General features: G+C 43.7%; 1 protein-coding gene and 1 long non-coding RNA gene across 3 annotated transcripts; one reads left to right on the forward strand and one right to left on the reverse strand.

Annotated features, from left to right (window-relative positions):
* Positions 1–589: 589 nt before the first annotated feature.
* IL11 (interleukin 11) lies at positions 590–7,663 on the reverse strand. The gene is made up of 5 exons (XM_083161493.1): positions 7,612–7,663; positions 7,322–7,485; positions 6,017–6,103; positions 1,969–2,127; positions 590–955 (listed from the first exon to the last, which is right to left on the reverse strand). Exons 1-5 carry the CDS (start codon positions 7,661–7,663, stop codon positions 791–793), a joined length of 627 nt encoding a protein of 208 aa, XP_083017619.1. The 3' UTR covers positions 590–790.
* A 16,400-nt stretch (positions 7,664–24,063) lies between these two features.
* LOC146041817 (uncharacterized) lies at positions 24,064–33,922 on the forward strand. 2 transcript variants are annotated; one of them, XR_014463606.1, is made up of 3 exons: positions 24,064–24,172; positions 30,297–30,584; positions 31,655–33,922. It is a non-coding gene; the product is annotated as an uncharacterized LOC146041817 (long non-coding RNA). The 2 variants fall into 2 exon arrangements; XR_014463605.1 differs by having other exon boundaries at positions 24,076–24,172; positions 30,416–30,584.
* The last annotated feature ends 38,167 nt before the right edge of the window (positions 33,923–72,089 follow it).

The raw sequence follows: 72,089 nt of genomic DNA on the forward strand, positions 1-72,089 counted from the left end.
CACAATTACGGACCAAGCAAAATAGTTTAACTCACCTATGTATGATTAAAGAAATCCACAAAACATACCCAGCCAGTAGTAGGTCTGGAGTTGGGTACCACTGATCGGGCACGTTGTTCCATAGGAGTCAATGCCAGTGGTTTATGTGAGACTCCAATATGGTTGCTTAATATTTCCTTACAAACTGTTACAGTGTCAAAAATGGAATGTTCGTTGTTGAACAGGATACAGTATGTTCATTTACAATGTACAGACATTTCTTGATAAATGATTAAAAAGGAAGACAACATTGATTTTGTTTTCAACAATCTGCACAGAAGTCTATACTTCTTTCATATAAGGCCTGCCTTTCCCGTTAATTATATATATAAAAGTTCCATAACCATATTTTTTTAAATAATGTATAACACGAGTACTTAAATAGAAGGAAAATAACATTTTGTAAAAGAAACACACTTCTTTAAAACTAGGCCGGACATACGCTTCCTTAATAAAAAGTTTTAAAAAATTAAATAGTACCCAGGAAAATAAATAAATAAATAAATAGCCGGCAGTATAAATAGGAATGACACATCAGTGTACCATGTATATGCAAGTATGTAGAGTCACCGTACATTTCCCCACCGGGTGCAGTAAGAGAAGGTAAGTGATTGTGTCCTATGGATCTGCCACAATCAATGCAATGTCTCTTTGTAGTTTGGGCAGGCCAGACGGGTCTTACTGCAGTGCTGCTACCATTCCTGGTGCGCAAGTTCAGGTTGGGAGAGATGAAGAGTCGTGAGAGTCATTTTCACTTGTTTCTCATCAAAACCAGAACACGTGTAGCATAGTCCAAGAACAGGTGAAAGTGGTGGAAGATAGCGTGGCCGGTTTGCACTACTCCCCATTGGGTGGTTGAATTAGGGAGCTGTGGTAGCGGTGTGTCACTGACACGGGCTATGTTCAGCTTTGTCATCTGAAAGAGACAATTAAAGCAGTGTGAGTAATTTTTTGTGTTATGGCTGCCAGGGTTATGTTCGACAAGCAAAGTATCAAAAAATATAATATATAGAATATAAGGGTATGGCTTCAAGGACAAGGAAAATGATGAAGTGGATGCGGTCGGGTTTCCACACAGCACAGGGCATATGCGCTGTGTGCAGAGCACCTCCTGCACCACCTAGTTACGGACTTGTAATTTACTCTTATTAAGGCCCCTTTCATACACACTGGCAGCCGCCAGGCGGCGAAACACTGCATGACCAAGAAGCCCTGCCATGCAGAGAAGTTTACAATGGTGGGGATGGCCACAGCCGGGACCGGCCCGTGTGAATGGACACACTCCTGCCCATTATTAACTACTATGTATAGTACGGCCTTTGTCCATGTGGGTTTTCGCCGCCCGGCAGGAGCAGGAGCGTGTGAAAGGGGCCTAAGGGCTATTTTACACGCTCCAGCTGCTGCCGGGCGGACAAACCCCGCACGGCCAGGATGCCATGCCGCACACCGTAGTTTACAATGGAGGGGATGGCCACAGCCCAGCAGCCGTCCCTTCCAGTGGTGGGATCCGGCTGCAACCGGGCGGCCGGGTCGTGGCCGTCCCATGTGATTGGACACAATTGTGTCCATTATTAACTACGGTGTGCTTTTCGCCATGCGGTTTTTCGCCTTCCGGCAGGAGCGGGAGCGTGTGAAATAGCCCTAAGGCCCCTTTCACACGCTCCAGCTCCTGCCGGACGGCAAAACACAGCACGTGCCAAAAGCTGTGCCGTACATAGTAGTTAATAATGGACAGGAGTGTGTCCATTCACACGGAACGGTCACAGCTGGAAAGGACTACTGCCGGGCTATGGCCATCCCGACCATCTTCTGAGCATGGCACGGCTTCTTGGCCGTGTGGGGTTTTGGCGGCTGCCGGTGTGTGTGAAAGGGGCTCAACTCTCTCCTTTCATCATTGTAACTCATTTGCAATTCCAGTCATCATCTTACCAAAGAGTCCACTTTTTTCACCAGCTTGTCGATACGATTATGAATGCTGGTAAACTCATGATCCAAAGGACGGACAACATGTGCAGCTTTCTTCAGCCAATCAAAATGCTTCTGATAAATGAAGAGTTCTGAGCTGAGTTTTGTAAGGCCCGCAGGAACCTGAAAGAGGAAGCCATACAGGTCAGGACTATAACTACAGACCCACATCTCAGGCAACTATTGGCAGGTCTGTAACACAGGACACCCAGCACAAAGCTATATTTTATTTAGAAGTCACATTAGTCTTGCAACCACTAAATGGGAAAATGCTGCACCAACGTTCCTTTTTTTCCTTAGCGAGAGAAACCACTTACTAACACAAAACATTTCTGCCAAATTTATTTACTGGCGCGTTCACCCTAGCAGACCTTTTAACCAACAGGAAAATTCCTGCAAATGAATGTATCCTCTAATTCTGTTTATAAGCGACAATGTGATCCAATTCGGCGACGTCATGGCTGTACTGCATACACACTGGCATTCACGTTGTGTTAATGGTTTACTGATCCGTTATCACATCTAGAAACCACTCTGCAAATCACATCATATCCTCTTTTTCCTTCTTAAATGCAGTGGTAAGTTGCCTCCTTTATGTCATCCTTTCCTTCAATTTATGGTTCTTTGCCTCGCCAATGCCAATGTCATTAAATTGAATGTTTTAGATCCCCCATCTGTGCATTGATTTATCGTAAATATTTTTCTTGACCTATAACATGAGCTCAATCTTTTGCACCAAACCAGAAAGGTTACGGGCTGCACCCTAGACGCACAGTTACGTGTGAAGGCAGAAGTTTTATAAATGGTGCAAATATCAGCGTTTAGATATTCTTTGATCTGAGGCCAATTCTCATAAGCCAGAGTGTGGAACACTTTTATTACATTAGAACTTGCTAAAGTAAGTTGGGAAAAAATCCCATTGCTTCCAGTGCGCTTATGGAAATTAAGCCAACACAGTGATACATTCATTTGGTGGAAATGAGAAAACTGCTGGCAGATGAAGGGTTACCTTGTTTCGAGGCCCAAGGAGAGACTGACTCAACCACATGGAAAATCTTAAGGCACAGGGCCCTATTTTTAAAAAAAGTTTTTGTTTCTCCATTCGTTTCTCTAACAAACTAGTAGCCGGGCATTAAGACGGCTTGCTGAAACCTCTTTATTAAATAACCTGCTAATTGATTTACAGGTCCTTTTAGCCCAAGATTTGGCTACAGTATTCATGTGTACCAATATAGTTTTAGAATATATATTTTATATAGTAGATGCATTTTTATTAGCCCCTCTTGCTAGCGTTGGTATGTTTGTGTTTATGCTGTTCACAGATTGGGGTTGAGAGACAGCAACCTCATGTATTATGGAATAATGTAATTAATTTCTGTACTGGTACAAATGCAACAAAATAATTAGGTACGGTGTTTCTCCCTTTCATGCCTCCTGATGTATTTAACTCTAGTATTATCTGATGTTTATAGAATGCTGGGTCATTAATTATGAGCGTGGCTAAGTGGGTCCCCAGGCGACAAATTAGCAAGATAATTTAATGTTTTAGTAAAGTGGCCTTTTATGGCTTGAATAAAAGCACTTGAACTCTCCAAGGTACCTCTTTTAATGAAACTCTCCCAATGTGTTATTAATATGATATCATTTGTAATAAATAATTAAGGAATTATCAGTATCAATTATCAGTATCAACGAATCCCTTTTTTTTTTTGCTTTGCTTGCAAACCAGAATCTGGCCCATATTTGCAGAATAGTGAGTTATGCACATTTGAGGGAGGAGTCAGATCTATGCTCTGTCTTGTGCATACGTACGCAGACGTTGCATGCTTGGAAATAAATTAGGAAATTGGGCTGTATTCAAAGTTGCAACATTACAGTAACAGCCACCCCCCCCATCCCCCCTCTGCCCCCCACCTGTATGAATGAAACATGGCACCACCTCTCAATTTTCTTGACCCATCCTGCATAACCATATGGTTGATTATTGAAGGACCCGCAAACCACAGCTACATACTGTATTTGTTTGCAGTTGCTTAGATCTAGAAAGCCACTGGTGGGCACTACAATAGAAATCCATGCATGTGTGTCATTTACACATTTTTGCATATCCAATGCATATGGGATTGCAGCTGTGCACGCATTAGCGTACTTCTCTGAATCAGGCCTCGTCGCTGCATTATGGAAGAGAGGGGCAGATGTATCAAGCCTGGTAAAGTGATAAAATTGTGATAATGAGGTGATAAAGTGGAAGGTGGTAACACACCAGCCAATCAGTTGTGTTTGAAAATTGACAGTTAGAAGTTGATTGGCTGGTGCATAATCACCTTCCACTTTATCACTGCTTTATCATTTTACCAGGCTTAATACATCTGCCCCATTATTAGATGTTGGCTTGCTTTATAAATGCTTACTGTGGCCACATGGTGGCAGCACAGCTCACTGTCTGCGGTAATGTGATCAGCTGTGCGTGTCCAGACAAAGTTCAAGTTTTTTTAGATTTCACTCTTCTTTTCATTTGGGGATATATTGTTTTGACTATTTCCCTGTTGTGATTTTAGATGCGCATTTGCCTCATACAGTCAGGGATGACAGTAAGCGGAGACAGGAAGTCATTTCTACTCCTCTGCTTGCTCGGATGAACATTGCTTATGAATTGTGGGAGGATTGCTATAAGCATTGATTTCCTGGGGTTAGGAATTGCGCAGGAAGCCCAGTGTTTGCGAGTTGTTTCCAAAAGGTCCCAGCTGTCGATGACATCAAGCTCTTTGTATCAGACATGGCACGTAATATAACACAGGGATTATATCATGTATCCATGTGACATCGTCTGCTCATGCAGTATGGAACAAGCTGGCCCCCCCGATGGCAAATGATTGTTCAACTTTGGTGACACAGCTTAATCTGGCAGTGTCATCCCCTTCCCAGCATGAAATCATCTCAAATGCATAATATTTACAAAAATAGAACTGGCCTTTGCACTATGTGATGGATTGCACTGTGACTTACACTTTCGTGTTTATATTACATTTTAATCCACATTGTGGAGGAGGTGTTTCAAAAGTTGGATAGAGATAAAGAGGGGTCTTCAAGTGGGGAAATATTGGCACTCACTTATACAATGCTGCCATTATTGACAGCATTGAAGGCTGTCAGATCCAACTTTTTAAAAAGTTGGATCTGTTTTGCCGGAAACGGCCGTGAATTGTCGAATTTACGGCTGTCCTTCGACAATCGGCGGCCATTTTTAGCTGATCTGCAGATTTTCCAACACTTGACAGCTGAAACATTGAATTCCAGCTGTCGAGTTACATTGGGAAGAATCTAAAACAGCCCGGAATTCCGGCTGTTGGGACGTTCTGACAGTCAGAACACCGGATTGAATACCCCCCCATAGTGGTGAAAGATAAAAGTACAGTACAAACCAATCAGCTCCTGACATTTTTTTAAACACAGTCTATAACATGCCAGTTATACACCGATTGGTTGGTACTTTATCTTTCTCTGCTTTATCTCTCTCCAAACTTTGCTACATATTCCATAAATGGCTACCGAGAGATCCATCGGGCCCCATTGTGAATATCGTAGCTGGCCACTTCCCACCAAAGGGTCATGACCACATAATATTGGGCTGGGGATTCAACGTCCGTAACATCCGTATATACAAATACCAGTAATGATGATAGCTGTTTTCATGAATGAATATAGCGGAGCGATGTAGATAATGTTCTAAAGATGACAAGAGGGGAAGTTGCCCATATCAACCAATTATTTTGGTTCTTGCTCATCTAGATCATCCTCATGCCCTCTTGGCAAATCTTCCTTCACTCAATATTTTTTATGTTCAGGTACAATCAGATTATTATTCTGATGGGTAATCTAGAGTTTAATACTTTCTGTGCTACTTCCATTTAAAAATGTTAGTCTAAAACCGTAGTTAATGATAGGATGAGAAGGAAAGGCATTGGATAGCACAGCGTTCAAAATGACATCACAAAGGACATGGTTAAGTTACCTGGATTGTAGACATTTCCACTGCATTTATAGACAGCACAGGTAAGCTCTCCAATTTATGTTCGCCTTCATAAGGGTACTTGGATTTCTGCAAAATGAAGATACAACATAAACATTAATCTCCGGGTATGATAAGCAAACACACGATTTGATTTCTAAATTGAACTTAATACAACTGTTTTATTTAGTAGTTAATAAAGGATGTGGTCAGAATCAGAGGCGGAACTACCACTGGTGCAGAAGGTGCACTGGGGCCCCTGAGGACTAAGGGGCCCACTGCTGTGTGGCATACTATGAATTTGGGTTGGAGTGGAGTTGGGGGGGGGGGGGGGCAAATTATATTTTTGCACCTGAGCCAACCACTCACAAGTTCCGTCACTGGTTAGGATGCCGGAGTTCAGTATACCAATGCCAGAATTAGGATGTTAAGGCAGACATCATTGGGAATACCTAGGCCCTGTTTATGCTGTGCCCAGGCTGCCCAACCCCCTCTTAGCATCCCTGATTGCAGCTATACATACAAATGTAGCTAACAATTTACTCTGCCCCTCTTATATTCACAGTACAGTGCACTCACTCTGAGAGGTCAGCAATACATGTACACAAACGCTAGAAGTAGGAATGAAATGAACTGGGACTTCATACATGGCGTATTAAGATAAATGTTATTTCATGGGTTTAGTTCCACTTTAAGAACTGTGTGTAAGTGATGGCCTTTAGTGGAATTGTAGAGCTCACTGTATGGGGAGGGACTGAAGTGCGCACACCACAGAGTGGGACTTATGGGCTGGAACCCACATCTGGCTCTCCAGGAATAGACTTCTGCCTCACTGCTTCAGCTCGGAGCATAAAGTCTCTTTCAATTCCTTTGCTCTAAGCATCACTCTATATGTTTTTTTTTTTCCCTAACAACTGAATTATCTATGCAGAGCTGTAAATAGAATAGTCCTTGTTTATGTAAGCTTACAATTGGTCGTCCCCATTGTAACCTGCTGGAACAGTACCGTGCAGCCAGCAGCGATACTGTATAGCTGCCTTAAGAGCCGGTGGAACTGCCTGTGGGAAGAGATCATTTCCCCGGAGTTGGCGCCTCTGCCCCCTAGCTGTGATGTCATGACATCACAGGTTTAGGGGGTGACTGCTGAACAGGGCATAGGGCTGATATACAATGACATGGTCTCTAAATAAATGTACAAGAGGGTTCCACGGGCCTTTTTATAACAAATGTGTATATTGGTATCACATTGGTTTGAAGAGTCTGTTGTATTATACAGATCGGAGAATGATGGCTGCTTGTAATACTTACAAAGTTTGCATAGAGTTGCTTGGTGTCACTTAGTAGATGCTTGGCTGTGTTAAAAATGCTGTCAAATTCTGCTTTAGGGTCTGAGGGCTTTGGCCGTAGGAGAGGAATGGCCCATACGCCTTCACACACACTCATAATAGCGAGAGCTATCTGGTACAAACTGCCTGCAAATAGAAAAAAATATAATAATCATTTTTCAGCCATATACTCAAGAGCTAAAACAATGCGGGAGATATTACGTGTTATTCCTGACAGTTTGCAGTGTGTTAAAAGGGCATTGCTAGGCTCACTGCAGTAAACATGCCAAGGCAAGACCGAAACATTGGCTTTGTCTTCTGCCATCACCGGTTAAGTCCGTCTTTCATCATTATTTTAATAATTGGTGATACACAAACACGCTGTGTCGTGTTTGGCAAAACATTGGGCAATGAAATTTAGCCAATGTTTTCTGATGACATCACAAAGGGATCTACGGCAGTCAACGATGCACAACAAACAATAATGCAATTCTTTAACCTATCTAAAAACAAAACAATGCAAAAGCTACAATCACAGGTACCGCGTATCCAACATAATACAAGTCTGGCTGTGTTCTATTTCCTAACCTCCCAAGCAGTGTGGTTTCCTAGTATGACTGCAATAGGGTTACTCCTGTAGGTGTGACATCATTGTTATTTAATGTAAGAATGGAAAAGACTCTTTGTTACATGGGCTTAAAGAGTCCCAACAGTTCTAGTCCAAGAGTAGCAGCTGGGGCGGCGAGAAACAGGTATAATCAGCACATTCTAAGTGGAGATTATACAAATATTATTTACAAAGAGCGATCAATGGAAAACCCCCATTGATGTGTATTATATACAATAATCTTCAGGAAAATACCAGTCAAAAGCTGTGTCAATAGCCTACAACTATATACGCACAGATTCAGCTGTAACTTCATTTGCACTACACAAAAATAACATTACCTAATGTATTTTTATTTCTCAGAATGGCTAGGGCAAATTAATTTTGAAATATTCTGGTACAAGCCAATGGAAAGTCACCGGGTACCTTGTGGGCAAGCAGCATAGATAAAAGAACCATGTCAGATTTAAAGTCTTCCTTGGTCTGGTTTAACTAATAAGGGACCTGTGCCATAACCACTGTTATAAACATGCCACCTAATTAAAAGAGAGGGAGGTGTGTGGGCCATGCTGTTTATTTAAGTGGTCTAGAACAGCTGGGTAACAGAATATTGGCTGTCATCCACCCAGAATGCAACTTTCCTTCGCAATTCTAGGGAACACCAGGGATGAAGAAAATGTTACAAGTATGGAACATGATAAACTTTAATTGCATGCTAGAAACGGCACATTTTCTCTCAATTGCCAAGCAACTGCGGCCCGAAAGGAAAATCCATTCACATATATATGGCCAGAAGAAATTAGGGATTCTCTGGTTTCTCAGCTAACCTACAGTATGCATTTATTGTATGTACTATGCTGTAGTGCTAGCGGCTAACTTGTGTTTTGTGATGACGATAGGAATATATGTAAGGTCATGGAAATCCACGATACAGTAACTTCATTATCAATAGTTTTATTCCTTAACATGGTGATTATTCCATTGATGAACTCATTAGAACTGTTTATGCCAATAATAAAAAAAAAAAATATATATATATATATATATATATATATATATATACACACACACACACACACACACACACACACACCCAACTAAATAAATACCCTGAGGTGAAGTACCGCCAGTGACCACTAGAGGCCACCCATTGGGCAAAATGACTCCTTAACAGAAAGTAAAACCAAAAATTATCTGTTTTAAACGTACTGGTTAGGGCTAAATTCAAGTGGGCTAAAGGACCTGTCACATTAAGGGGAGGAGAGGTGGAGGAGCAAGGTCAGAAGAAGTGAACCAAATGGATCTCACAGGCTCGCTTTGCCCGTCACTCATTGGGCACAGTGGCTTGCTCTGCCTCACTTCACTCGCCACCTGGTTACTAAAGGCTACCGGTGGGGGCAGGGATAGTGAAGCTGCAAGGCCCCTTGTCTTGCTACTCCCCCTGGGCTTGAAAGGTCCTTTAGTCCACTTGGATTTAGCAGCTATCTTGCTTGAATATGGAGAGAGGGAGCTGTGAAGACAGAGATTGGCAGTAGGAGCAGCTATATTTCTCTCTCTCTCTCTCTCTATCTATCTATATATATCTACATATATATATACACACACATATATAAATGTTGTCACTGAAGACTGCACTATGTTGCAGTAACTGATAAGTACAAGTCTATGTTTCTAGTGGCCATTTGTTTGGGGTCCATAAAAGATTGATATTCACATTCACCCTCAAGTAGAAAGAGAAGTCAAAGAACCGGCACTTAGAACTAAGAATGAAAGAACCACGGCCGTGTGTGTGTATTTTTTCTTCATGCCTTGAATAAAACTTTGTTGGATCTTTTTTAATTCTGAGTGACGGTTCTTTGACTTCTCTTTCTACAAGAGGATGAGTGGAACACGTATTCAATAGTATCTGAACTAATGGGAGAAATTTATGAATGGACAGTATTTTGTAAGCCTTTGTCTTAAGCTCGCCCCCCCCCCCCCCCCCTCCTGCTGGTGACGTCTATTCCTGGCATCTTTGGCAGAGTACAGTGGCCCAGCTGCCAGATCAGTGACAGGAAACAAATGCAAAAATTTGTTCGGATGAGTTATGAAACAATTATTGAACTCATGTGACTTTATTCCCGGCTATTGCCTCCACTTTTCTTGTTCTATATTTTAAACCAAGGTTACCCATAGCAACATCCCATATAAAAGAGAACTCCCATCTTAGTAATTTTCTCCCTTTTCATCAACAAGAAGCTAACACGTTGTGCCAAACATACAGTATATTGTAATTGCTTTAGACCAAAATAAAGTAAGACTGGACTTATTTTAGTAAGGAAATGTATAACAGACAACAGTTCCAAGAAAGTATAATTGTCATTGCTAATCAGTTTATTTCAAAGTAAGGGTAGGTAGCTGCCGGGTATATTTGTGTGTAGCTGATTGGTTGGACCATGTAAGATTAGTTACATGGTCCAACCAATCAGCTACACACAATGGTCCAACCAATCAGCTACACGATTGCGAACAAGAATATCACTCATTATGGATGCCTCTTAGATCTGTCTGGATCTTGAGGGCACTCAAAAGGAGAAATGTATCAAGGCTTCTATAGGGTCATTGCAATTTGACATTCTGACGATATTTCCGACAGTTCAAAATATCATCCATTTCCGACAACATTAGGTTGAATTGACATTCAAACGATTTAATGTTGGGTCCCATTTTCCAACTGTTGGAATAGATTCGGAAAGTCTGTGGATCGGCAAAATCGTCCAGTCATCGTCAAAAACAGGCTACAGATTCGACAATGCAACGTCTGTTTTCGACAATGTATTCTAGATTCGACTTTAAACAAAGTCGAATCTGCACAGGTGAGTCCCAGCCATTAAATACTGAAGGCTGATATTTTTCCGCCTGTCGGATATATCAGCCAAGATTGAATTTCCCCTTATGCAGCATCAGGTCCTTAAACATTATACTCATAGTTGCCTTCTGCAGGAGACTCCCTAAATAGTAGAAATCTCCCTGAATCCCTGAATAGCCTTGTAATCTCCCTGATTTCACCTTACCCACACATGTGGTTATATGGCACAATGATCCCTATGGCTACATGCATTTTAAGTAAGGTTTCTTGCGGCCACTTATATGGAACCACATGTAAAACACAATACATGAACAAGCCCGTATCAGTGTCTTTTATTCAACAAGTACAGTCGATCTTACTAACTGCTTTAGAACTCCTCTAATTTTTGGATGTGTCACTGTGGGCCTTATTTTGGTTCATTCTTTCTGTCAAAATCCTTCTTAGATTGACAAAACCATGTGCACTGCGGGGGGGGGGGGCAGATGTAACATGTGCAGAGAGAATTAGATTTGGGTGAGTAATTTTGTTTCTGTGCAGGGAAAATACTGACTGCTTTATTTTTACACTGCAATATAGATCTCACTTTGAAGTAAAACCCCACCAAAATCTAATTCTCTCTGCACAAGTTACATCTGCCCCACCCGCAGTGCACATGGTTTTGCCCATCTAAGAAGGATTTTGTCAGAAAGAATGAACCAAAATAAGGCCCTGTATGACACACCTATCAGGTGTAGTAGTACACTTCCACGCCTCTAGGTGTCACCTTCACAATCTCCCTGACATCACTTTCAAAAGTAGGCAAGTATGATTATACTATGATATTACTAATTTAAATCATATCCTCACACTCCACTGGTTAAGGAACTCCGCTTTCCCTGCCCTGGCCTTCCTATCAGCAACATTCTTTGATGATTAGCTAATATTTTTCATCCTTTTCCACGGTATCATCATTTGTGTAAATTTTTGACGTCATTTTCTTTTTTTTTTTTACAAAATCAATCTGTATTCTTAAGATCAGCACAGCATGAAATTTACTTTTGCTGGGAGTTTGCCTAACTTGCCCTAGTAACTCCAAGGGACTAATGTAAACCAGCTATAAACATTGCTGAATCCCCTCTGGGCTATTTAAATCATACTTAAACTCTGGAGAAGAGCCAACTATTCATACATTGTACACAGAGTACATATACGGTTTCCTTCCTGTCGCACGTGCTTCGCAATATGCAGCTCTTAATACATCCTTTCTGCCAGGCACTTTCTATTTTTATATACATTATACAATTTTACCGCTAGATATTGCTGCTGTAAGCAGCTCCGCCCATCTGAGGGCACTAAATGCACACACAAAGGCACACCCACATTCTGCTTTTGTACCCTTATTTGTTTTACAGTTATTTAATCTATGAGAAAAAATGTGCACAATGGAAACAACACCATATTACAATCTTGTTTTCTCCTAAATACTCCTCATTAAAGCCCAGGGTTGCCGACTCTCCCGGAATGGCCGTGAGTCTCCCGAAAATCGGCACCCCCTCCCGCCCCCCCCCCCCGGAAGGGTGGGCAACCCTCCCGGATTCAGGGGGGACCCCCCCTGTGCCCCGCATCGCGGCATTAAAATGCCGCAATCCTCGGGTCTCAGAGGAGGGGGCGGAGCTAAAATGTCACAATCACATTATTTTAGCCCCGCCCCCTCAACAGAAATCCGTGAATTCGACAGTTTGACATCATGGGGGCGGGGCTTAATGACGTCACACTTAAGCCCCCGAGCGGCTGCTGGAACTCTCCTCTCCGGGCTTCTCCCGTTAAAGCCTTATTTATGTTTTATAATGATAACAGCAAGGATATATTGGGATGAACTGTACTTCAAGTGCTGTACATTATGTTATCTAATCTATAGCATACCTCCCAACTTTGTCAGGTAGTGAAGAGGGATAGCCCCAAATTAGAGCCCGTGACCTCACTGGTAAAAGTCCTGGCACAGTTGCCCTGAGTGTATGTCTAAAGCAGTGTTTTTTAACCACTGTGCTGTGGTACACTAGTGTGCCTTGAGCTGTTTTCAAGTGTACCCCCAGATCTAGAGATGCCCAAACCAGTTTACAGCCACCACCAGTTGAACTGTTATTTACTGGTCTCTTCTTTTCATGTAAAGGACCGATGTGTTTTATTTTTGTTACCTGTGGGGACCAGTGTGATTGTGGGGGCCAATAGTTTTTTTTTTTCCTGTGGGAGCCAATGTGTTTTGCCCTGTGTGGATCTCATGGTGTGCCTTTCCAATTTTAAAATCTTATTTAGTGTGCCGCAAGGTAAAAAGGTTGAAAATCTAAGTCTAAAGGCTCTCTGTGTTAGAAAGAATCCACAGGAGGTTTTTTTCATTGCTCCTGAAAATGCAGAATAACGTTAGTCCCCTGGTTCTTCTCACATGTCATTCCCTGTGCATTGCATGTCAATTTGTGCAGTATTCACACTGTTCACACTGAAGAAACCTGCTTTGAAGGGCAAATTGCCGGGTCGACATATTTGACCTGGGAATTTGCCTAGCAGTGAGAATGGGGTATGATCTAACAGCTGCTGATCTGCCCTTGTCAGAAGCTACAGCTCCTATTTTGCAGCACTGCCAAAGTGCTCTTAAACCTGTTCACAGTATCTGAATTCAGCACTTCCAAGAGTGCTCCTATTCGTACTCTCAGTATCTGCAATCAGTATGCCCAAAGTGCCTCTGATCCTGCTTACAGTATCCTCAGTCAGCCACAGGCCTGGTAATATAAACTGCCTTGGCTTCAGTCGCACACCTCTGTCCGCTGAATAGACTGCCTTGTCCAGTTCCTGCCAATGACCTTTGCTGGTTACATGGACCAGTTACTATATATATAAGTACATCTGCCTGTAACAGCAACTTGGCACGCTTCTTGTTTATTTGGTGTTACCTGCATACTGGTGTGATCGTTCCATTTAATAAACATACAATTTACTCTAATAGGGTTGCATTGTTTGTACCCCAATCTGAGAGCTTCTGAGCACTGTTACGTCACTCTTCTAAGAATTTTGTGTTAGACCTGGGTCGTAGCACTCTGGGCTGACTCGTAGGGGGTCATTCTGGTTCACTCCTTCTGGCAAATGCCTTCTCCAATGGACAAAACCATGTGCACTGCAGGTGGGGCAGATGTTACTTGTGCAGAGAGTTAGATTTGGGTGGAGTTTTACTTCAAAGTGAGATCTATATTGCAGTGTAAAAATAAAGCATTCAGTATTTAGCCTGCACAGAAACAAAATAACTCACCCAAATCTAACTCTCTCTGCACATGTTACATCTGCCCCACCTGCAGTGCACATGGGTTTGTCCATTTAAGAAGGAATTTGCCAGAAGAGAGAGTGAACCAGTATAACCCCCTTAATAAGGAACAACTCACCCCACGAGTTGTGCACACTAGTCCCATGCAACACACTAATCCTTGGCCTGCTCCACTGGAGATATAAAATGCTGCTTTTCTCATAATCTATAACAATTTGCCAAACAAACACCTGCGTGTCTATGCAAACAGGTCCAGCAGGTCATAACATAGGAAGTAGTGCTTTTTCTGTGGTACCTTTTTCTGGTGCGGGCAGCGTCAACCAAGTTTGCAAATTGAGTTTGTCACCAGAACATGCATAACAGCCAATAAATGACTCACTGGGTAACTGTTAATGTATTGAACACGATATATATAAATATATTCCAAGTTCATTCAATATAAAACGGTTCTTCACATAGTAAAAACAAGATGGAGGAAATTGCATTGTCATTTAACTTTTTAGGTTGCGCCTGGATTCTTGATGTGTTCATCTACCACCTATACCGAGACTGATGAGGGCAGACTCATTATTCACGCATTTCCCAGGCATTACTAGAAAATCTAAGTTACATAAAGCAATTTGGGGGGGCATTCAATGCCGGACGCTATTTCTGACTGGGGAAACAGCGGCTCCCACCTATTCAATGCTGCAGTTTCCGACAGTATTGAAGGCAGATTCGGACAAAACAGATCAGACTGTTTTTTTTTCACTGCCATTTTTCAACAATTCACAGTCGTTTTCGCCGACACGCCCACTTTCTGACACTCGACAGAACGTTGAATTCCGGCTGTCGTGTTACAGTTGAGGTGAGCAAAAAATGGTCCGGGATTCCGACTGTCTAGACATTCCGACAGTTGGAATTTGGGAATGAATACTCCCCTTAGTGGTCCTTGGAAAGGGTCTATATACTGACTACCGAATGCAAAAGGACAACACATTATTAAAATGTTGTTTCGGCATACTGAAAAGAAAAATAAACTAATAATTATTTGACAACATTCATTTATTTTCTGGCAGTTAAAGGCTATTTTGGAAATATTTGCTTTCATTTGAGTCAATGTGGAGCTGGCGTTTGATCCAATGTTCCAAGTTTCGTTTTGAACCAACATTTCAGCCTCCGCGGCTGTGCGATAAAGTTCTCATCTGGTGGAGTCAGAAGTTGGTAAACGTCTGGCATTAAATTCATTTTTCAGAATACCCGCTGTCATTCTGACATGCAGTACTTAATAGGATTAAAGTCCAATTACCTCCACATTACATCCTGCCACTCACTAACTGTGTCCCTGGAGCCTCATAAAAATGTCGGCGTCGTAACTATTAAGTGCTACTAAACCTGTCTATCACAGATGCCTTTGCATTTCTGTCAGGAGTCCTCAGTCAGTGCCATTGGCATGCTTTTACTTGACTCTTGCTTCTTACTGTGAGTGGGCTAATGTCATTAATATTAACAGGAATAATCAACCATGAAACTTGTTTTTCTGGGCTGCAATAAGAGCATTTACTGTGTGCATAATGTGATATATGTAAATGCCACCTGACAAAGACCCACTATGTTGTGTGTGAATGTACAGTGCAAGCTTGGTGATAGAGGGAAGTATATAAGGCCAAGATGCAGATGCCTGGTCTAAGCCTGTGTGTGATCTCACTGATGACATCACAGGCAGATCTACTTGTCTGTAGAGTCGGTGTTAAAAAACGCTTCCGCCCCCTGACACCGTCCACCGCACACATTTACTAACATGGGCGGGTGGGTATTGTGGCCTGGAGCAGGGCAGACAGCAGTGGTGTGGTGGTGTAGGGGTGTCCGGTGCCACTGGGAGTGAGAGGGCAGCATCAGACAGGTGCGGGGATGCAGCCCGACCAACGTAACCTCTGAACATGTCACTCTGCGCAGAGCCACACACCGGGTTCGGGGACAGCCGTGCAGCTTCTGAGCGGGTGCTGAGACACTGCACTGGCAATTTTGGGGCCAAATCACGGGATCCCACCCATCCCAATCCCAGGATTGGCCACCCTACTTGTCAGGATTACAGAACAATGTTTGGGATACTGTACTGAAATCCTTCTGTGATGTACTTCCAATCCTAATTCTTTTTTTTTAATGAACGGTAAACCAAAATTTATATACAGGTCGAGTATCCCGTATCCGAATATCCGTTATCCGAATTATTCCGAAATACGGACATTCCAGAAAGTGAAAAAATTTTTTTTTTTGCTAAAAACTCACTGGGGACATATGTAACCGCATCACTGGGGACATGATATGTAACTGGCACTATATATGTGCAAGCCAATGATTGCTTGGCATTCAAATTCAGTGCTGAGATAGTACACACATTTTGTTTCACGTTTTGAAACCTTGTTTTTTGAACAATTAAAATATGTTTGTGTGTATTTTATGTGGTAATAAAATATATTTGTGTGTATATTATGTGTTTATACAGCATAAATGTAAGATACTTCAAAATACATCATTGAAATATTAAAATAATTCGAAATACGGAATAATCCGTTATCCAAAATTCTCCTGGTCCCGAGCATTTTGGATACGGGATACTCAACCTGTATATATATACATCCAAACAGGGCTTTTCAGAAAGCCGACTGACCGTAATAACCTGGTTATGGCATCTAGTGCCCACCCAGCACACTGTAAAATGTCGTTACCTTACAGTCAGTTTCTCAGAGTATTGAGAATAGTCAGTGACCCTATAGAGGCCGCTGAAGAACTCAAGTTGATGACTAATAAGTTCTTAGACAGAGGGTACGACCCAGCTAATCTACAGAAACAGCGCCAAAAGGCAGTACTCAAATCAAGGGAAGAATTGCTCCGCCCAAAAGGCCCCCCCAGTAAGAAGAACAAATTAGTATGGGTAAACCTTTACACCAACGAATCTTCTGACAGGATTAAAAAGGTTAAAAAAGCCTGGCCCATAGTGCAGTCGGACCCAGCCCTTAATCTAGAGAATACAACCCTCTTACCAGCCTACAGAAGAGGAAGGAATTTAAATGACTTCCTAGTAAAGAGAGATATCTCGGAATTAGGCAAAATCACTCCAACTACATTTTTGGGTAAAGGCAAAAAGGGCTGTTATAAATGCCCCAACTGCACGACATGTGGTTTCATGCAGACGGGGACGTCCTTCCCTCACCCACATTCGGGGGTGAGAATCCCCATTAGACACCACCTCTCATGCACATCGAGATTTGTCATTTATGCCATAATGTGTCCGTGCTCACTGGTATATATAGGGAAGACGGAGACTCAGTTTAAAGAGAGGATGGCGAACCACCGGACGGCCATAAGGGCCGCCATCAAGAAGGGCACAAGTGACCAACCGGTGGCTCGCCATTTCGCCCGAGCCAACCATCCATTGGCAACTTTGAGACATACCATCATCGACCATATCCCACCGCTAACCAGAGGAGGAGATAGGGGTAGGAAACTGATGCAGTTGGAGACACGGTGGATTTTCAGGCTAGATACCCTGACACCTAAGGGTCTAAATGAACAATTAGGATTGCATAGCTTCCTGTAAAGTCCTTCCATCCAACTGCGGCAGAATAACTACCAGAAATGAGAGCTATGTAGTAACTGTTTGCTTACTATGGCCGGTCCCCTAAAATTTGATAAGAAATAAAAATAAAAATTAACGGGGTTACCCTGACAAGAGACACAGAGACCGGGCCATTATCATGTTGTTCACATCCATACAGAAGCCGAATCCAACAGGCTGGAACGAGTAGCATTGCTATGTCACATAGAGAAATCAATAACACTAACATTTAAGTATCACCAATATAGTTTTTTAATGCACAGTATGAGATTATGAATTTATCCGCTGCAATGCTTTTTTTTCACTGTTTATCACTAGTTTGTAGTTATTATGTTTTACACGCATCACTGATCTTGGAACGACAGCGGTCATATGATTTTTCCAGCATTTTTTTATTAATTCCTAGCAAGCTTTAAATGTAATTTCAGTCCTTTTTTTTCTGACATCCTTTCAATGTAACTTTATCAATATGATTGTCCACAGAGGACGCGTTTCCTAGACAACACGCCTCCCTGACAGCGACGTCACACAGACGCGCCAACAATGGGCGTTTACACATGACGGCTGTCGTTGCACAGAGCACTGATAGAACTCTACATATAGAGGTGAGTGTACACGGTTTTTGTATGTAAGCTGTTTTGAAAAAAGCCACAATAAAGTGGCTGAAACGTCAACCTTTAATTGGGCTACGCGTTGTATTATTTGTTCTATGACCCCAGTGCCGCGCATTCAACAGACTATATACAGCGGTGTTGTCTGACACCTTACAGCGAGGGCACGGGGCACGCTACAACTAGCAAGGAGCTGAGTGCCGGTATCCATCTGTTACTTTATATATATATATATATATATATATATATATATATTTTTTTTTTTATTTTTTTTATCTTATTTCTAGTCACTAAACACTTTATTAGAGGCCTATAAACTCTGTATATTTGTTACCTGCTATAGCTTTGTTCCCATTGAGGGCCACAAGATTTTCTAAGCATAAACACCCTGCACGATGAGAGTGTCTGCTTTATATTAAATAACGCCAAGGTAGTAAATGTAACATTACACAAAGTTCAAACAAGAAGCTGCGCTGAATAGCAAACTCAAATTATCTGAGCCATTTTGCAGTGAGACAACATCGGTAACCCAACACTAGGCTTCCCATCTTATCTCCCAGCAGTGCTGCTGAATTTGGGGGTCCACCACTTCACAAGGTGCAGTGTTTACCATGATTTATGCTCCCCGTATACAGGGGAGACAGGTGCCTCCGCTGCATGCAGCAAAAAAGAATAATACTGTATTTTTTTATCATAAAACAGTGACACCTACAGTAGGTCTGTCTTATCAGCATTGAAGGCTCTCAGTAAAGCACTGGGGACCATTCCCACCCATTCACGGGAAATAAATAAAACAAAATAAAATTCCTAAATTACTCCTCCTTATGCGGTCCCACATCATCTCTCCATATTCATGCATACAGTGAATGGCTGTCAGAACTCTGATTGCTGGATAGCTCCAGGCATCCACCAATCAGAAAGCTGGCTGGCAGGCATTCGCTGTCCGGCTGCAGACTGGAGTTAGGAAGAAAATGCTGCACTCTGATTGGTGGAAAGCTCCAGCCATTCAGCAATCAACAAATAGACAACCATCTGTTGCAGCCTGGGAGGTAGTTATAGAATGCTGCCTGGCCAATTTTATTGGGTGCAATTTACAATCAGAGTGGCAGCTTTCTCTACCTGCCTCTCAGGGAGCTCGAGAGGCACCAGCCCGGGAGGCAAATGTCCTCTGGCCCAGCTTGCCCCTGCTATAAAGCCCCTAGAATCGTGGGGCCTTGAGCATTTTCCCAATGACAGCAGGAATAGCCAAGAGAAAGAGCATATATTGCAACAAGGTAACAAATGGCTAACTGTAGTATCAACACTGCTATAGCTTCCTCATCAAGGCCTAAGGTCCACCTAGAAGACCACAGAACGTTACCAGTGCTTCTTGTCTGGAAATTTGCCTTTGCAGAGTTTTACCAAATTAGTTTCCGTCTGTAGAATAGTTTTTTTTCATGGATGCCCAAAATCTTTTATAAAGTATAGTCCTTTATCTACTTTTAAAATAATACAGATGTGGTCCACTGTGGTCCCAGAGCTCCAACTGTTGACCAGGTCATACTTTATATTTAATTTGGACTACAGAAATATGTCCTGCATTTATGGAACAACATCATTTGTGACATCTATGATCCCCAGTGCATATTATCCTACTGCATAGTTATTATACTGTAGCAGTGACTATTTGGGTGCTTTGACAAACACTTAATAATCATGTACTGTAATTTTTTCCTCCAGGGGGGGTTTGGGACAGGATTAATCGGCCCAGCAAAGCTTAGTTATAGAGCAGTGGTCAAAAGGAATAATGCAAAGCTCAATTCTCGTCTGTATTCGAGTTTGCAGAGACATGCCTTTTGGGCAGTCAGTCAACGTACCTATTAGAACAGACCCATGAGGACATCATTAGGCAGGGTGAGGATGACGGGTGAATGGGTTTTGCATTCAGACTGGAGACGTCCCAAAAAATGTTTGCCATGTGAGAACATCCAACGTCTCGGGTCACCATAGCAATTCCTCCACGCCGTATACAAAAAAGGTAAAGTGATGTAAAAGACGGAGATTGAGAAAGGGCAGAGAAAGACTACAGTGAAATTTCGGAAACACTGATGATGTTTAGGCTTTCCAAGTAGACGAGGCTGGATGAAGTCAAATATTTTATGGAAAGAGGACTGTTAAGAGCTAGGGGTATTTAGAGAAGGACGCTATTGAATGGCCCATTCTTTCTCAAACCAAACCGAAAACTTATTGGAACACATCATCATTCCACTAGTAGAGACAGTGAGTCTGCTGGCTAAGTAGGCTGCCATAGGCCAATTGCTGTTTAAGAGAATCCTTTATTACACTGAGTGCTGTGATAGTTAATCATTGAGTATAATGAAAGCTTTTATAAAAAAAAGTTCACGGTGTAGGTGAAATCACTGTGGTAGAGTGGGTGGATCTCAAACGCCCGGCCTTGCAGTGTGTGATTTGTTTGCTGTCATGTAATGTAGCATTACGCAGGATTCAGCAATAAAAAGGAAATGAAAGGGTGAAACACTTTCTGGATTTAAATGCCTACTCATGGATAAATATTATATGTGGCTGACAGGAGGGCCTTTCAGGTTAGTGTAATCCTCTATGGGTCCAATGGATGAAACATTAGAAGACAAGCAAGTTATATAGCTGCCCAGACACAACTGTACTACAGACTCGTGTAATCACAGTGTAGAACAAGTACACACAACCTGTGGGTGAGAATCCAAATATGGGTCCCAAATTCTGGTATAAATTTACTAGAGCTTCTAAAAATGAAAATATGTGATGTTTCCCATAGCAACCAATGATACTATGGCCCTTATTCTGGTTCACTCGCAAAGGCAAATTCTTTCTCAAATGAAAAAACCATGTGCACTGCAGGGGGGGAGGCAGATGTCTAGAAAATGAGACAAACTTATTGGTTTCTACAGACAACATCACTTTTCCGTTTTAGAACCTTAAGTTTTTAATTTAGTGCCCTGAAGCATTTTAGGGGCATTTTCTAAGCGATCTAGTCAAATTATGTCACATCGCTTAGAAAATGCCTTAAAATCGTCTCGTGTGTAAGTCAATGTGAACAGTATAGATAGCAATTCAGAAAGAAGTTGACCACATCCAACTGCAAAATATATAGAGATAAAGTCAAATGTTTACAGATTTTGGCTAAATAGCTACTAGATAAAATGTATACTCCCTGCTTTTAATTATTATTATAATTTATAAGGTTACATGTGCTGTACAATGGGGGTAGGGCAGAAGAACTGCAAATTACACAATGACCAAAGACAATCCAGCTTCCCAGTATAATTGCCACACAGCTGGGCTGCTTCAGGTTACAGGTACTGACAAAAAAGTGCCAAAATATTTTGGTTAATGAAGCTAATCAACATCCTAACAAATACTTTGGGGGTCAACATAATAGGGTGCGAGAAGTCAGAGGTGTGGGACTTTGTGCAAGAATGCCGATATTTTTAAAGAGGCAGTCATTTAAATCCTTGTAAATTGTTGCCGCTTTAAAAAAAAACAAAATTCCCATATTTTTAAAACGGCAATCATTTACATCCTCGTTTTAAAAATATAGAAATTCTCACGCAAGGTTCGGCACCACCAACTTCTCGCACCTTATTCTTTTACCACCTTGTTTTATTTTTAATAATATACACTTTCTATTTTTACTATTGTGCAGTTGGCAGCATTAATATATACTATGAATGCAATATTGTACTGTCGACCCCCACTGCAGGACCCATATAGTAACATTTATTTGATATACTGTAGTGGTATTAAAGTAGTTTAGTATTTTGCTTTTTAAAAATGAATTTTCCATAAATATCGAAAAATCTGAATATTTGATAAGAATTATATTTAGCTTGCAGAAAAAATATGATTTTTAATTGTTACTATTCCAAATTCCGAAAAAGGAACAAAAATTTTCAGGAAAAACTATTTAATACCTGGGACTCAGATAACCTGACAACTAAGGGAATAAAGTAAGTTTCTTTATTTTCTTTCCTAGTGGAAACAAAATTGGAAAATGTAATTGAACTGAACTTGGCACTGGATTATTGTGCTTGGCAAGGATCGATCAATGTATACAATCTTTACATAGAGACTTAAAAAAAAATGAAATAATTTCCTCAGTAACACATTTTTTTAATTATTTTATCTTTTGTAATAAAAAAAAATATTTATATGTGTAATGCTTTAATATTTGATGTAATACTTCCTCTGTGTACGGGCCTGCAGCTATTAGATGTAAATTTATTTAATTAGGTCAGTTAAGTTAAATTTAAGGTTTTAAAAACGAAAACACTTGATTATACGTGTAGCAAAAATCAATCAGATTTTGTATTTCATTTTCTAGGAAAAAAAAACATTTCCATATAGAAGACGTATATATAAGACCCTTATATTACTATTGTGCACTTTTGTGCCTTTTTTTATTTTTTTAAAGCAGAATGTATTTATTTGACCAACATGTTAAGTTTTTGAGAATTAAGTAATTAGTACTTTGAATTTAAAATCCTTATGTGCTTGTGACAGGCAGTCAATGTAAATGACAGATTCGGATAGATACACACAGCTAAGAGTATATCTAACAAAGGATGTGCGATAGGCTGAGACCGTAAAAGAATATTCTAAAAATATGATATGTCCAACAATGCTTTCTTAGTAGTAATGTGCAAATAGTCATGTGAACCACAAAGGCCAATACAATTTCCTTTAATCAGTCTGTCACTGATTCGCTAATATTTGCTTGGTTGCCATGAACTACAATAGCTGTGTGCACCAGGGTTATAGCCATTATTTAACAGGCCCTGCCCTTGGCAACGTTTTTAAGGGATCCCCACTTTAATACCTCAAGCGAGATGTCTATCTCTGTAGCATTTGCGCATTTTAAGAGCCAAAGTAGTGCCTTAGTTCACAATATGCCACATTGTACTGCAGACAGCTCAAATGATATTCATCATATTGTAGTGTTCGCAGTCAGGGGCGGTTTAAGGGAGAAGGGGGCCTGTGTTCATGCTCTGTGTGAGCCCCTCCTCTCCAACAGCAACTCTGGTAACTATTGCACATATGCAGGGCTCTGAGAACAAGGGCACCATTATATTGACTGCAGTTCATATTACACCAAATTGTCGTGCCCCAAGTTCATGTTATACCACATTGTAGTGCTCAGAGTTCATATTATACCATGTAATAGTGTCCCATGTCCATATTATACCACATTGTAGTGCCCTAGTCCATATTATACCACATTGTAGTGCCCCCTGTTCATATTATGCCTCATAACAGTGCACAGGTAAGATTGTGCCACATTACAGTGCCCCCATTCCACTATAACATGCACTACACATGCCATTCACTAAAATGGAAAGTCACCCTATTCAAACCAGGCAACAGGCCGGACCCAATTGCTTAGCAGACACTTCCAGGAACTTGGCAGTCAATTGTATGCCCTGGTACAGAGTCTGTAATCCTTTGGGACCCATAGCAATGGAACCCAATGATAGCTAACATGGTTTGCACCGACCATGCTGTAAAAACAAGCCTGCAAACAACTGTGCAAGCTTAATGTGTATCAGGTTTAGGCTATAACAACAATACTACGCAACAAGTTCCAGTATTGGTTGTAATGTATAAACTGAAGGATGTATGCTATCTGGATTATTCGGGCTGTACAAATAAGAGTACTGGCAGATCACATCTGAGGGAAGGGGAAAGTGCTGGATGTGTGTGTGTGTGTGCAGACAGAACAGCTGTGCCAGGACTGTTTGCAGGGGTGGGCTGCTCTGCACTCCACCTCTCCTGCTGCACTGGGACAGAAAGCTTCCTGTCTTTCCCTGATGGACGTCATTACAAGCCCCAGATCTTCAGTCATAAGGTATGTGGAGAACTGATGTAAATAGAGTGGGTGGGATGATAAGAACTGTCACCAGAGACCAGTGTGGCCACACAAGCTAGGGGGACCCGCGTGAGTAAATAAGGCTGGCAGGAGGCAGAAGGCAAGAAAATCAGTGCGGCAGCATGTGGCCAGGCATACAACAAATACTATGAATACCATACACGTTGCAGTTGAAGTACAGTACATATATATATTCTATTATTTAGATGCAGGGTAAATACATAATTCTTTGGATGTAATTACATTTAAAGTTCATTTTTAGTATTTAATGCTGAAATAGTTTTTCAAAGTTTTTAATTTCTTTAGCAGTACTGTACTATTGCTGCATGGGTAGAGCCATGCATGCTGCATATAAAATAATATACTGCCATCTTGCAACAATCTCATTAATGAAACATGCATACAACTGAAGACACATACAGTTCCACATAGTAGTCTACTCTATCATTATGCAGTGATGTCAGATATTTGTAAATACTCTGACTGTAGCATATTATCTATGAAGTGTGTTTCCCTCACTGCGACACTGATTCATTTAGTCATAGGCTGATAACATTGCTTATAGTGCATACAGTAGCTCCCAACATAACCCGTTCCAGAAGGGACAAAATGCTCTGCTCCTGGAATTCCTTGCCAGTGGCAGTTGCAGCGGTGGGAATGCACCACTGTACAAAATTCAAATGGGGGAGTTACACCTGCCAGTGAGTCCCAGACTGTGGTGTTGGGGTGGTAGTTGGTGGGGCTCCCCTATCTGAATTTTGGACTGTGCTGCAGCCCCGCATCTACACCGTCCAGAAGTCCAGAAACAGAGCATCTTGTCCTTTCTGGAATGGGTCATGTTAGGAGGTGTGATAGCAGATGAGGAGCAATAGAGGAAATTTACAGTGGACATCAGACAAAAAAGAAGATGGCAAGTGGCTATGAGATCTCTGAATTGGTTCTATACCATGCTACATACATTGTTAGTAAATGTCAATAAGGATAGAGCCTTAAAGACGCTTGACTGTGAAAGCTGTGAATGCATTTACAGTATGTTGCCAATAAAGTTGTTTTCTACCAGTCTGGTAAAAAGTCAACCAATTTGTTTCAGCCAATGTGCTTATTCTTTGGCAAAAGCGGGGAATTCCAGAATGTTGGGGCGTCTTACCAGATTCTTTGTACAGAAGTAGACAGGACCCTCATTACACAATTCTCTCTAAGTCCATACCCCATAGCCCTGCCCCCCCTCCCCCACTGTGTGATGAATTGTGTCATTGTGTATCTTGGGTGGAGCCATGTTGATACGTTATTAGCGTTATTAACTTCTCCAGCTCCTGTCCCTTAGACTGCTCCTCTGGGATCTCCTATGGGGAGGTCCAAAAAGCAATCCCTTATAGCATGCAGCTATCATCACATTTACAAGTCATCCCCCCCTTGTGTGGCCAACCTTGGCTCGTTTCAGTTTAGACAAATCTCAAGAAACGAAAACTGCCTGTGTATGGCATCTCAACATAGGTTTAGAATAGCAAGGCTTCAGAATAATGGCAACCATCTTGTATACACTCAAAAATAGGTTCATCACCTATAACGAGCAAAATATTATAGATATAGAAAATTTTAAAATATCACCAGCAAAATGGACATTTACAAATGAATTCATTATTTCTTAAATGGAAGTACCTAAATTCTACTTGCTAAAGTAGTTACACTTGTATACTGTATACAGTAGTGTCTATATATTCTTGCCCATTACCTCCCATGATGTAAACACAACTGTACCTACATAAAAGTCCAAACAACTCAAAAGTAGATAGCACCTTCTCATCTCTAACCAAATACTGGTATGATGATGTCATAGTGCATATCTGCAATAGCTCGTAGCAATCGCTAGGTCACACTGATCAGCCGAGGCAGTCACATGGAGTACATGTCGTACATTAGCAGCCTGAGAAAATACAGCAAGTCCCAGCATGCCATGCTCAGCGGCTGATGACTTGCTGAGAGCAGTCAGTTGTGTAGCCACACATTGCTTTGTCCTACTTTAGACTATTAACCGTTTGAGTGCCAAGTGAATCTGTCAAAATAGGTGTGAAACTTGCCAAGCAAACATGTATATTCATCACAATGGCCTGTCATATTGACCTTATATAGGAAATATCATCTTTTTTTTTAACACATGTTTTATTTGAATTTATATAACAAATGTGAGCGACGCTGGCATTTTCAGCAGATATTTGGAACATCTCTCACAGAGATACTGGCGCTCAAAGGGTTAGGATTAAATAAAAGAATTGGTGGCTACAATTGGAAAAAGTTAGACAGTACTATTTGCATTGCATTGACTTCATATCTTGCACCTGGAAGCAGCTGTCTTTTCTGTTTTCTATATAAACAAGCCAAAATCTTATAGATTACAGAATAAAAAAAAACCTGCAAGGCTGTAGCAACGGAACTTCTGGAGGACGTGCACAATTATTATGAAACAGAATACATTACAGCATTAATAGGCTTAGGATGGGGATGTACAGTACAATGTAAGATTCCATCCTAAAATATAGCAGGTCTGTAGTAACATATGTAACCAGACAGGAAGCATTTTAAGTTAACTCCTAAGCAGTGCTAGTGGCCAGAGACTGTATGACCATGGTTATGACTGTGTTTTATATTGGGAATGGATACTGTCATCTGCACCCTTTACTACTACAATAAAAGTAGCATTTCAGTGCTGGGAATTCCTAAGGGAGGGTAGGTCTTTTACTCCGGAGAAAATCCAATGTTTGCCTGCCTCGGATACGTCATTTGCTTGTAAAACGCTCAATTATATATGTAGCTATACCGTTTACGATGTCATGATTGTCTTACAGTAATCCTATTTTGCTGCCAGATAAAATTAGATTGTATATTTTTTGCACAATAATCTACTGATGTTTAGCTATTCTGATGCACCAATGTGTTTTATACGAGTATAATTTCAGTTTAGTTCCTTATTGAATCTAAATAGTCTATTTCAAAACGTTTCCTACAGTAGGGTTGTGTTTTGTGGTTGTTGAAAGGGTTCTTCTACAAAACTAAACTGTCTCAAGTTACTTAGTTCTCAACACAAGGCGTTTCAAAGCTTCAATCCTACCCTGATACAGTTCTCATTGATACTGAATATTCCAACATCTGTTTGTTGATTTACTGTACAAGCGAGGGCGATTTGTCTGCTGCGGCTAGAGCTTATTACTTTCCCGATAGCAATTCCAGGCACGTCCAATCTGCAACTTACTTACATCAAGAAGTGAGTGCGCCATGCCACAATAACAATAACCTACAGTACCTTTCATTTCTTACAATAGCTAGTGAGTTGAAACCAGCCTAAATACCAGTAAAGTAGCTGTACCTTTCCTCTAATGATTAATTTACAACCTGTAAATTACTGTAATATACTGTATTAACATAGATTTATCTTGTATGAGTATGATCCAATCCAAAGCAAGCATAGAATACAAAATCAAATTTCCAACAACAAATTCTACAGTAACTATTTTGTGCTAGAACAAATATCAGTTATACCACAAGGGGCCAGCTGTATCAACCTTCAAAGGGTGATACAATGGAGAGTGATAAACAACCATCAAGTCAGCTCCCAACTGTCATTGTTAAATATCATCATGTAACATGACAGTTAGGGGCTGATTGGTAGGCTGGTTATTTATCACTCCCTGATTTATCACTTTCTGAAGCTTGATAAATCTGGCTCTGTCTATATATATATATGTATCTATCTGTGTGTATATATATATATATATATATATACATATATATATATATATAGCTGCACTTGTAAAAGTATCAGTATCCATTGCAGACACCTACCAGCAAGGTTGCTGTCCCTTTAACACGGTCCTGCAAGTTTCATATGAACACACCGGAGGTTCCCAGTGCAATAAGCATGGCATGCCAAACCCAGTTTAATTTCTGAACGAGAAGGGAAGCTCTAATGAACAGGCTCAGCGAAATAATTGAACTGCTTAACATTGTTGGAGCGGTCTATAAATGGAGGCTAGGAATGTCAGTAGCATGGAAAGCACTGAACAGCTGTTTCGAATCTTATTAGAGTAATAAGTAAAGTATGATCCAATAGAGAATAATGGTTTGTTTTTCTTTAGTAGCTGTTATGTGATAAGCTGGGGATTATGGAAAGTCTTTCGTTAATGCTTCCTGTTCTTTTTTTTTATTTCTCTATCATATTCCAGTATTTAAAAAAAAATAAAAAATTACAACCAAGTAGTGTTGATTAACTAATTTCCAATAAATCTGTTTTTTATAGAAACATAGCCCCAGCTTGTTAATAAGTGTGTGAAAAAGCCTTAAGTATGTATTTTCGTGTAATACTTATAAATTATAATTAGGGTTTTCCCAGATGTGCCTTTTCTTAAGTCATAATAGCATGAAAAATGAGTTTTACTTGTACTCCCTTCAATAATAGCTCAATAGAGTGTAGTTTCCTTCGTAGCCACCAGACGGAGCTATTAGCTCAGAAAGCATTCTAGCTAGATGAGGTGATTCCTTATTCTCTGGGTACCATACAGAAATACACTTCATAATGATGTCCCAAGTTACAACATTTCAGACTCCTTTCAACATCTGACTGAAAAATGTCCCAAAATATCCTCCCTAAGGCATAGTTGAAATCTCAGGCATTCCAATAAATCCTATCCAATAGAAGCACTCCAAGAAACAACTTTATAGACATTATTAAGTCAAACTATGCACATAATAAAGTTGACAGGAAAACAGGAGAATATAAAATGTAAAGTTTTTATACTTACTTTTCATATTTTTTTCCTTTGGTTAAAGTAGTTTTTTTGTTGTTGTTCTTGTAAGGTGTCTCCTGTTCTGTATTTTCTGGCTTTTTGTAGTGTTTTTTGTTGTTGTTGTTTTTGTCTTTATTTGTTGTTGTTGACTATCAAAGTAAAATTTCCCGCCTTTTTCCTTTCTATTGCCGCTTCATTCGTCAGCGTCCCGCTTTAATTCACCTGCTCCCCAGCTCTGAGGTAGAAATCGAAGCCACGGTAGATTAACAATTCCTGCATTCACTAGTGACAACGTCTGATAGAGAGAGAGTGAGTGTGAGTTACTTGAGTGGGTATGTGTGTGAGCATGTGAACTCACACCACTACAAATTGGGGGTTTATATACACCACTGATGGAGGAAAGCAAGTCGCACTATGTGTATGTTTTTTTTTTTTCAAAGATGACACATCTTGACTCACATCTTTTCCATTGAGAAAAAAAAAAATACCTCGTAGCAAAAACCCCTCCTTCTAAAGTTAAATTTGCATGGGCGGCATGCATTAAACACTATGACACATTCTGCTGCAATTTACTCGCTCTCTTTAAGATGTAAGTCTGTGGGGGGGGGGGGGGGGGGGTCAGGATGAAGCAGGGGGAAAGGTTGATAAGGTCACTGAAGATACACTGCACTGTCCCTGTACCACTAACTAAATGTTTGTATCATGTAATTGGGTCTTATCCCATAAAGAGCATTCTATTACTTCAGGGTGAATTAAATAATTTTGAATTAAAGACAAAAACAAAATCAAATGGGATACATTAATTTAAATGAGGATCAACCAAGACAGCAGCAAAAGTTTTAATGCAGGTTATAAAACTTTTTGCAAAGTTACATCCGGGTGTTTTAACTTGTATGTAATGTAAATTTATTTTAAGAAACTCATACAATGCGTGGCACATATATTTTATTGTTCCTTAATAAATATATATATATATATATATATATATATAATTTTTTTTTATATCATTTGATATTTCATATTGTTACCTTTTTGTAAAAATATTATTTTTCTGTGGTGAACATTAATTCATAGGGTGGGGTACTTATCAAATTTTGGAGCAGGGGTTCCCAACCACAGTCCTCAAGGCATACCAACGGTTTTACAGGAAGCATACTTGAATACAGGTGGTTTTATTAGTACCGCAACGTTTTTATTTAACTGTGTTCACGCATGGATATCACTAAAACCTAGACTGTTAGGGGGAAATTTACTAAGATGGGAGATATAATTCACATGGGATGTGGCTATGGGTAACCAATCAGATGCTATCTATTATCTTCTAGAACACGGGTGTCAAAGACAAGGCCCGCGGGCCAAATCCGGCCCGCCAGACCTCGTCATGTGGCCCGCGCAGCCGCAGCCAGCCTTCACCTTTTATTCTTGCTTCTTTTTTTGACACAAGAAAGCCGCCTCTTCAGCGCATGCGCGGCAGCCTACAAGCCAGAGAACGTCTGCCCTCTAGCGGCACCGGCCGTCCTACACAGGAAACCTCCACTTGTTTTTATATTGAGCGTATGCCATCCTGTGATGTGACAGATCCAACGGCCGCCTGAACCCTTCTCTCCTGTACTGTAAGTAGATATGATGTATGTGGGGGGGGGGGGGGGGGGGGTCTGCTTATTATTCTGCTTAAAAGTCTGATTATAATTAATTTGAGAATATAATTCCAGTAGGAAGGTTGCACACTGCTGATATCATCCGCAAGAAAACTTTATTGGAGACTGCTCAGACAGAAGAACATGGTACTTGGTCTGAGCAGTCTCCAATAAAGTGACAATATCAGCGATGTTTGACCCTCCTTTTCTGACTTGCATCATCTGCTACTGAAATGTGAGTGGGCTCTGCGTTGGTCTGCACCTGCCCTTCACAGCACTGCAATGGTTACATACCATGGCAGGTGGAGCGGTAAACTTTGGATATACTGACCACTTCCATGTCACTTTACAGTGGTATAGGGACCATAAACTACAATCAAATACCTCATTATTCTGACTATGTTTCTGCTTTCAGAGCTAGTTATTACTTACATTATTACAAAAAACAGTAATAATTGAATGCAGTGACAATAATTTATAATAATAAAGAGTGGACACATAGTCCTACAGATACAACCGGCCCTTTGAGGGTGACCAAACTGCTGATGCGGCCCCCGATGAATTTGAGTTTGACATCCCTGTTCTAGAAGGTGCTAAATAAATAAGTAGTTTCTGATTGGTTACCCATAGCAACATCCCATGTGAAATAGATTCCCATCTTAGGAAATTTCTCCCTTAGTGTGCCTTGAGGACCGAGGTTGGGAAACACTGGCTTGGAGAGAGATAAAATTTTGAGAGATAAAGTACTGGCCAATCAGCTCATTTCTACCTTCTAATACAGCTTTTAAAATCTACAACATAAGCTGATTGGATCTTACTTTATCACTGCGAGCTTTAATTAATACCCCCCATATTGTCCCAATTGTATAAAGTCTCAAGAGTGAAGCTCACAAGAGCTTCGTAGTTAATAATCTGACCTTATCTAGATCTGTTATTACTTGCGTGAAAAAAAGGAAAGCTATAATCTTAATGCATAATGGATCTATATACTGTAGCTTTTCATTGTTTGAGTTCAAACAGTTACTTTTAACGTCTTTTCTTTTTAGGCTTCAAGTGATGCTGCTCAGTTCTCCTGTATTATGGACATGACGTCTTGATCTTACAAGAAGACATGTAACATTCTGGCACCAAACTTTCCTAAAATATCTGTATTTCTAACAAGTTCCCAACAGTTTTGCACATATGTTTACTAATAATACAGTGGTTTTATATATGGTTCAATGTAATAGACAAAAGTTGCATTCCAGAGATATACAGTATAGGGAGGTATTCAATCTCCTCTGATATTTCCAGACAGGGGAAAAATCATCTCTCACCTATGCAATGCTGTCATTAATCACAGCATTGAAGGTTGTCAGATCAGACTTTTTAAAAAGCCGGATCTGTTTTGTCGGAAATGGCCACGGATTGTCAAATTCACGTCCGTTTTCGCCGGTCAGCGGGATTTCCGACACTCGACAGCCGGAACATTGAATTCTGGCTGTCGAGGTACATTTGAAAGAAACCAAAAGGGTCCAGGATTCCGACTGTCCGAACGTTCCGACTTTTGGAATTCCGGATTGAATACCCCCCATAATCACCATACTGTATATTTCTAAAAATAGAATTCCTAGTAATTGTAAACTGAGATCTTAGGTAGCATACAGTTGTTATATTAGTCATGTGTGTTTCAGAGCCTTTATCAGTTATTAATGCTTTTTAAGTATAGATATTGAACCTAAGGTATTACAGCTGGTTTCCAACGGTGGTTGCGAGATGCTTAACAGACCAAAAAATGAAAGCAAAAGCTGACTCAGTGCCCATATTGGATACAGTATATCAATTTGTTTAGTCTTAGACCTTTAAATTCCTTTTAATTAGGTAACGTGGGGATTTGAAAGTCAAGCGATTTGTTACTCATAATTAATCATGTAATATTAGTGTAATTTCTCATTTCTAAAGAAAAAATATTTTATAGCTGTGTCCTCCTCATACATCTATCTAGCCTCAATGTGTCATGTGATGTAAGGTGCTGGGCACGAGTGAGTCGTCAAGTCCTGTGCAACTCTGCTAGTGAGACTCTTTTATTTAAATCTTTTTACCCAAAAACTTCCCGATGCCAGCTCCCCTGCCAGAACCCGTTGCTGCGGATGTCCCGCTGAGTACACAATGTATAGTGTGTACACAGCTTTAGTTGTAAAGCAACTAGTCAGCTTCAGGAGACACTTGTATATCTGTGTGCGACTGAGTCTATACACAAAGCACACTGGAACTTGGGGTGGAAAAAAGATACAGCCACTGCATCGGAACACTTCGTATGTGGGTTTAGACTCAGCCAAACACAGGTATACAAGTGTGGCATATTAAAATAAATTAGCACAGTCTCCTAGTGAGTTCTAGTTGTATCACAATGCTACTAAGATTCATTTTTGGGTAAAAAGACTTGGAAAAATGTCCAGCACCATAGCTTTCCATTTCACCGAGACGGGGTTGCGCAAAGGACTCAGACGCTCGCGCATCCCATTGCGGTGAATGGGGTGCACGTGCGTCTCGCATGCACGTGTGTCCCATTCTCGTGTGGCATGCCGGATGCATGAATGAGCTCGGATCCATATGTATGTTTGCTTTTTATTATAACTTTGAGAAAAGTATAAATGTGTTTATTTATGTACCGCCTTCAAAAGCTTTATTTGTCAATAAAGGACCAACATTTAATGGTGACTGTGATGTAGATTGTGAGATTGTAATGTAACTAGTAAAATGAGAACATGATATATGGAGATGTGATGTCACTCACGCACGCAGCGGGGGTTTCCGAGTACCAAGAAACCCCCCTGTCCGCCACGGGATACAGCTGTGAAGATGACCGATTTTTTTTTGTAAATGCAGCCTCTGTCAGGCTGCCGCTGTGCTGGCTTCCAGCAGGGGGAGCTAGCTGGAGAGGCAGTGTGCAGCTCCTCCCAGGCTGTGCTCCATGTGGCCAGACTGACCATGCAGGGATGTTCAGAAGCCAAGGAGGTAGCTGTTATAGGCTTTAGTTATTATTTTGGCAGGGTGAGGCACTTGCCGTACTGATGTTTAATAGAAAAGGGAGGGTGTGTGTGTATGCTATGTGGGGACTAAAAACCTGGAATGCTGGGGTTGTCCCGTCCTGGGGGTGTCTTGTCTGGTAGGGCTTGCCTGTGATAGCTTTCACCAGGGACATGGGGAAGGGGAGATTACAGCCTCCCTGTTTGGTCTGTACAGTTCCGGTTTTTGCTACATGCCCGGACCATACAGGGATGCTTTATTCTCTCCCTCCTCCTCTCCCTGGCGACAGGTGTCCCAGGCAGCCCCCCCGGATATGACACCCCCGGTCAGGACACCCATCGGACCGGACATTACAAGCTCCAGAATGCAGAGTTTGCTGTCCGGTCCGGCATTCCGGGGTCTTGTCTGGGTCTGTTTTTTACCCATACCCTGCTATGTGTGTGTCAGTGTGTATACTGTATACATGCTACAGTATGGAACTCATTTCCCCACACAGTTTGAGATATCCCCCCACTCTAGAATCCTTCAAAAACAGACTCAAGACTTTCCTGTTTACTCAAGCATTTCTGTCATTCCTTTAAGTATAGTTTATGAAAAAACTTTTCTGTACTTCATTGTTCCTGTACTTTATTACATTCATTCTATCTGTTAAGCGCCTTGAGTCCTATTGGAGAAAGAGCGCTACTGTATATAAATACAATTATTATTATTATTATTATTATTATTATTATTATAGTCTATGCATATTTAGTCTGTGGAAATTTTTTTTTTCAAGGTGGAATGTTTCTTATTGACAAATTCAGAAACAAAAAAAAATTACGTTTTTTTTTTATGTTTTTATATGTCATCCTTCCGGTCAGTTATGCGGTGAGGGATGGGATTTGCTTCTATTTGTCCAGATATTTTATAAATGATGGCCACTAGCACTGGTTTTGCCTGTTACATTAACCGTAAATAATTTATATTGGTCATGGACCACCAACCCAAAAGCTGGATACCCATTAGCTGATTATCGTTAACTATATGCACAATAAAAATATCGTTAACAATATTTTCGTGCACATCGGCTAATGTGTACGCATCTATATCATCGTCGTTATTGACCCCATCTGTACATGCAGCTCAATCCTCAATATATTGTCAATGACAGCTATACTCCTGGATGTGGCCGCTGAACGATATCGTTAACTAAATTGTTTTATGTGTTTGCACTATATTGTTTTTCAAGGACTTCCATGCGTTTCAAGGGAAATATTTATCATTTTTGTGTCAATGGCATTATCGTCTGATGCAGTGTTTTTCAACCACTGTGTCGTGGCACACTAGTGTGCCTTCAGGTGTTCTCAAGTGTGCCCCCAGATCTCGAAATGTCCTCACCAGTTTACAGCCACCACTGCTCTCTTGTTTTCATGTGAGGGCCAATGTATTGTATTTTTGTTACCTGTGGGGACCAGTGTGATTTCTTTTTCAAATAAGAGCCAATGAGTTTTTTTTCCCCTGTGGGTTCCAATGTGTTTTTCCCTGTGGGGGTCTGATGGTGTGCCTTTGGCAATTTTAGAATCTTGTCTGGTGTGCCAGGGGGAAAAAAGGTTGAAAATCACTGGTCTAATGTGTACCCAGCTTAAGTCACTCACAGCACCAGAAATGCATTACCATGTGTGTGCATTTTTTGGATGGGTACGGGTACACCCTAGTGGATGTTAGGGAGTAAAATACCGCCTGTTCGACTCATGTCAGGAACTTTGGGGCAAGGGGCTGGTGGGGCGGAGGGGGGCATACAGTTGGCAGCCAGATAATAAAATGAAGAACTACAGTAGTTCACTCAGTGTTTGAGCACAACTTCATTACAGAAATGTTATACATTTCATGCATACCCAAAATAGTGATAGAGAGGGAAGTACAGTAACTACCTGGTGGCTGTGCCTATGTGACCATAGAACCTAGTTCTAACACCATTATTAGATGTGCCTGGTACTACAGGGAGCCTCCGTGAGAGCTGCATTCTTCACATTCCCAATTCACAATCATCACTAGATGCCACCATCCAACATATCCGCTGTATACCATTTGTTATCTACACATGTGCAGGATGAGTGATGATTTCCTGAGCATGTACAGTATATCCACTATGCTCTGTGTGTAACAGCATTACAGGAGGAGCTACAAGTGTACTAGTCTACGGAGCGCCCCGGAACCCTTATTCAGGCCGTGGAAATTGGGACAGAAATGGGGAAATATATTGTCATTTTAATCCAAGAAATCTGCAAACAAGTATAAAGGGGGATATTAATCAAATCTTGGAAAAGAGATAAAGTAAAGACCTAAACAACAAACCTGTCAGCTCCTAACTGTCACTTTGCAAAACAGCCTGTAAATTGACAGAAGATGATTGGTCCATACCGGTGGTTCTTCCCAGTTGCCCGTAGGCAAGATAAATATTGGTGCCCCCCAAATAGTGAAATCAGTAAGGTGTCTGTCTCCAGTAAGACAGGTCATGGGTTCTAATACAGGGTGTGACACTTGCAAAAATTATCTTTACAATAAAGACAGTGTGACATTTATTGTCCTGCTAGGAGGGGGAATAAGCCACAGAAGACGGCTTTAAATTAACTATATCAAACTCCCAGGGGAGGAGAGGTGCCCCCTTGGGAGCAGGAGCCTGGCAGTAGATGACTCCATTGCCTCCCAGAGTTACGCCTTTGGTTTGTACTATATTACTCTCTACCTTATTTCTATTCAAGCTTTGAAACATCTCCCCCTCCGTTCCGTGCACAAAATGCACAAAACCCTTCTATATTTTCCCAATGTAAACTATCTCATCAAGGACAAGTTAAGTTCTGCCAGATTCTGCCAAGTGCACTCATGCGGTGCACTTGTAACTGTGTCCATGTCGACCGTGTCAAAAAACAGTGAAAAACCCCATGTCGACCTTTTGACTGTCGACCTAGACATTGTCGAACTAATGACCTGTCAAAGTAACGACCTGTCGAACTAATGACCTTTCAACCTAAAACCATGTCGACCTTCTCCCATGTCTACCTTTTCCCATATCGACCTAATGGTGTCGACCTAATGACTGTCGACCATCATGCTGTAGACAAAATGATCAAAACCCTAGTTACAATGACCACTCAGATGACCACAACCAGGATGCCGGCTGATCTGTTTGATGCTGAACATTCCAGCTGTGATGTTTCAGGAATTTTCATCCTAAAACAATATTGCAAAATGACATTATACATGTAGACTTTTAATCACTGAATGCATGGACTCATTTTCTTATAATCCAGTTGTAGTCACCTTTAGCACCTTCTTGTGGTCTCTTACTGTATCTCATATTCACTTTGTTCTCATTTTCATGTTATGACAGTTAAATAGTGAAATACCAGTTAACCACTGAAACAAATACTGTATACATAGGACCTTATTCTGGTCCATGTGCACCGTTGCAAATTTGCAACAGTGAACAATGTTTTCTTACTGCGCATGCGCCAGGTGTGAGCGGCCACGGAGAACAGAGTGTTCTCATTGCTACGAACTTCGCAGCACTGCGTGTCAAACAGAATCACCCCCACTGTACATATAGTATTGTGTTTTCAACTAAATAGCATACAACTATTACTGCCCTACAGTATTTTCTTACACTTTGCAGTGGAATGTTTGCTGTGGAAGAAATGATCTGCAGCTCGCCATGCTTCGGGCACAGTGCCTCACTATGCTTGGCACACTATTCAATTCACCCTCCATGCCCTAGTGGTCGGCACATGTCGGCTCAAACATACCCCTGAAAATCTTGTGTCGACGGTTTGAGGTCAACCCTTTGGCTTTTTTATCATTTAGCTGTTGTAGAAACTGAATTTTGTAAAACAGATACTTTTATATATATATATATATATATATATATATATATATATATATAGTCTAAGAACATTAATTCTTTCATATTTTCAAATATTTTCATATTAGCTTATTTAGTGCAGAAATAGTTTTACAGTGAAATGAAAATCAGACATCAATTAATAATATTCATGTGTTACTTTCTGGCAAACAACATGTTAAATGACAGAACCTTTGATTTAAATCTTAATGTGACGCTGGTACTGGAAGAGAGCTCCCTCTAGTGTGCGCCACAGGTCTGCGAAGAAATCACTTTCATGCTTTTGTTGTGCATTTGTTTGTAATTTCATGTAAGTAATTGTTAACAATACTCCGCTTGTCTCTCAGGGCCTGGTTCAGAGAAGACGCAATGCCAGTCCTGCATGCAGTGGCACAATTTCTTGCCATTGAGGGGTAAATGTATGAAGCAGTGAGCAGGGAGAAGTGACCCATAGCAACCAATCAGCTGCTCTGTTACTGTATAATTATATATTATGCAAGTTATAGATGTTACTTTAGTGCTGATTGGTTACCATGGGTCACTCCTCCTCTGGCTGGCTTCTACTTCCTTATCACTGCTTCATACATCTATCCCTGAGTCCCACTGTGCAGGTTCTGTGTTGGTCATGTGATGACTGTCACAGTGAGGATTATTAACAACAGTTTTGGGGTCATGTCACTTCTTGTGACTGCGAACAGGTAGCCAGTAACCATGGTTCCAGTATTTTTGGAACTGTCCCGTGTCCCGCCGGTGTGGCTGTTAGAAGTCCCCCCTGCTACCAGTGGCTCCACTGTGCACAGCAGCGGTGAATAGACGCTGTGCGCACGGCACAAAACTCTCAGAGAGCCAGCGATGCCCCACAGCAGCAAAAATGGGGTGGGAGTACCGTAATAATATGCCACACCGCCTGACCACAAGGCCACGCCCCCTATTTTTTAAAAGCACACCTATGGCATGCAAAAATGGTTCTCCTCTGCTGCCATCAATGTTGGGAGGTATGTGATGAATAATGCTACCAAAAGGCCATACCTCAAAACTTTGTTCTTTTCTGAATCGGCACACACACCTGCGGGACACCATGACCCGTGGGTGGGACTTCAAACTCTAATTAGCAGGACGTTCTCGCTGTAATCAGGGCAGTTGGAAGGTATGAGTGCCGTTCTCGGTACAAATCCCAGCAGCGCTGACATTTGCATATGTTTGCACAGCTGCTGTGTACATAAACTTACCATCGGCAATCTTTATGCCCCACACTTTAATAAACTTATCTAAACCTTATATAACTTAACACTAAAATAATGAGACAGACACAAGTGTTGGCGTTTCAATATGAATGTCAAATTTGATGATTGCCAACTATTTATATTGATCTATAAAAGAGGGTGGCGGGCGGCGGCCCTAAAGAACAGTTATAGAGAAAAGAGGGGTAAGATGTTGGTGTTCAACTCTCCCAATGCAACCCACCCATGCGGATGGTGTAGCCCATCCCCTGTCCAAGGGGCATGGCCTAGTGACGTATCAATGTCAGGAGAGCGCACCCCACTATCCTCATACTACTTCCTTTTGAACATGGACCGTTCTTTACCGCCGCCAAGAAAATAGGGAGGGAGGGTGGGGAAAACCGGACCAGAGAGGCAGATCACCTGACTTCCTGGCTATTCCTAACTATAGGAACTCCTCCCCTGCTCCCTAATTTGGCTAATACTTTCATCATAGCCCCTAGCAAAAAACACACAACCTAGAGTGCAGGCAACTCAGAATCCTTCGGTAGTTCATGTCACCTCAAGCTTAATCAGCCTTCGGTTTTCTGAATTGCAGCTGCAATGGCATTTATATCTGAATCAGTCCCTCTGTCAAAAAAACAGCGGTGGTTATTTACCAACGTGTGGTCAGACAATACATTTTATAGTCCTTTAGCAGAGTTGAATGGCAAGGGTGTCTTCCACAACAAGGGTAGGGCACAGTTCCAGAATCTTTGCTTTCACAGTGTGGCACCATCTTCCGAAGATGCCAATGGGAAGATACGATACGTATCACTCCCAGCATGCCCTGTAGCCGCCAGCAAAATTGCTCAGAGGGATTCCCAAGAGGCAGATCCGGAAGTCCAGGCACCAGTGGGGAGCGTAAAGGGAAGCTCTCATAGGGAAGAGCTGCCCTTTGCATTGTTCATCATCGCGATGGGTGACAGAATGTGCCGCCAGTCCTGGTACATCTCTCCATTTGTGAGGTGTGCTGACAATCATGCAACTGGAAAAGGGGAAAGGGATTAATACGGTCATTTTATACTTATGTTATTAGACTTTAAGCATGGCGGAAACAAAAAACACTTTGCAGACGAAAAAGCCAAGCGGCCAGCATTCCGAATAATAATAAATCACATACCTGTACATTGGTTGCATATTTCTTTCCAGTATTACATTTACCACTTCAGACTGAATGTAGACAAATGGCACTCGCTGCATACCTTAAGCAGTGGTCTATTGGAAAACTGGCTCGCAGCGTGCCAGACTATGTGGGCATGGGTACAGTGTTTGTTCCATTGCTCACTGGGATGCCCTGGCCACACACTGGGGTTCTACATATTTTTATTTCATGTTCATATTTCATGTCAAGATTTGGATGGGTTTTTATTCTTTTTTTTTCTGATTCCTTTCCTGTTAAAATAGCAGGAGAACTACTTTTTCACTTTACTGCATTTTGATTTCTTCTGTGGATTTATTTTTGTGTTATGTGGCTGACAGCATAAAGTAACATGTGGGCCCCCTCCTGTCTGCAGCATAGTGGACTTTACTGTGTGTATGCGCAGATCTCTGGGCAGGCCCGCCACTAGTAATGTTGGGGCCCGGGACTGAACTTCAGCCCGGGCCCCCAGCGGCATCCCTCCCCCTTGTGCGCCGTAACACACACCCCCCACGCACCGGCACCCTGCCTCCCCCTACCCCCCAATTACTTTTACTTACCAGCGGTGGCAGGCTCCCAGGCTCAAGCAGCGGCAGTGCAGCATCTTCTCCCTCCCTGAGCAGCGGGAGTCGGGACTCGGAGCACTCAATGCATAGTGCAGCCTGCAGAGTGCCGAGCCCATCGATATCCTAGGCTCGGCGCTCTGCAGGCTGCACTGTGTATTGTGCGTGCCTGCCCGCCGGTGCTGGGTGGGGGATGCATTGTGCGGGTGCGGGGGGTGGTGCCGTGCCACTTTGGGCAGCTGCCCGGGCCCCCCCAGAGGCCTGGGCCTGGGACAGCTGTACCCCTGGCACCCCCCTGTCGGTGGCCCTGTCTCTGGGAGCATGACACACGCCTTGTCCTCGATGACTGGTCTCTACGGCACATGGAAAATGGCCGCGTTGGCAATTGTCTGGTGATCAAAAATATGAAAAAGGAGTACTTGATTATGTGTGCAATAAAATGCTGAAACAAAGTGCTTATGAGAGAAATGGTAATAAGCTAAAAAGCACTTTTAGAGCTCAGATGGTGGAGATACAACTTCTGTTTTACTCAATAAAGGTTTGAAAAAAAGTTTTGCAGAAAAAAAAGAGTAAATAGAAAAAATTGGACACACAGGAGTAACCTTGACAAAGAGCTAGCTCGAAATGCAGACGCATACCTCCTAACTGTCCCGAATACCGCGGTAACGTCCTGGTTTTCAGGGACGTTAACGCGTCCCTCCCGTGACCAGCAGTGTCCCGTGGCGGGGGGGAGTTGGAGCAGTTCGGAGTCCCCCCCCCCGAGTTGCTTACCAGTGCTAATTAGATGCTGTGCACAGCTTCTATTCCCGCAGCCAGAGCCTCTGGGCCATGCCCCCACAGTGGAAAAACGGGGGCATGGCCTAGCGGGGCGATGGGATAATAGACCACACCCATTTCATGGCAAGCCACGCCCCTTTGTCCTCCTTGCAAGACCAAAAAGTTGGGAGGTATGCAGACGTCTGGCGCCACCACTCAGAAGGGATTCCCCGAACTACAGGCTGAGACGACAACGGAGGAAACAGAGGCACCGGCCGGGTGCTTTAAAAGCCGATTGCCACACTGCTGCAAAGAGAAACCAACGTATGATAGGGACAGATTAGCATATTGAATTCCGGCTGTCGAGTTACAGTCGGAAGAAAGGAAAATGGCTTGGTAACCAACTGTCGGGCTGGTCTGACAGTTGGAATCCCGGATTGAATTCCTCCCCAAATTCTCTAGAAAAGGTGCAAAACATTGCAAGTTTTCCTCTGCAGCACTTTGTCTGGCTATACAAATATTCTGTTTCACATTGTATAGGCAGTGTTTGCGTTCCTTAATATATGAATACTATTTCAGTATATACAGATGGGCCCATTCTCTGTGTTGCCACCGGCGCCCCATCCGCAGGTATCTGGCGGATGGCATTCTGGCAGATGTGGACGCACCATCGTCTCACACGCTCGCATGTCCATTGCCGAGATGGCAGATGGCAGATAGCGGCCGGCGCGCTGGGAGCCGCTCTGATGAGAGCAGCCCCATCTCTACTCCTAATTACCTTTCATGGTCCAGCCCGAATGGCGCCTTTGGGTGGTTGTGATATTACAATTATGATATAGGAGTATTTTGTTTATCCAGAATTTTATATATACTCGTTTTTGTTTGTTGTTTTATGCTTCACTTTCTCTTATATACAAAACTTAATAAAAACTAAAAAAGACGTGATGTTGCCCATAGCAACCAGATTCTGTCATTCAGCACTTTCAATGAGGACACAGGGGACACGTTTGAATACGTGGGACAATCAATTATCTCGCATCTCCACTAGCACTTCATCCTGGAATGGTAATATAAACATTAAATTTTCAATCCAGTTGGAACTGTGTGACCTCACCTATATCCACAGCAAATACAGCTCTAGTCAAAAAATATTTTATTTATTTTTTAATTTTTCATACCAATAATTTGAAAAAGTTTTTATTGTGATATATATTATTGTTTTTTATTTGAAAATTCAATACTAATTTTTAAGAGAACCGTCTTCTAATCATTCAGCCAGCGCTGACACATTTCTTCTCTTTAGATTTTGTCATTCTATAATTTTCTAGGATGCAACAGGGAAATGATAGACAGCACCACTTTTTTTTAGAAGCAGTAGTAAATCTACCCCCACAAATGCACAGTCATGCCCCTTTCACATCGCAACTAATTACCGGGTACAAGCTGTTTTGACTCGCTAATTAGTGCGATGTGAAAGGAGTTACCTTGTCCCTTAAACGGGTAGCAACAAGACAATATGAACCCTTAAAAAGCAGAGTTTTTACCAGTTCGTTGCCGTGTTGCTTAGTGGTATGAATGGGTTAAACGGGTCAAGCGACCCGTTTCCTGTTCACACTATGGAGGAGGCAGCGCTTGGAGCAGCGCCAGCTCTAAGCGCTGTCTCCTCCCCGCCCCCGATGATGCGCTGACTCCTCACCACACCCCCGGATGATGTCGGCGAACCGGCATTATTGCGATGGGGATGTGAACATCCCAAAATGAAGGTTCGCGCCAGGACTGACCCATTTTAAAGTCCCGGTGCGAACCTTCATTTTGCGATGTGAAAGCAATATAAGCATAGTTCAGAACCGGTGGCTCCCATGGGTTGTGTATTTTATTATCATCTCAAGGTAACAGGTGAGGCAGCCATCTTGGGTGGAAAAGTCTACCCCTACCCGAACGATAACATCAGGTACATCATGTATTTTTCATCCCATACACAAGCATAACAGATGAGGCAGTGTTTTGGGTACACTTTGAAGGTTACATCAGGGTTGCCGACTTTATAATTCTCCTCTCCGGGAGAAGCCCGGAGAGGAGAGTTCCAGCAGCCACTCAGGGGGCGGGGCTTAAGTGTGACATCACTAAGCCCGGCCCACATTATGACAAACTGTCGAATTCACGGATCTCCGTGGAGGGGGCGGGGCTAAAATGACGCAATTGTGTCATTTTAGCTCCGCCCCCTCCTCTGAGACCCGAGGATTGCGGCATTTTAATGCCGTGATCCGGGGCGCAGGGGGGGTCCCCCCTGAATCCAGGAGGGTTACCCACCCTTTCGGGGGGCCGGGAGGGGGTCCTGATTTTCGGGAGACTCCCGGTCATTCTGGGAGAGTCGGCAACCCTGGGTAACACTGCGAAAATTAAGCCATTCAAGGGCTCAATGTGTATATGGGGAAAACAGATACTTGTGTGGTAATGTAATGTATAACCTGTACGGAAAGATCCATATGAAGCACATCCTGCCAACAGAGGAACCATCTGAGGTGCACTGCGTAGGTTGCTCCTGGCACAGTGTGCCATCATTGGAGGTACACATGACAGGAATACCACCCAGTGGGCCTGAAATACACTGCAAGAACAAAAGCAAAACAGCTACTGTAGAAGAGCAGCTAGAAGACACAGCTTAAGTACCTGATACACTGTACTACGTGTTTGCATTATCTGCAGATATATTTTATCCTTATATGGAAGTTTTCTATGCAGAGGGTCTAAAATTCATGGCCCCTACCTACCTTTTGGGTTCTATTGCTTTTCACGTTAATAGATATACAGCATCCAGATGGCCCTCAAATTTGAGTTATAGTATAAAAAAATCTAATAAATATAATATATACATTACGTAGAACCCCAGGAATATGCTTGTATCTAGAGATGCAGTATAAGTAAATGTTAATAAATAAAATAAATGTTCAAATAAATGTTAATAAATTAAATAAATTAAACCCAGCCATCTCTTATCCTAACCTTCTGCTTATGCTCACTTCTACCCATTCCATGTCACTCCAGTCTGACTGCCCCTCCCCTTAGACTGTAAGATCTCACAAGCAGGGCCCTCTGTCCTCATGTGCTTTTCTTAGATTATATCTATCTCTGACACCCTAATACTTGTTTCAGTGTCCTGTCCTCTGATGCAACTCTCTTTGCTTACCATTGGACAAAACCCATGTGCACTGCAGGGGGGCAGAAGTAAAATGTGCAGAGAGAATTAGATTTGGGTGAGTTATTTTATTTCTGTGCAGGGAAAATACTGGCTGCTTTGTTTTTACACTGCAATATAGATCTCACTTTGAAGTAAAACCCAGGGGCGTAACTAACTATTTAGCGCCCCCCCGCCGCACGTTTATTCGGCGCCCCCCCCCCCCACACACCTAACCTGCCCCCCCTTGTTACCCGCGGTCTGCGTCTCGCCCGGCTCTCTGTCAGGACCTTCCTGACGTCACGTTCCCGGGCGGCTCCTGCTGCTACAATGAAAACGGACTCTTAGAAAATGGCTGCCCCCATACTGCAGACAGAAAACTGTCTGCAGTATGGAGGCAGCCATTTTCTAATTGTCAGTTTTCATTGCAGCAGGAGCCGGCCGGGACCGTGACGTCAGGAAGGTCCCGACAGAGAGCCGGGCGAGACGCAGACCGCGGGTAACTATAGCCCCGCAGCCCCCCCGGCGGCACTCCCAATTTCTCTGCGCCCCCCGCCACCGCGGGGGCTTCGGAGCTATAGTTACGCCACTGGTAAAACCCCACCTAAATCTAACTCTCTCTGCACAAGTAACATCTACCCCACCTGCAGTGCACATGGTTTTGTCCATCTAAGAAGGAAATTGTCAGAAGGAGTGAACCAGAATAAGGCCCAATGTGCTTGTCCTAAATGGTCTTATACTGTAATTCGTTATTTTTTTTTTTGCTCATTTATATATTGTTAGGCGCTGCAGAACCTTTGTGGCGTCATAAAAAACAATATTAAAAATAAAATAAAGATAAGTAGCCTTCGACATTAAAAGTTGTCACTTAACGAAACTGCTGTTAACAGCAGCTGATGCCAAATTTGCACAGTCATTTTGTTTCATTATAGAAGCAATGACACAAAACTTTAAGGAGGAGACATAACAGCATGTACTAAGTAATACTTATTCACGAATGTATGACATGTGCAGTGTCAGCACCAGGAAATCCTAGTAACATTACAGTCATCACAAACCTATTGATCCTCGTCATCACCATCATTGTTCTACATCATAGGTGTGTGATGTCATCGCTCTCTTTCAGAACATCCTGACTAAGAGCCAGAGGAGAGCCGGGATCGTAAATGTAACAGGAGCATGGAGAACCCTCGCTCTCACGTGCGACATATCCCTGAAACAAGGCAGGAGGTTCACAGCGTTTACTGTACATTACATAAGGCGAGTTACGAAGCAGTGCTACGTGTAGTATTTATTTTACACAATATATTTTTTATTGAAACTGAAAGTACAATATACAGTAATTGTAACTTGGGAAATTCCAAATGAATGTTGATCTGGTCACAGGGTAAATACAAGTACAACCACAACTTGTGATGAATTATACAGATGCTCTGTGCAGTCACTTTCTCTTGAGGAATCGGCAGGTTTGGTAAAATGTGCAGATATTATACACTGTACCGATGGCTTTTGGAATGTAGCCATGATAATGTTGACTTGACATTCATGACATCAATTGTTCAAATATGTTGACATGCAATGCATCAAAATTGTCAGGATGTCGACATTGGGGTTAGACTACAGGAGGGGTAAGATTAGGCTGTGCGGAGTTAAGAACTAGGAGGAGGGACAGTGTTAGGAGTAGGGGTTAGGGGATAAATACTCACCCAACAGGTGGAGGATCATGGGTCTGACTCATCCGTGGTGGTCACATGACCTCTGAGACTCGGAAGATGCCGCTGGAGCCACCAGGGGTAGTTAAATCACTGTTGATAACAAAGAGGATGAATGTTAACATTATTTATTTATTAACAGTTTCTTATATAGCGCATCCATATTCCGCAGCGCTTTAGAGAGAATATTTGAACATTCACATCAGTCCCTGCCCCAGTGGAGCTTACAATCTATATTCCCTACCACATGTACATGCACACACAGACATTCTAGGGTAAAAAAAAAATTTTGGGAGCCAATAAACCTACCAGTATATTTTTGGATTGTGGGAGGAAACCGGAGTACCCAGAGTAAACCCACGCAAGCACGGGGAGAATATACAAACTCCGCACAGTTAGAGCCATGGTGGGAATCGAACCCATGACCTCAGTGCTGTGAGGCAGTATGCTCTAAACTGAAAATGGGTTATCTGGGTTTTTAACACATCTTCTTATGCTCTGGCGCCGCATTTTTAACGACCGCTCTTATCGCAAGAGCTGTCCTTTGCGTTACTTATCACATATGTTAGAACATATGCAATTAGTATGGATGTGGTAGCCGGCGGAGAGGTGCGACGTATGTTAGAGCATCCCACCCTATGACTGTTGACCATACCACGCCCATGGTTTTTAGAACTTTACATTATGTACAGCTGTAAACACATATACTGGCAGGAGATAAGCAAGCCCCCTTTAACAAGTCTGATCTAAGGATCATGCTGGTGGATCTTGTGCTTCAGTGTCTGAGTCGGGTACATGTACCTACGAGTGATCTAGAATCATAAGCATTGAAGTTGCATCTCACTAATGGCTGGGCATAACTGGTTGTTAACAGGGAACAGTGTTCTGCGGACATGTAGTGGGCCGGTAGACAATTCTATTTAGAGGTGATGTCAGAGATTCATCTGAGATTGGATAGGGACGGGGGCACTGATAATGATGTCATCTACTTCCAAAGAGGCAATGCGGACACATGGATACAGTAGTTTCCAAAATGTACTTTTATTTTTTGCCAAAAACCTACTGGCTACATCTGTAACTGGCACTACTGGGGAAATAACATGTAACTGGCATTAAATATGTGCAAGGACATGATTGTTTGACATTCAAATTCAGTGCCTGAGCTAGAACACAAACTTTGTTTCATGTTTCAAAACCTTGTTTCTTGCACAAATAAAATATGTGTGGGTATTTCATGTGTTTGAAGTGCTTATACGCCATAAATGCAAGATACCTATAAGGATAAGGAATACTCAACCTGTACACATTACACCGCATGTAGTGCCCTTGATTCATATTAAATCACACAGTAGTGCCCCTTATACACATAATGTCCACAGTCGTGCTGCTTATACACATCTGTCCATGTCCCTCAGCAGCTCCATGCCCTATGTCCATCCTGCGGCTTCCCCACCTCTGAGTACCTCCAGCCCCCTCTCACCCCGTCTTCAGAAAGCACAGAGCCTGCTCCTATTAGTAGGTCTTCTTCACTTCAGCAGTGGTGATGGCATGACATCACATACACGTGCCAGAAGAAGAAGCCGCTAAGACTGTTTTTTCTGTTGGAATTACTGTTCAGGGTTGTGGTAGTGGTGGAACTCAGTTTCCCCTACCATTAAAGGTGGTGGAACTCAGTCCCACCCTGTTCCCCCTCACTTTAACCACTGGCTACATGCAAAAGCAGTCACTATTTACCCTGCAGTGAACAGAAACAATTTAAATGCATTTGCTTCCCTTGCATTGGGGGTCTGCACATGGGAAAGCGCATATCTGCACATGTGCAGACCCTGACAACGAACGACTTTTGCAAGTTAAGAGTGGGGCCATTCATTGCGGGGAGGGAAGGCTGACTGGGGAGGTGGCGACGGTGGACCATGGGAACGCCCTTATGGGCATCCCCATGAAAACACTGGGTGTTCCCATGGGTCCACGGGTGGGCAGATGGCTGCCGGGGTGGGCGGCTGATGTTCCATGACATCAGTCACCCGCCCCATCTTCAGCATAGCGAAGGCCCGAGAATTCATTCAATGGTCGGCGACCTTCGAATGACTTCTCCTTCTAGAAGAGGCATGCCAGGGGATGTGTTCTTGTTACACATCCCCTCGCATGTTACCAAGGGGCATCAGTGGGGGTGGGGGGGCAGGTGTTTGGGGGGCGTCTCGGGCACTTGATAAGCTGCGATGTTTGCAGCTTAACCAGCCAACCCGAATCATGCCCATGGTTTGTTCCAGACACAAAATGAGTTGCTTTTTTGCTTACTGAATCTGACCCTAAGTCCCATGGGTAATTAAATCGGCCTCTTTATATTAATTTCAACGTTTTCCATTTTCCTCCTCAACTACTGCTTTGATTAGTCACAGTGCTGACTCAAGTTCATAATGAGAATAAAGTGGCTTTTAAACTATTACATCAGATGCTTTGTGTACATAACGTTTGACAAAAATGTTCAACTATCACATTCAGAATTGGTCCTTTTAAAATTCAAAGAAATTGACGTATTCCAGTTATTATCCAAATAGAACTCAAGTGTTCTGTACAATGAATATGGCTGTGCTTATTCTGTAAATGCTATCTTCTTACTCTACTGACCGTGATGCACCAAAGAAGATCACTTTGTGTTTCATAAATAAATCTCAGTTGCCAATTTTGTAAAAATTGCTGCTCTGTGCCCTTTTCTGGCGAGTTGTATTATGTGATAGTATAATTTGCCATAAAATTGCTATAAACCAACCAAATTAGCCCCTTAGATGGGATCCCCAGGATTCGGGATGCCGGCAGTCTGGATATAGATGCCAGAATCCCAACACTGGTAAGAAGACATTGTTCACAATGCCGAAACCGGAATACTAACTTTCAGCATCCTGTACGTAAGTATGCTGGGCTGGTTAAGGTTAGGTCAGAGGGGGAGGGTTAGTAGTATAGGGAAGTTTAGGTTGTGGGGAAGGGAAGAGATTAGGGTATGGGGGTGGGGGTTTGGGTTAGGCACTAAGAAGGGAGGGTTAGGCACTAAGGGGGTACGGTTAGGGTTAGGCTGCGGGTTCAGGGATGTGTGGTTAGGGTGAGGCACAAAAGGGGGTGGGTTAGGGTTAAGCTGTGGGGGGAGGGGGTGTGGTTATGGTGAGGCACAAAAGGGGGTGGGTTAGGGTTAGGCTGTCGGGGGAGGGGGTGTGTGGTTAGGGTGAGGCACAAAAGGGGGTGGGTTAGCATTAGAGAAAAAAAAAAGATAGAACACAAGGTTCTTAGCAGCGCTGGTGTGTTGGCAATATTTGTTAGTAATGAATTAATATTGATAAATTGGATGATCTTTACAAATTGATTTTAATAAAATACATTGATATCTGATAAAATTAACTAAGCAATTGCATACAATAAACCTAAAATAAAGAGATGTCAGTTTTTCTAACTGGACAACTACAGTATATCTGATTCTGCATGATGGACCTGTTCCTATTGTCCTGTAATCAAGATAGTCATTTCATTTCAAAATTTTAGATGATGGTATATTTACCACTCCATAACTTCTGTTGTGGACCACCTTGTTGGGTGGAAGTTCTCCTGCTAGTAAATGGCTTGGTCAAAATTGACTCGATGTTGACAATGGCCCAATATGCATACACAGTTATCTGAACATGGGGATCCTCTCAAATAGGAGGATGGATGATCAGTCCCAAACTTCATGGGTGGAATAGTGGGGCAACTTCCATATATGTTGGGGATGGATCCTCTCTAGTGGGTGACCTGGAGTCAGCTGGAATTTGCTCCATGGTCACTGAAGGTTTTTCGGACAGTACTTCCCACAAGGTTGGATGGGTTGATGGATGAGAAAACTTAAGATGATGGTACATTCAGTGGGGCTGGTCCATCAAGTGCAGAAGTTGGGGTACAAGTGGGTTAGCATTAGCCTGCAGGTTCAGGGATGTGAAGTTAGGGTGATGTATGAGAGGGGGTGGGTTAGGGTAAGGCTGAAGAGGGGGGGGGGGGGTGTTTAGGTGAGGCACGAAAGGGGGTGGGTTAAGGTTAGTCTGTAGAAACTAATCGGCATCTATAGTACCTATCATGTTATAGAGTGTACTTGATAAATGTCTAATCTAATTGCTACGGGCAACTTCTCTCATTTTATTGTTTCATCATCATCACTCTGCAATAGAATCACCCTTGGCAACATCAGTCGCAACATCAAACCTCTGAGCAGCCCTATGATTGGTCAGAATGACCACTGGGGCTGGTAAAACAGCAAATTGCTGGGACATGGACTGAAATGCACCCAATTACTTCCCATAAACTCACACTGTACAAATACATCCTCAACGATGCTAACCAATCATTGCAGCTGTGACGCATGCACTGACCATAAAACATTGGGGGTTATTCAGGCCTGATTGCTGCTCTGCTCAATTGCAGGGATCTGCAGCCCCACCAGAGTGAAAACCTCCCCTGTGCAAGCCTGCCAATATTAGCTGGATCGCCAATTAGATGCAAATCCATCTAGAAGCCGTTCACTATTGAATGATTTTCCACTATGTGCAGTCTGCGTAGCCCAGGACTTACTCGATTAGAAACAGTCTGGTCTGGGCCAGAGCGGATGTCACATGACTTCCCCTAAAACCCATGGGCACGCCTGCATTTTCCCTGACACTGAATCAATCAATCAATCAATCAATCAACTTGCATATGGCCAGAGATAAAAAAAAAAGTAGCAGGATTTTATCGCAGGATGGCCTTGTGCATGCGTACTACGATCCAAAAGTATGGGCAGTCTATTGATAATCGCCCAGTCGTGCAATCGGGTCTGATAAACACCCATTGCAAATATCTGCAAACATCTGCATTGCGTACACTTCTAAAGCAGAACATCGGTACATTTGTCAGACCCATTAGGACCAGAACATTGGTACACTTGCCAGACCCATTAGGACCAGAACATTGGTACACTTGCCAGACCAATTAGGACCAGAACATTGGTACACTTGCCAGACCCATTAGGACCAGACCATTGGTACACTTGCCAGACCCATTAGGACCAGACCATTGGTACACTTGCCAGACCCATTAGGACCAGAACATTGGTACACTTGCCAGACCCATTAGGACCAGACCATCGGTACACTTGTCAGCTCCATTAGGAGCAGGCCATTGGTACACTTCTCAGACCCATTCGGACCAAACCATCGGTACACTTGCCAGACCGTTTAAAACCAGACCATCGGTACACTTGCCGGGCCATCGGTACACTTACTGGACCATCGGTACACTTGCCACACATATTAAGACTATCATGTTAATCATTTTGGTGCAAAGATTTATTCTCTTTATTTTGAAAAAAGTGATGGAGTTTCTTATGTTTGGCTGTACATATACATACACATCCACATATAGTAATAAAGTGATATACACACATTCATTTGCAGAATATATTCTCGTAGATCTGGGAGAATTGTTTGCGGGGGCTCATAAACATGTAGCACTTTAAATAGCAAACAGGAAATCCCTCGTTCCGCTGTTTAATGTTAAAGATACTCCGTCTAAATAAGATCTTTAAAATGATCTCCTCTGTTTGGGATAAGCCCACACCAACTCCTAGATTGTTTCAGAAGACAAAGTGGGCTAAAAGTAAATGTCCATGTAGTGATTTCTGTGGGTATGTATATATATTTATATACATTTATATATATATGTATATATATATATTTATATATATAAATATATTAAATTTTGTATATATATATATATATATATATATATATATAATGCAGTTGTAGAAGATATATATATAGTCGTGTGCCTTCATTCTTGGAACTTTACAAATTGACTAGGAGTGCACCGACCAAGTTGTCCATTATAATTGGAGTGCCGGCATATATGGAAAATTATATATATATATATATATATATATATATATATATATATATATATATGTGGAGGTGCGTATGTTTTTTTATCACCAATACCTAATTTTTTATAGGTGACTAAAATAACAATGAATCAAATGATGCATAATAACAAATGTACATTTATTCAGGGATTTTTCATCAGCATTCTCATGTTCTCAATTATGTCACATACAGTCTTAATCCATGGACCAACGCGTTTCGTCCATCAGGACTTCATCAGGGGCAATGAATTAATCTAGAGGTAATAAATCCTCTAATATGAAGGGAGATTGTATGATACAGTAATATACTGGTATTGATGCAGTCGTATGCTACAATTGTTGGCGGTAGTACTTATGGACCACCTATTTTACAAATGAAAAAAACTTCAAAGACACATTCTCAGGTGGATGGCAATTAGACTGTGGCTGGATATTATTCCTGTCACAAGTATATTGGAATATCCTCTAAATGGGAAACGCCAAGTATCACAGGTTCTAGTAGAGCTCTATTTGCACCTTATTTCTGATTCATTGCCTCATTTGTGTAAAAAAAACCTGATGAAGTCTTTCTAAAGACGAAACGCGTAGGGTTGTTACATCATCTTGAAAGAAATGAATGTATGCAAATCATGGAATTTTATGTGAAGATTTTTAATAAAATACAAATTGTATCACTATAAATTGTACATAAGTTTTCTACATCTGTTTCAAATACTGGTGAAAACCTACCAGGTGGTGGGGAACCTCAGCCCTCTCTATAAATTCTATTCATATATATATATATATATATATATATATATATATATATATATGTCACTCGTCTGACGAAACACGTTGAGCCCGCTATATCATTGGAAAACAAATTTGATCATTTGATGAAATTTTATACGATATGTTTTTATTTTGCATATCGTAAAGAAACACAGAAGGCTGATTAAGCCTGAAGGGACATAAACCACTAAGGGTTCTCATAGGGTACACCCTGCTGTTGGTCACATGACTATGCTGATGAGGATGGGCACAAGGCCTATCAGAACAGGGGGGAGGGTACAAGCAGGGTAGGAAGGATCACGCTGTTAGAAGTGATCTGCCCCTGTCCAAGAAGCTGTCCACCAGGCAAGACGTCCAGTGCAGCTTCCCCCATTTTGTCAGGTTTTTATTGCTTAATATCGCTAGTTACAGTGTACTTTCCTTTATCTCTCCCCTCCCCGCTATTTTTAGGCAATACCTCGATAGTCCGGGGTTCCAGCAGGGTTTAGCATAGTTAAAGGCAGCGTCCACGATGTCACGGCCAGCCAGGCTCTCTCGCTTGCCTGCCCGGCTAGCCGATACCGCGTTCACCGCTGGCGGGCCTGCTATGTCCAGCCCCGCCGCTTCTCCGGGTCCTGTGGTCCGGGGGAGGGCGCGGCGGGGACCGGCGGCTCCTAGCGCACGTGTGCGCGGTGATCCGGCCGGGGCGCGAGGTGATGACGCGGCCGGTCGCACGGCCGCGTCACACGCCGGGAGAGGCCGCGGCCGCGGCGCCGCAGCTTCTCAGGCTGCAGGGGGGTCGGGCAGGGGTAGCGCCCGTGGTACCGGTAGTCGCGGGCGCGGGCTAGGCACCCGCAGCCCGCGTGGCGCAGTAGTTCAGCGGGTGGCGACCAGGTCTGGCGCCCGCCAAGCGGGGCCTGATTCAGGCCTGGTCGCGCCTGCAGCACCCACTCTATCTGCACATAGGCCCAGTATAAGGGCAAGAGGTAGGGGGCGCACCTCTAGGGGACAGCAGGCTCCCAGGGCCCCCGCTGCTAGTCCCAGGGGGGAGAGTGGGCAGAGGGCAACCCTTCAGGTAGCTGCCCCCTCTGCCACACCCACCAGGGCAGGTAGGATGGGGCTCACTTCCTCACTGCAAATAGCTAGGAGGCACTTGCTGCAGGTGGCCAGGAGGATTCCCCAGCGGGTCACCGGGGGCGGGTCTCCAGCGGCCCTCACTAGTGGGCCCACGGCTATAGTGCAGGCGGCCCCGGCCCCCCAAACACCTATGGCAGGGGAGGAGGCAAGGCAGTTCATGGCTATGCTGTCTTCCTTTTTGGGGCAGACCCAAAATGCTGCATCATCCACCCCTTCCCCCTCTGCGTTGCCCAACGTGACGGCCCAAGCATCAGGAGGAGTCGGTGGTACCCATGCTCCGGAGGCTTCCACATCCGCGGCTGCAGCTGTCCGGCCAGCCTCTACGGATGCCCCTGACCAGGGTGGATCGTTGGAATTGAGCCTCGTGCCTCGGGACGGCACTTCAGGTGGGTCAAAAAAGAAGGGCAAGAAGCGCAGGCGAAGGTATTCCCGCACCTCCTCCTCATCCTCCGGCCGTTCAGACTCTGCTACGTCCGGGGAGGAGGGAGGAAGAAGGTCGCGGAGACGTCGGCGTCGCCACGGGCGACGCCGCCGCCATTCTAGCTGTAGCGGCAGTTCAGGGTCCCCCCTATACCCTAGAGGTCAGGTGGTGCAGTGTGAGAATACCGCTGTGCTAAGGGGCCTGAGGCGCAGCGTACAAGAGCGGATCAGGGATGGAAAATATGTTAATTTCTTTAAAATGACAGCACAAGACGAGAAAGATTACCGCGCAGCGACACGGAAAGGGGGGATGGGGGAAGAGGCTTTTTGCACCTACCACCGGTGGCAAGCGGGCCTTTTCATGTTTGCCGCCTGTTACCTGGAAACTAGGCCCCAGGAGCACATGAATATGGTGCGTTATATGCACATGATTCATGCTATGTTCCTTACAGATGGGGACTCGACATGGCGATCCTATGACGAGAGTTTCAGAAGGAAACAGTCGGGTTTGGCAATCATGAACCTAGGTTGCAAGGACGTAGAGATTTGGATGGGCCCAAAACCCGCAGCTCCAGCCACCGCGGCCCCCACCCCTCCTCCAAAAAAGACCACGGCGCCCTTTCGCGCAGGAGGGGGGGCCGGGGGACCCTCCGCCGGTCGCTGTTACGCATACAACGGGGCGGGTTGTCCCCTGGGGGCGCGATGCAAGTACAAGCATTGCTGTTCCAAGTGTTGGGGCCCTCACTCCGTCAAGGAATGCAAAAAAGGGAAGCAGGGAGGCCCTCCCGCTGCACAAGCAGCAGGGGGACACCCTCACTAAGGCCCCTTCCCCAGTTAGGCTCGACCGCATGGCCAGTTGGCTGGCGGCATACCCTCGAGAGGAGGAGGCTTCCTTCTTGCGGACGGGATTTGAAGTGGGTTTCCGCCTTCCCATTGACGGGGAGGTGGCAACCTCGGCACCCCGAAATTTAAAATCGGCCATACAGATGCCCGGGGTGGTCTTGGATAAGGTGGCTAAGGAGGTTTCACTGGGTAGGATGGTAGGTCCTTTCCAGTTCCCCCCAGTGGCCAATTTAGTTTTATCACCAGTGGGAGTGGTGCCCAAGAAGGCCCCCGGCAAGTATCGACTCATTCAACACCTGTCCCACCCTGTGGGCAGTTCGGTGAATGCCGCCATCCCCGAAGAACTGTGCCGGGTTCGGTACCAGTCTTTCGAACAGGCCTTAGCAATGGTTCGGGGTTTCGGCCCTGGTGCACTGCTGGCAAAGATTGACATCGAGTCGGCCTTTCGCCTCCTCCCCCTGCACCCGGAGTCGTTTCGGTTCATGGGCTTTCGCCTCCCCACAGGTTTTTATGTGGACAGGTGCTTGCCCATGGGCTGCTCGATCTCCTGTGCTTTCTTCGAATGTTTCAGTAGCTTTCTGCACTGGTGCGTCGTTACGGGGTCAGGTGAGTCCGGGGTGGCCCATTACCTGGATGATTTCCTGTGCGTGGGTCCCGCGGAATCATCGCGCTGTGGAACTTTGCTCGCATACATGCAGGGCCTGTTCCAGTATCTAGGGGTACCGGTTGCAGCTGACAAGACGGAGGGGCCGGTTCCCTGCCTTTCCTTCTTGGGCATCGAGATCGACACCATGGCCGGATGCTGCAGGCTGCCCTTGGAAAAACTGGCCCGCCTGAGAGCGGCAATATCACTCGCACTCTCCACAGGTAAGCTGCAACTGCGCCAAATGCAGTCTTTGTTGGGTCTGCTACATTTTGCGTGCAGGGTGATTCCCATGGGACGGGTTTTCTGTAGAAAACTTGAGAGATCCGTCTCGGGGGTCAGACATCCCTTACACTTCATACGGCTCTCAGCCGAGCTGAAGAGGGACCTGCGAGTGTGGCTCTCCTTCTTAGAGCAGTTTAATGGGGTCCTCATATGGCCTTCCCCCCCATGCGACAATCACCAGCTGCAGTTGTTCACTGATGCCGCGGGAGGGGTGGGCTTTGGAGCTTTCCTGGACGGGTCATGGTGCGCCGCACCATGGCCCCCGGGGTGGGTCACCGAGGGCCTCACTAAAAACTTGTTGCTTCTCGAGCTGCTACCCATAGTGGTGGCTTTGGAGATATGGGGCGATAGGCTGCGCAATGCTAGCATTATCTTCTGGTGCGATAACTTGGGAGTGGTGCACGCTATCAACCGCCAGGGTTCATCCTCCCTTCCAGTGGTTCGCCTCTTAGCGCGGCTGGTTTTAAGATGTTTGCTGCTGAATGTTTACTTCGTGGCAAGACATATTCCCGGGGTGGATAACTCCGTGGCGGACGCCTTGTCCAGGGCCGACTGGGCCAAGTTCCGGGCCCTGGCACCTCATGCTGCTCCCGTTGGTGAATGTTGTCCCTCTTATGTTTGGCAGATGATCAGGCCGGAATGGAGGGGCTAGCCATGCGGGCTATTGCGCCCACGACGCTGCAATGCTATCGGGCAGGTTGGCAAGAGTGGGAACAGTTTCGGCTGTCTGCCCCTCAAGCAGGTAAGACACCTAATGCGGCCATGGTGGCCTTCGTATGGAGTTTATACTCCTTAGGCCGTTCTGTCGCCTCTGTGCGCAGGATATTGGCAGGGGTGTCGTTCTTTTCTGCCTTGCAGGGTAGGGCGGACCCGTCCCGGTCGTTTTTGGTGTCGAGAGCATTACGTGGCTGGCGGAGGGCCTCGCCAGCACCCCCAGACCGGAGACGCCCGATTGATATGTCTTTGCTACCAGCGTTGCTGGACGCCCTAGGGGACATTTGTTGGCCTGCCTACGAGGTCCTTTTGTTCCGAACGGCGTTTGCAATGGCGTATCACGGGGCTTTCAGGGTTGGAGAGCTGGTGGCTCCGTCGAAACGGGCTCCTTCACCTTTGTCCGTGGATGATCTGGTGGTCCAGGAGGATTCGGTGCTTTGTCACCTGCGACGATCCAAGACAGACCAGGCTGGTAGGGGGAGATGGCTGTCCCTGCTCCCAAGTACGGTGGAGGGGGCGTGCCCTGTGGCGCTGGCCACGGCCTTGACGCAGGCACGCCCGGATCTGCCTGGTGCTTGGTTGATGCATGAGGACGGGTCGCCTCTCACCAAATACCAATTTGGGCACGTCTTGGGACGGGCGCTGGAGGCCATAGGCCTTGATCCGAAGGAATTTGGGTCGCACTCCTTCCGGATCGGGGCGGCTACCTCGGCGGCTGCGGAGGGCCGCTCCGACGCAGAGATTCAATCCCTGGGTCGATGGCGCTCTGCAGCATTCCGGAGGTACATTCGGCCATCTCTATCTATCACTGATCACCATGGTCGACTGGACGCATAAGCGCTCGTCAACTTCCAGTGGGGGCCTTGAGGTGTGTTTTCGCATCCGCCCGGGGGCACGATTTGGCTATAATTACAATCTGGCATGGCGTACTTGGTAGTTTACTCCGGGCGGTGTGTTTTGTGCCTCAAGAGCTGGTCGGCCACGGTTTTTTTCCTCCTCCCTATCTTCATAACCTGTTTCAGCGTGTGAGTGCAATGACGAGTTATTCATTCAACTAACTAACCTTTTGTATGCATATTTCAGATCGACGGGACGTTAAGTCCGTGTGGATGTTGGGCCATTCATTTGTGTATTGGGCCTCGCAGGCAATAATTGCCTCTGATGTATGTATGTTTCCGCAAGCTGGGGAGGTTAGGTGGTTGGGTGTGAGGGGCATGAGATGGTGTTCACTGCAGGCCCAAATGATCAGTGCCGTTAAGCAGTTTGGGGTCCCGGAGGTCATCATATTCCACCTCGGCGGAAATGACCTTGGACGGGGATCCGTCCTGGAGCTGCGCTCCATGATTGTCCGGGACCTCCACATCATAGCCCAGGTGTTGCCATCATGCATGTTGGTGTGGTCCTCCATGATATCCAGGATAGTGTGGAGGGCAGCGAGATCATGCACCAGCATAGAGCGTTCACGCAAGAAGGTGAACTCTATGGTGGCGAGATACCTGTTAGCTAATGGCGGGGGTGTCATTTGGCACAACGCCATTAGCTTCCAGCGCCCTGAGCTATACAGGAGCGACGGCGTGCATTTGAGCCCAGAGGGTATGGCGCTGTTTTTAGGCAACATTTTTGCCTGGTTAGCGACACGGTGCTGAGAGTTTCTATTAGTGGTGGCGGTGGCTGCGGCCTAGGGCCTGGCTGTGGCGGTAAAGAACGGTCATGCTTTAAGAACTCTGTATGTGTGTAGGTAGTGGGGTACACTCTCCCTCGACAACGACTGTCATGGGCCACGCTTCTGCCCGGGGGATGGCCGTCACCACCAGGCCTGGTGGTTGACCAGGGAGAGTGGTCATCCAGCGTTGTGTGTATGACTTAGTGATCTTTAACCCCTCCTTCCTATAATGACCGTTCTTTGGCGCCGCCACCATTCATAGTCTTAGTTTAATTTGTCAAATAAATTTGACATTCTGTTTTTGAAACGCCAGCACTTGTGTCGTGTCTTTATTTTAGGATAAGTTTGTTAGATAAGGTTATATAAGTTAGATATTTAATGGTGTCAATAGCAGGTGGGACCAAAGGGATACCCGATGGTGAGTTTAAGAAACACAGAAGGCTGATTAAGCCTGAAGGGACATAAACCACTAAGGGTTCTCATAGGGTACACCCTGCTGTTGGTCACATGACTATGCTGATGAGGATGGGCACAAGGCCTATCAGAACAGGGGGGAGGGTACAAGCAGGGTAGGAAGGATCACGCTGTTAGAAGTGATCTGCCCCTGTCCAAGAAGCCCCACCCACCCTTCCCTGTTTTTTCTTTTCCTCTTCGGCGGCGGTAAAGAACGGTCATGCTTTAAGAACTCTGTATGTGTGTAGGTAGTGGGGTACACTCTCCCTCGACAACGACTGTCATGGGCCACGCTTCTGCCCGGGGGATGGCCGTCACCACCAGGCCTGGTGGTTGACCAGGGAGAGTGGTCATCCAGCGTTGTGTGTATGACTTAGTGATCTTTAACCCCTCCTTCCTATAATGACCGTTCTTTGGCGCCGCCACCATTCATAGTCTTAGTTTAATTTGTCAAATAAATTTGACATTCTGTTTTTGAAACGCCAGCACTTGTGTCGTGTCTTTATTTTAGGATAAGTTTGTTAGATAAGGTTATATAAGTTAGATATTTAATGGTGTCAATAGCAGGTGGGACCAAAGGGATACCCGATGGTGAGTTTATGCTTATAGAGCATTGTTTTATTAAAAATGATTTCAGTTCAATATTTGTGTCAGTTGTCTACAGCGCACTCTGTATTTTCTTTTCTGCATTTCTAAACCCTTTAGGTCCCATCTAACAGGGGATCTCTCAGAGGTACTGCTGTAAATTTATTTATTTTCTGTGTATATATATATATCTATATATATATATATATATAGATATATATATATATACATACATTATGTCCAACTTCAGATGCACTGTACATCTGGGTAATTGATATTTAGATCATAAGCAGTGTTACAAGAAACCACTGATTATAACACATGCTTGTTGGTTATAACTGAACTGAACTGATTCACATTCCTGGCACCATAATTTAGATATTTCTCAAATCAGTTTTAACTTATATAGTTTGATTATATTTCATTTCACTAGTAACTTTCAAAAGTAGTCCCACATTTATGTTTTAAAAAGATCAAGTCATTTTCTTTCACCTGCACACAACTCTACTTTACATAATCCCAGCAGATGACTCTGTAGTCTGTACTGTGCTCCTCGATACTGGTCCTGTAGGGCTCCACCAACGAGAGAGACAAAAGGTAGTCAGAACTGCGGAGAAGATCATTGGGGAAGACCCTCCCTCTGTTCAGGACCTGTACCTATCCTGAGCAAAAAAGCGGCCAAAGAAGATAGTGAAGGACCAACTACATCCTGGGCATGGTTTGTTTAACCTGCTGCCATCAGGCAGACGCTACAGGGCCATTCCCACCAGAAGCCTAAAAAGTTTCTTCCCTCAGGAGGTTCACCTGTTGACACGTGAACTCATGAACAACTTGATGTCTAGTCTGAATAACTTTCTGTATGACTGTACATGTTCCCCCACCTGTTTATATTGCTTATTGTTTTATGGAGGAGTATCCGGACCATTTGTGGGCCGGGTTTTGCAGGCTGCAGAAGTTTAGGGGCAGGGACGGGAGTGTTGTAGAAAATGGAAGTGGGGAACCTTTGGCCCTCCAGCTGTTGTTGAACTACACATTCCAGCATGCCCTGCATGCCCTGAAACAGTTTAAGCATGGCCAATTAGCAAAACTTTAGCAGGGCATGCTGTGATGTGTAGTTCGACAACAGCTGGAAGGCCCAATGTTCCCTATCCCTGCCTTACACCTATGAGCACTTCTTTGTGTACTGCAGAAGTATGCAGGCTGGATTGATAGATGTGTATCTGGCTGTGTGCACGCTGGAAAACCAGCAGTTCTCAGCAGATGGATGCCAGGGGCAGTGCCCTAACTAGGGATAAGCGAGCAGTGCCAAGGCCCAGGGTGCAGCACCGTTGTTACCGAACAGCCATTGCATTTGCCTTCAAAATGCCTAGATGTACCCTGCCATATCCTCCAGGCATGTTCCCTACAGCTTATACGCCTGGTCGCTCATGGTATTGGACCCCAGGCCCCTCGGCAAGACATCATAATGTCAGACGTTAAAGGGGCAGGACCAGCACAGGAAGCAGTGATGTACCGCTCCAGCACTTGGGGCCTGACTCAGACATATATTTGCTGCCTAGTGAGCAGGTAAACGCCAACCCGCCAAATGCAAGCCACCCCCCCCCCCCCCCCAGCCTATACCCACTTTTCCTGCTATCCGCCGAATTTGGGGCAGGCGCTGACGTCATGTGACGTCAACCGCCCACCCCGAGGATGCATGGGCATGCCTGTGCTCTTAAGGGTACACCCAGCATTTCTATGGGTATGCTCAAAAAACGCTGGGTGGTCCCCTGCATCCGCCCCCTGCCTGAAAACCATTGAGCCAACGCCGAAACACGCCAAAGGCATTCACACATGTGCATATCCACTCATGGGTAAACCGCCACCTTCGGGGGCCGGGAGCGGATTCAGAGCTGAGCAATCCAGTCTGAATCACCCCTTTGGTGCTATGTTTACCTTACAGTAGAACTTGACTGTCAAATAACCGTACGTTACGCACCCGTTTTCCTAATATTTAATGATCAAAAGTGTGTGGGTGGATGTGATTGTACGATAGATAATGGAATTACCAGAAGCGATTGCACATGCATTAACTATGAACCTGTCACCATTGGGACATTACTGTAACAGCACAGGTCAATGGACAAAGGGCTGCCCAGCAAACCTTCCGAAGACATACTTCCATTTACAAATATGAAAACAGATCTGCACATAGTGGCCTTGGACAGAAGTGGCTGGAAGGGTGTTTTGCCCGTACTATTTATCAATGTTTGTTTTGACTCTGCAATGAGCGGCTCAGGGTCATCCCCTTCTGGTGCTTTCAGTTTTTGTTTTATTCATTGCTTGTGTTTTTTTTTTCTATCTTGAATTTTTCACCTCTAAATCTAGTATCCAAAATACAAAGGATAAGAGTCTTAGAGCCGGAGCTGCTTGGATGTCATCGTAACCCACATACCAAAGTAGCAGCGATTAAGCGGGGATAAAAATATGTGGCGTAACCGTTTTACGGGAAATAAACACCACTATTGATGACAAAAGTTCCACAGCGCAGATTAAATACATAGCCATCATTGTTTATAAAATAATCACGGTGATCTCATATCCATTGCTAGCGTCTAATTATAGCTCAGTTCAAAATGCGCTGTACATGGGTATAATGCTTCGAAAGTAAGGCGCAAGATAAACTGAAATAAACCTGAAATAATGGCAGTAAAACTAATTGTATTTTTTAATTGTAACAAACAGTCTTCTGTTAAAGTGGATGAACTGTAATGCCTGCATAAAAGCTTGGTTTTCAAAGGAAATTTTCACATTGGAAGAACCTTTATTTGCACTTACTTAATAGGAAAGTATTAATGTCTTACCCTATGGTATTAAGGTATATACCATGCTGTTCCTAACCACTCCCTTAGTTTAGTTTAAAATAGTTTTTCTTACTGTTCCTTCCAAGCCAGACACGTATGAATGGGGATTTCACTGCTACATCTCATACAGTAATATAGTACGAGTATCTTGCCTTTTGCTAGTTGTATTATGTTTGAGGGGTTTATTCAGGGGTGGTTTACTGGTGGCAAGAATATTCCCCCTCACGAGTGAAGAAAATGTAGTGGCTGGCGGGTCGGCAGCAGGGCCGGCTTCTGGAAGGGCACGGGCCGATAATTTTGCCCACCACAATCCCCCCCCTCCCCCCGACTGCCTCTGCTGTGCCGCTTCTTCAATGCATCGGCTTTTGAGCCAATCAGAGCTCATGTACAGTTAGCTAATCAGAGCGGCTGGTGGTACATGAGCTCTGATTGGCTCACCAGCCGGTGCTGCATTTTAATTGGCCACAGGCGTCCTGCATTAAAGAGGCCTGTGCTTTGGGACCTGCTGGAAATCAGTCCCGGGACCCAAAATTCCTAGTGGCAGCCCTGGTCGGCAGGTGCTTAAATTGATATGCCTATTGTCTAAGAGCGACATAGACCACAGACACAGTGCGTCGGCCGTGCAGCACAGCCAATGGCGCACCAGCCGCTGACATCTGGTGAGAGCAGCTCCATCTCTAAGGTCAGATCGTAGTCCCTATTGATAACAACAGGGACTGTGATCTGCAGCTCTTGTTTAGCCTTCTGCGGGACATGTGTGAAGCATTCTGCTTCAGCGTATTAGTACATAACAACAATTCATAAAACAATACACAAACTGCCGTCTCTACCTAATTTTATTGTTATAAAAAAGCTGGTCCCATACTATAGTTCTAAAGATTAACTGTGTAATAAATAAATATTTCCGATATTATTTGCTCAGCAATACTGTAAATCTCTTTAATAAACCCGTCTGCTGCACATAAGTGGGAAGACGCATCACCCCAGTTGCTGTTGGCCGTCACACTGACTCCTGATGGCAATTATCAGAATTACACACTATTCCTGTTTGATAAAATTCCTAGAACATTTTCTAAACAGAACCTTGCCATAAAAAATCAGCAAAGAAAAGCCTGGCGTCTATCTGAATGGGGCTAGTGTGTTTCACTGGGTCATAAAGTATCTTTCCATAGTTACACTAAAATGCCAAAGTAAACACAGGATCAGAAATTCCTCTCTCAGAAGAAGGTAGAGAACGCAAGAATACAAACAGAGGGAACCAGATAAACAAAATGCAAGGAAAAGACTGAGATGAATGATATCACAGTTAGAAAATGAGAGGGGCATAACAAGAAAAAGGCAACTAGGAACAAATTACATTTTGCATGGATAAAATGAGCGAAACAAGGATTTGTGTGCATCACGTAATAAAAACACCAGAATCTGTAACTGGCAAGAACAAAAGATGGATAATGTGGGCAAGAGACGAGTGAGGAAAATAGAGCACAAGCAGGTATTAGTAATCTACCATAGAAGTTGTACAACTGGCACAGACCTATTTCAATAGAGGGATTGTCATTTCCTTATGTGCTAAGAGATTTCATTTTTTACTCAACCATAGAATTTTCCAAACAGTTTAATCACAGCCAACAAATGCTGTAACTGTTGGATAAACATTGTGCCACGGGGCATCGGGTACACCGTGGAATTGAGATATAATGGAATACACCTGCCCAGAACTCATTCCTGTAGAATGTTTTACACGTATATTATCAAAAGTGACTCGTCTGATAGTTTACAAAGCAAACAGTGTGGAAATGTTGGACAAGCCGTAGAGGGTCACTCATTAAGTGGTATTTGCATATTAGTCACGTAAGACCAGCTTGGACATTCATGCTGAGTGTTCTGGACAAGACGAGACTCCCACTGCTGGAATTCTCCTCAGAGACTGCACTGTCTGCGTGTAACAGGATTGGACTGCAAAAACAATTGCACTTACACGCTTTGTGATGTCAGTAACATATTGTTCTGTCACCGCTCCGATAGTTCATTAACCAAATGCTACAGAGTTTAGCAATACTTTACTACCAAGGAAGTTTGTCATAATAAAATAACACTTTTTTTTTTTCTCAGGCATTTTGAAATATTTAATCCCTCACTAGATGTTTTATGGTCAGCCTGTGATCTGTGATGTCCATATTCTCATAAGCAAACCACTAAATGTTTGAGTTAGTCATTGCTGAAAAAGTCATTTTATCATGCCCAGAAAATCATATACACACACACATTTTAAATAAATGCCCATTTTTTTTCCCTCATGGAAAAATTATAGTCAATGTAATATTTCATATGTGAAAAGATTTCCAAGGAGTAAGACCTCACACCTAAGTCTCCAGCAACCTGAGAAATGGATTTTCCTGTCGCCTATCACTCATTACTTGTAATACGATTTGCAGAATAGTAGACTCTAGGGCAGTGTTTTCAACCACTGTGCTGTGGCACACCAGTGTGCCTTGAGATGTTCTCAAGTGTTCCCCCAGATCTAGAGTCCAAACCAGTTTACAACAACCACCACCACCACCACCACCACCAGTTCAACTGTTATTCACTCTTGTGTTCATGTGTATTTTATTTTTGTTTCCTGTGAGGACAAATCTGATTGTTTTTTCATATGGGGGCCAATGAGTTTTTTTTTTTTCCTGTGGGGGCCAATGTTATTTTCCCTGTGGGGGTCTGATGGCAATTTTAATATCTTGTTTGGTGTGCCACAAGTTGAAAAAGGGTGAAAATGACTTCTCTATGGAGTAATTTTAATAAGGATTCTAAAAATAAAAAGAGCCCATGTTGCTTATCCAAACCAATCGGACTCTGTCTATCATTTTCTAGGATGCAATAGAGAAATCATAGATAGAATCTGATTGATTGGTTGTTTTGGGCATCATCCATTTTCATTTTAAGAATCTTTAGTAAATTTACCTCTAGGATTTTGCAAGTTGTAATACTGGATTTGTGATGATAATTGAAAGAAAATATCCATCAATTCATTCTATTCTAGTAGTTTGGAAACTGTTGGAAAATGTGAAATCTCTCCTCGAAAATACATTTTGCTTCCAAATGGACTCGACACATCGGAGCCTGAGATTGTGTAAACGGAGTGTGGGTGGCGGGGAATGTTCACACCTGTGTCACCAGCAGCTTTTAGTAAGAAAGGCCTCTTTGAAGTGCTGTGCGTCTTTCTTTGACTGGTCATATCCCTCTTCTGACATCTTCTACCTCTCTCCTTAATAGAGTTATTTTTTTTTTCTGCTCTGATGCTCTGAAAACAAATCAACCTGTGCGGAGACGTTTGAAACTTGCCCGTTATACGGTTATTGCAGTGGAAACGTTTGCGGATGGACAGTTGTGTACAGTATGTGACTTTTAGGCACTTACAGTATGGAAATTCCTCCTACCAGACGGGTTGAATGTTCCTCTAAACTACAGTTATTCATGCGTTCCAGATATCATGGATATCATGGAGTTACCAATAGCGATCACTGAACATACTTGCATACTTTCTTGGAGAGCAGATGATCCTCCCGTATCCTGTCCAGTACTGGGAGGGATGGGGTCATGCTTATGAAGTTCTCAGTGAAGGCATTATTTCCCAGCCTCCTCTGCACAAAGATGGAGTTTGCAGTATTGCGCCGCTAGGGGTGTGGTCATGATATTAAAATTTTGGCTGTGTCTCCCCTCTGACACCCTCTTTTTATTTTAAATGCTGAAAGACTTTGTACATTAATGTAATTCTTGGTTATTAACAGTGCTGGCTACAGAGGGGCGGCTGCAGCACAGTTCAAAATTCAAATAGGGGAGCCACACTCACTGCCACCAACTGCCGTTCCAAATGGACTCACTGGCAGTTGGTGTTGCTCCCCTATTTGAATTTTGGAATGTGCTGCAGCCCCAGCTCTGGAGCCTCCTCTGGTTATTAAGCTTTAGGGAGCAAATTACGTCTTTGTGTAAGTCAACCTAAAAATAGCTCTCTCAAGCTGAACCATTGGGAATGTATACTTAATTTGTCAAGCTGCCAGTTTTTGAAAGTTCTTTAAGAGATTTTCAAACCCGCCTGATTACAATAAACCATGAGAAAATCGCCTCATTAGCTGTCGGTATGCTAATGTTTTACATGGTCAGAACACAAACCAAACAGCCAGGCAACCTTTCAGAAACCACCCCAGAAAAGAAGAGATGGTTGTGAGAAGCAGATATGCACAAACCGCATGCTCCTTGAACTTCTGTATCTGTCCATTTACACGGGTGGCCAAACCGGTCCTCGAGATCTACCAACAGTTTATGTTTTCCAGATCACCTGTGGATCTATGGAATGTGTAGGTTAGCAATGAATGCATCATACGTTTGAGAATGTTAGTTAGTAATGGCTACACCTGTGCACTAGCCAGGTAGTCTGGAAAACATGACCTGTTGGTAGATCTCGAGGACTGTTTTGACCAGCACAGGGGGTTCTCAAACTTTTTTGCACTGGGACGCTGTCAGCCAATAAAAATGATTACAGAACCCCAGCAAATTACCGCAAAATGGTCACCACACATGTGTGGACAGAAGACCACACATGTGTGGCAGCATTGCAGAGACACAAAATGATGTGAGGAGTCTGAAGTATTTGACTGCTTGTATCACTAGTTGAGAGATCAGAGAAGTCATGAGACTAATGGTTGGCTATATGGAATAATGACCCCATGCTCAGATGGTCGTGACTCACCTTGGGGTCAGGCCCCATGGTTTGAGAACCGCTGGAGTAGAAGGTGCACATGCCCATTTGACTCTGGCCAAACCAACAATGCACTGATCACAGCTCCTCCCCTTCTCAGTGTAGGCTTTTGAACATTTCCAACCCTTGGCCCATGTGGCTCTTAATTTGTTCATGTTAGTATATGACCACTATTTATACTGAGAGAAAATGTTTCCTCCATTAAAAATAACTTACTGTTGACCCCATATCAGTATAATTTGATTTAAGCTGCCACAATTTGACAATCAGTTTGACAATTGACAAAACTGTCCTATAAAACTGTCCAAAAAAACGGCGGCTGGCAGCCTGGTGTTGCATTGCTGCAGAAACGTACAATGAAAATGGAGGGGAGGCCATTTTCCCAGTGATATGTGCAATAAAAGAAGTCCCTGCAGCAAGGCGCCATGTTCCCGGAGAACTGCAAATGCTCCGTAGACTCAATGAGGGGGGACTGATCGGGAACCTATCCCTAACTGTTAGACCATACATTTTTTGCAAATTTACCCCAAAGCCTGTAGTATTTCTATTATTTAATTTGTTTATGTGATTTACTTTATTATCATTCTAAAGTTCTTTGTACTTTTTAAACATTTAAACATAATAGTTGTTTTGTCCAACATAATGTAATCACCATTTGGTAGACGTTTAGGACGAGCAAAAGCATTTCATGAAATTGCAGGAAATTTGATATTTTGGAACAGCTGGTTACTTGTGTCATATTTTCTTCCACGCGAGCTGAAGCTAATATAAAAAAAAGTTTGGCAATGGTTCTTGCTCTGGCAGATGATGAATATGTGTTCATTAAACTTGTGAACGCATAGAGACACCTACTGTAATGCCTGAGCAGGATAGGTGCTTCACCGTCTATACCAAAACAGATTTAATGAATTTTGCACTGCAGTTCACACCCTGTGCCCATTTTGTTCAGAGAAAGTACAGTAAGCCATTTTTTTACGGGACCTGTCTAGTCTAGTCACCTGTGCAGTCTGCTAAATTAATTGTGGGTGTATTTGCTATTTAATTCCATGTTCACTTTATGTTTTTATTTGCTGCGCCGCAGAATACGCTGCTATAAAAAGTGGTAGTAGTAGTAGTTTATAAAAAATAAAAAAAAAACGAAGCGTGATGGGCAAGGCTGGGGTGTTCCCTGTTGGCAGGGTGAGGCAGTATTCAGACATCATGGGCCAAATGTAATAGGGTGTACGAATCAGAAAGTGAGAGCTTTTGGATGCGTTTTTGCAATTTTTTTAAAGAGGCAATCAATTACATGGCAAAATGAACCTGGTTTTTCAGTGAAAATGATTGCCCCTTTAAAAAAATGGACAACCTCTCCCGATGTCTCTCACTTCCTGGTTCTCAAATATCCTTCCTGTAATCCATAGCAGTATATGTTTGCTGCTGATTACAGCCAGCATCGATACAGTACCTTGGCGTGTGTATGGCCTACCGATAAATACTCAGCTGCGAGAACATCTGCATTGCGTCCAAATCTGAATCAGGCTCTAGGGGGTTATTCTGGTTCACTCCTTCTGCCAAATTCCTTCTCAAATGGACAAAACCATGTGCACTGCGGGTGGGGCAGATGTTACTTGTGCAGAGTTACATTTGGGTGGGGTTTTACTTCAAAGTGAGATATATATTGCAGTGTAAAAATAAAGCAGTCAATAACAAAATAACTCACCCAAATCTAATTCTCTCTGCACATTTTACATCTGCCCCCCCCCCCCCCCCCCCCCCCTGCAGTGCACATGGTTTTGTCCATTTAAGAAGGAATTTGCCAGAAGGAGTGAATCAGAATAACCCTCTAGGTCTTTTGGAAGTAGGCTTCATGCCTTTGTCACATTTTTTACAAACATATTTTAACCTATCAAAGGGACTTTGGAAATGTGGGCAGGTCCATGTCCAGGTCCATGCAGTGCTCATCTGGGAACGGATGACCAGGATGACCAGGATATCTTTGTAGGGCATTGTGACCTTGCATACTGTAGGCAGGGGTCTAGGTTGCCTCTGCCCAAACTCCCTTGATACTCCCATAAGACGCTTAAGAAATAATACTTTTGTGCAATTATTTTAGGCCACCTCCCAATCCAAGGATTGTACACCCCTTCTCATGTAATAGTGATGCCATATGCAATTGTGAACCCCAGGAATTGTAGGTGCAAGCGCTGTAGCAACACTGAGGGAACATTGTACATCTCTGTATCAGGCCATTAACACAGTAAGGGCCTCAAATTCTCTCTCTTATGGACAAAAATGTGGGTGCGGTTTGTGCTTCAAACTGATATCTATATTGTAGTGTAAAAATAAAACAGCCAGTATTTACTCTGCGCAGGGCCGGCACCACCACTAGGCAGGTCTAGGCATTTGCCTAGGGCACCGGCCACTGGAGGGCGGCAGTTCGCCTCTCGCCCCCCTGTGCAAAGGGGGTACCTGCTGCGCCATCTGGGGAGCGGGCAGGGGGGTCCATGCCAGCTTCTGATAGGAGCCTGCAGTGGTGTCCTTGCCGCGCGGGTACCTGCCGCGCTGTGTATAAAGCTGGTGGCGGGTCCCTGCAGTGAATAAGAAATAACTAGCGCTATCCGCCGGGCTATGCGGCGGCGCGGGAAGCACTGCCGGGTTTGAAAACACTGGCCGCACGCTGATTGGCTGATATTCAGCCAATCAGCATGCGGCCAGTGTTTTCAAAACAGTAGCGCTTCCCGCGCCGCTGCATAGTGCTAGTTATTTCTTATTCACTGCAGGGACCCGCATCCGCCACCAGCTGTATACACAGCGCCGCAGGTACCCTCGCGGCAAGGACACCACTGCAGGCTCCTGTCAGACGCCGGCATGGACCCCCCTGCCTGCTCCCCAGATGGCGCAAGAGGTACCCCCCACCCCCCCGGCACAGGGGCACCCCCACCCCAACTCGCCTGGGGCACTCCGGTGCCTTGCACTGGCCCTGACTCTGCGCAGAAACAAAATAATACACAAATGTAACTCTTTCTGTACGTTACATCTACCCCACCTGCAGTGCACACTGTTTTGTCCATTAGAGAGAGAGAATTTGCTTTAGCAAGTGAACCACAATAAGGCCCTAAACATGTTTGCATGTCATGCTTACAACAAGCAGTAGTGTCGGGGGGGGGGGGAGGGGGGATTTTTACCCGGGCCCGGGTCTGCTGGAGAAGTCGGCCCTGTTCCACCCTCAAGCTGGGCAGTGGGGAGTGAGATGCCTGCCGCAGGGCTGCTGCCGCAGGGCTGCTCAGTGCTGTGTGCTGAGCTGGGGAGAGAGACAGCTGCAGCGGCTGCCTGTCATCTCCCTCCCTCTTGTTTATTTTTTATTTATGGGGATATGCCCTCTCCATTTTACCAGTGCCTGGCCGACCTGTCAGCGACCCTGACCACAAGACAAATGCATGTACATTGAGATGGCTCAATTGTACTCATCTGGTGCAGGATGCAAACTGAAAATAATGATACTCATTTATTGTCTGAGTGAGCCTGAGGACATACATCTTCTAACACGTCTCCAAGTACTGAGAAAGACATGCTGTCTTCTGTGGCATATGTCCGTGCTGCTCTCACAATCTCACTGAAATGCTTTGTCAAAATTAGGAAAGCATATACAGTATATGCACTCATGGTGGGAAGCACCTGGGTGCCACCCACCAAGGGGTGATATCAGCTCCTGCTCAGTGGTAGGAGCTGGGTGCTGCACTGTCACATGATGCACAACTCCCAAAATTAGCATTGGTGGCAGCGGAACATATGTGCATGCCCCAATAGGCAGGGGGCATGGCCTAAGGTTGCGGTACTCCCAGGAGGCCATGCCTCATTTTCTCAGCTGTGGGGGTCATGGCCAGCGCTCTAAGAGCTGCTGGTCATGCCCCCTGACCCCTGCCTCCCTGAATAGATGCTGTGCACATGTGCACAGCATCTATTTACTGCTCTGCTAAGTAGAGAATCTGGACAGTTGGTAAATGACACAGTGTCACAGTGGTAAGTCATGCCCCTGTATGCCACTTATGTACAAAGTTGTTCCCATAGGGCCAGATGCACTAAGCTTCAAAAGTAAAGTGATAAACAGCCAGCCAATCAGTTCCTGTCTGACATTTTTCAAACACAGTCTGTGACATGGCAGGTACAGTAGGAGCTGATTGGCTGGCTGTTTATCACTCCCCTAGCACAATCCTAGAGGCGGGCATTTATTTCCCAGATCTCCGGTAACTAACCACAGTCTGTATAAGCTGTCACTGTATAACTTACACAGATGCTTCAGCAGTGAGTGGGCAGTGGCCAGAGATGGCAGTCTATAAGCAGTGGGCTGAATGGCACAGGCTAGGTGGTCTAATGCAGACATTTGTGCAGAATGAAATGTGCTGCAGTGCTACATTTTCCAGTTGGGAAATGACCCCAGAGCGTGCACTTTTGCTGTGACATGGGTGGCCTCATTTATCCCAAACGTTTTTTCTTTAGCAGAGCTGGAAAGTTTTCATACCAGCGTGTGTAATTCCCCCATATTATATACTGTGCTGCACTAAAATCTAGGAAAACTTATTACTGAGCAACACATGATGTCATTTCATTGATATTTGCACTGTAATTATTCAGTATGGCGGTTCATGTCATTGAATTTACTGACAGCCAATAAATTATATTTGGAAAAAAAAAGTATGCAGCAATACAAGGCACTGCACTGGCAGTTATACACCCCATTGCCGACCAGCCAATCGGTTACATTGTTGTTTTTAAATGTTCAACCCTTTTCAGTATAATAGAAGCAATTGTTCTATAGATGATAGACAATGGCATGGTAAAGGGTCAACATACCTTATAATATTATTATTGTTATTAACAGTTTCTTATATAGCGCACACAGATTACGCCGCGCTTTACAGAGAATATTTGAACATTCACATCAGTCCCTACACCAGTGGAGCTTACAATGTATGTTCCCTACCGTATGTACACACAGACATTCTAGGGTTA

The sequence above is a fragment of the Crinia signifera genome, chromosome 19 (assembly GCF_055691185.1).
Source record: "Crinia signifera chromosome 19, ASM5569118v1, whole genome shotgun sequence".
In the NCBI taxonomy this organism is placed as follows: domain Eukaryota; kingdom Metazoa; phylum Chordata; class Amphibia; order Anura; family Myobatrachidae; genus Crinia; species Crinia signifera.

Bases quoted from the DNA above. Each gene is read 5' to 3' on its own strand.
- IL11 (XM_083161493.1), bottom strand. From the start codon at position 7,663: ATGGCAGAAGACAAAGCCAATGTTTCGGTCTTGCCTTGGCATGTTTAC. The intron at 7,486-7,611 runs GTGAGCCTAGCA...TTCTATTTGCAG, and splicing joins GCCTTGGCATGTTTACTGCA to GCAGTTTGTACCAGATAGCT. The intron at 6,104-7,321 runs GTAAGTATTACA...TTCATTTTGCAG, and splicing joins AGCAACTCTATGCAAACTTT to AAATCCAAGTACCCTTATGA.